The sequence below is a fragment of the Monodelphis domestica genome, chromosome 7 (genome assembly GCF_027887165.1).
Source record: "Monodelphis domestica isolate mMonDom1 chromosome 7, mMonDom1.pri, whole genome shotgun sequence".
Classification (NCBI taxonomy): Eukaryota; Metazoa; Chordata; class Mammalia; order Didelphimorphia; family Didelphidae; genus Monodelphis; species Monodelphis domestica.
This window is the reverse complement of record NC_077233.1, coordinates 264,492,875-264,553,822: the sequence shown is the minus strand read 5'-3', so window position 1 is coordinate 264,553,822 and position 60,948 is coordinate 264,492,875. Positions and strand designations below refer to the sequence as shown.

General features: G+C 40.7%; 2 protein-coding genes and 1 pseudogene across 2 annotated transcripts; all 3 read right to left on the bottom strand.

Moving 5' to 3' along the window:
- Positions 1-314: 314 nt before the first annotated feature.
- On the bottom strand, positions 315-18,806 carry TRIM72 (tripartite motif containing 72). Its single transcript, XM_007497980.3, has 7 exons — positions 18,667-18,806; positions 16,666-17,069; positions 10,828-10,923; positions 10,386-10,616; positions 9,760-9,782; positions 8,776-8,894; positions 315-1,047 (listed from the first exon to the last, which is right to left on the bottom strand). The coding sequence occupies exons 2-7, from the start codon at positions 17,059-17,061 to the stop codon at positions 479-481; spliced, it is 1,434 nt and encodes a 477-aa protein (XP_007498042.2). The 5' UTR covers positions 17,062-17,069; positions 18,667-18,806; the 3' UTR covers positions 315-478.
- An 8,004-nt stretch (positions 18,807-26,810) lies between these two features.
- On the bottom strand, positions 26,811-29,065 carry LOC100016944 (tubulin beta chain-like; annotated as a pseudogene).
- A 24,044-nt stretch (positions 29,066-53,109) lies between these two features.
- On the bottom strand, positions 53,110-58,790 carry LOC100016983 (apoptosis-associated speck-like protein containing a CARD). The gene is made up of 3 exons (XM_007497981.3): positions 58,441-58,790; positions 57,190-57,255; positions 53,110-53,482 (listed from the first exon to the last, which is right to left on the bottom strand). The coding sequence occupies exons 1-3, from the start codon at positions 58,703-58,705 to the stop codon at positions 53,226-53,228; spliced, it is 588 nt and encodes a 195-aa protein (XP_007498043.2). The 5' UTR covers positions 58,706-58,790; the 3' UTR covers positions 53,110-53,225.
- Positions 58,791-60,948: the final 2,158 nt, after the last annotated feature.

Here is a 60,948-nt window from a genome sequence, read left to right as displayed (position 1 = left end):
ATATCAAAGTCACCAAGGATGATGGCAGTGTGATGATGCCTCAGACTATGGAGAAGGGATCTGAACATGAGAGGACAAGAGACAATGTGTTCTCTCCTTTAGCCACTGGATTAATTTTCGGCTCCAGCCTTTGAAGTTACATGAAAGAGGAAAACCAACCAGAGGGGTGGGCAGGAGCAACTGAGATAGAAGAAGGGACAGGCTCTTAGTTTCCTCCTCATTCAGATGAGACCCCTTCAACTTCGCCCTAGGTAAACCCTCGGTCATGTTCGCGTCTCATCCTCTTTCCAAATATCCAGACACTGAACAAGTCACACATTTCGGGCTCCTTTATTAGTTCCGATTTCCAAACCTTGGAACTGCTCCCTCCCTCCTACCTTATCCTGTTAGACACACAGTAAGTTCTGAATAAAGTACTTGTCGACTGACTTAAAGGTCTGCCCCCACGATTTGTCCCCTATTCCTCCTGATCTGGCTCTCACTGCTCCCCATCTGGCCCCAGCAGCAGCAGGGGCTGCGCATTCTTGCCCTTGTCATGCCAGCAGACGTCGAAGAAAGGGTAGACGGGGCCGGGGAGGCGCTCGTGAAATGCGTAGAGAGGGAGCAAGTTATCGAGGTCGCTGGCATCGTAGAAGCTGAGGATGCCGTCCCGGAAACTGAGATAGAGACCGATCCTCGAGGGCCGCCCATCCACTTTGAGCACCTTGGGCTCCTTGCTCTCCACGTGGGCCTCGTACACCTTCCCTTCGCGCAGCCCCAGCATCCAAAAGCCCTGCGAGGGGGTCGGGTGCAGCTTCCCCCGACGGCTGACGTCAGCGGAGATCAGCCCCAGGCCCCAGCGGGGCTTGTCGCCCACCTCCACCTCCCAGTAATGCTCGCCCTCCGACAGCTGCTGCTTGGCCACCAGCGCCACGGCTTTGTCGAACTGCTGCGGGTCATCCCCCGCTGGCGGCGCCTTCTGCTCCACGCACTCCACCCGCCTTCCAGACGGGGATACCAGCAGGCTGGGATGGGCAGAGGCTGGGTCGAAGGTGAGACTTCCTGGGGCTACAAAGGCGACGAGAAAGAGGGTAGAGTGAGGAGGAAGAAAAACATCTCCGAACCTTTGAACCACAGGCGGTCCATCATGTCCCCTCCTCCTGTACATGAAATTGCCTTTCTTGTTTCCTAAGGAATCACGTACAATCTTTTAGTTAGGCAACTGCAATTAAGATCCCAGAACAGACCCGGTTATTAAATTAATTGTCTATAATATGTTCATTATAATAATACCTAAGGAGAATTTTCATCGATTTGCTGTGTTAGAATTTAATATTAAGAGCTTCTTTTAGAGGAATACAATTTCAAGTCTTTGTAGTAATGTAGGGTAGCTGTAACTGCAACATGGGGTGCACAGCTTGAGTTGTTTGTCTTAATGAGGACAACTCAAGGAAGACAACCTTCCCAGGTCGGGATATTTGCCCTTTTGTGGTTTATGACCAAGATCGGTGTCTTTGGCTTATCTTTAAATCTCTTTCCCACAGTCAGTGTAATAATTAAGTCCCATCATGCCAGTGGATCAGTTAGAGATGACTGAAATGTGTGCTCTGATCAGATTCATCCAATTTTTACTGTTATTGTTACTTCCACACTGCAGGGATGGATTGTGCTTGTGACATACCTTGAGCCATACTTTCTAGAGGTTGGGACATTGAAAAAAGGCCATGATCTTGCAAATCCTTCTATGTCCAAATAAGATGTCTTCATTGCTGTTAAATCCCCCCAAAGACAAGGGCAAATGGGGGTGCCTGTCTTAAGCCTTTTATTGGAACTTATTAACTCTTGGCAAATATTTCCCAAACTTTAGTAACATATTTTCACCATTTGGTCTTGTTAGTCACTTATGTTGATTAACTGTCAAAAGTCTATAAAAAGAACTGTTGAACATCGAAATCAGGTCTGTGCCACAGGCTGGGCATGGTGAGACCACTGACTATATTTGCCTATAGGACAAGTATAAAAATAATCAGAGTATTCTAATCTAAGGGCCTTCAAGGACAATGGGTACACCAGAGAAAGGCAGTTCCTTTCCCCACTGTCACCCCAATAAATGCTTGTTGATTGATTTGAATCAGAACTTTAATTTTGCCTCAGAAACTTGCTGTGTGACCTAGGGCAAATTATATAAGCTCTTTAAGTCTTTGCTTCCTCACCTATTAAATGGGGATAATAATAGAACTCCACAAGTTTATTGTGAGGATCAAATGAAGATGAGAGAGAGAGAGAGAGACCAAACTTAGGATCTCATTGATTATAAGAGAACTCCAAGGTGAGGAAAGGTCCCTAACAATATACTGGCTTAGATCACTCAGAGGTGAAGCTTAGAGTCAGTCAGCCAGGATATTTCAGAGGTAGGACTTGAATAGAGGTCTTCCTACCTTTCCCATTTTTTATCCCTTGCATGATGGCATCTCTCCTAAGCCTGGAGCATTTGCAAAAGGTATTCCTCCTTGGTGGAGAGAATGATGGTACCTCACAGGAGATAACTTCTTGCTTTAGGTGATGACACTTAAAGTTTCTATACTCTCTTTGAAGAAAGATGGAGGGATGGGAGGAGGGCAGAAAAGAACAGACTGGAAATCTATTGAAGAACCATCTTTCCTCTATTTACCTGCCTTCCAAAATCTATTCTCTCTCCCCAGAGTCTCCCTGAAAAGATTCTGGAACCATTGTCATCTTCTCTCCAAGCAAAAAGGAACAACATCTCTCTAGATTCCAATCAACATTCTCTCCACCAATGAGGAGGCTTATGCAAATAAATCAAGGCTTGGGACTTCGGTTACAAATGTAAAATTCTTAGAATAATTTAAAGTGTTATATTATTACTGTATTATTTAAAGTGTCAGCAATTATTACTATTATCTTACTACTCTAATTCTTGGGAAATTCTTCCATGTATTAAGCTGAAATCTATTTGAGTTGGGCCTTAGAAGGGTAGGTAGGATTTTTTTTTCCCCCACTGGAAATAGCATTATTCCCGGTAAAAATTTTTGGTATTTGGGGAATAATAATGGTTGTTATTATCATCATCATATCTAGCATTTATATAGCACTTTAAAATTTGCAAAGTGCTTTACAAGTTTTGTCTTATTTGAACCTCATAACAAACCTGGAAGTAGGTGCTATTTATTATCTCCATTTTACAAATGAAAAAAACAAGGCAGACAGAATGTGACACAAAGTGACACAACTAATAAACTCTGAAGGAGAATTTAAACTCAGATCTTCCTAACTCCAGGCACATCCCCCTAGTCACTCCATGAGCTAGCAGCCCATGATATCTGTGCTTTCATCAATGTGACTACTCTCAAGGATGCAGCTCTTTTTTCCTCTGTACCTTATGGGACTTTGTGATTATTCTTACCCTTGTTCCCAGTAAATTCCTTTAGAGTAAGGATTCTAAACTTCTTCTTTAAAAAATTGTAGTGATCTCCTTTTGGCAAATTAGTAAAGCATTGGCTGTCTTCCCTCCCCCCATGCCTAGAATTCTCTCCTTCTTGGTTTCTCTGGCTTGCTTTAAATCCAGCTAAAAATCCACCTTCTACATAGAGTCTTTTCCAGACTCCCTTAATTCTAGTGCCTTCCTTCTATGATTATTCCCCAGTTCATCCCATTATTTGTGTAATTGTTTGTACACTATCTCTCAGACTAGACTGTAAGTTTCTTGAGACTATTATCTCTTGCTTTTTTATACTTAGGATTTAGCATTGTTCCTGGAATATAATAGCTGCTTAATAAATGTTTGCGTGTCTGACCTGTGGACTTCTCATGATAAATTTTTTTCAATAAACAAAATATATAAGATTTCAATGGAAATAAAAACATTGCAAACAAGTGCAAAAGAACAGAAATAATAAATGCAACCTCAGATCACAATGCAATGAAAATAATAATTAGTAAGGGAACATGGAGAGGCAAATCAAAAATTAATTGGAAATCAAACAATGCAATTCTCCAAAATCTGTTAAAGAACAAATCATAGAAACAATCAATAATTTCAGCAAAGAAAATAACAATGATGAGATATCCTTTGAAAATCTATGGGACACAGCCAAAGCAGTTCTCAGGGGGAAATTCATATCCTTGAGCACATATATTAACAAATTAAGAAGGGCAGAGGTCAATGAATTGGGCATGCAAATTAAAAAAACTAGAAAGTGAACAAATTAAAAATCATCAGATGAAGACTAAATTAGAGATCCTAAAAATCAAAGGAGAAATTAATAAAATTGAAAGCCAAAGAACTATTGATTTAATAAATAAGACTAGAAGCTGGTACTTTGAAAAAACAAATAAAATAGACAAAGTACTGGTCAATCTAATTAAAAAAAGGAAAGAAGAAAATCAAATTGGCAGTATCCAAGATGAAGGGAGACCTCACCTCTAATGAAGAGGAAATTAAGGCAATCATTAAAAATTATTATGCCCAATGATATGGCAATCTAGTTGATATGGATAAATATTTACAAAAATATAAATTGCCTGGACTAACAGAGGAAGAAATAGAATTCTTAAATAATCCCATATCAGAAAAATAAATTGAACAAACCATCAAAGAACTCCCTAAGAAAAATCCCCAGGTCCAGATGGATTCACAAATGAATTCTATCAAACATTCAAAGAACAACTAATCCCAATATTATACAAAGTATTTGACAGAATAAGCAAAGGAGTTCTACAAAATTTATTTTATGACACAAATATGGTACTGATTCCAAATCCAGGCAGGTCAAAAACAGAGAAATAAAACTATAGACCAATCTCCTTAATGAATATAGATGCAAAAATCTTAAATAAGATACTAGCAAAAAGACTCCAGCAAGTCATCATGAGGGTTATTCACTATGACCAGGTAGGCTTCATACCAGGAATGCAAGGATGGTTCAATATTAGGAAAACCATACACATAATTGGCCATATTAACAAGCAAACCAACAAAAGTCACATGATTATCTCAATAGATGCAGAAAAAGCCTTTGACAAAATACAACACTCATTCCTATTGTAAACACTAGAAAGTATAGGAATAGAAGGGCCTTTCCTAAAAATAATTAACAGCAAATACCTAAAACCATCAGCAAACATCATCTGCAATGGGGATAAACTTGAAGCCTTCCCAGTAAGATCAGGAATGAAAGAAGGATGCCCATTATCACCTCTATTATTTAACATTGTACTAGAAACACTAGCTGTAGCAATTAGAGAAGAAAAAGAAATTGAAGGTATTAAAATTGGCAATGAGGAGATCAAGACTCTTTGCAGATGATATGATGGTCTACTTAAAGAATCCTAGAGAATCAACCAAAAAGCTAGTGAAAATAATCAACAACTTTAGCAAAGTTGCAGGATACAAAATAAACTTACAGAAGTCATCAGCATTTCTATATATTTCTAACACATCTCAGCAGTAAGAATTAGAAAGAGAAATTCCATTTAAAATCACCCTAGAAAATAGAAAAGAGTTAGGAATCTATCTGCAGAGACAAACACAGGATCTATATGAACACAACTACAAAACACTCTCCACACAATTAAAACTAGATCCAAATAATTGGAAAAACATTGATTGCTCATAGGTGGGATGAGATAACATAATAAAAATGACAATCCTACCCAAATTAATTTACTTATTTAGTGCCATACCCATTGAACTACCAAAAAACTTTTTTACTGAATTAGGAAAAAAAAACCATAACAAAGTTTATTTGAAAGTACAAAAGATCAAGGATATCCAGGGAAATCATGGAAAAAAAAATTCAAAGGAAGGAGGCCTTGCAGTCCCAGATTTCAAATTATACTATAAAGCAGTGATCATCAAAACAATTTGGTACTGGCTAAGAGACAGAAACGAGGATCAGTGGAATAGACTTTGGGTAAGTGCCCTCAGCAAGACAGTCTATGACAAGCCCAAAGATCCCAGCTTTGGGAACCAAAATCCACTATTTGATAAAAAAAACTACTGGAAAAATTGGAAGACAGTAATGGGAGAAATTAGGTTTGGATCAACATCTCACACCCTACACCAAGATAAACTCAGAATGGGTGAATGACTTGAATAGAAAGAAGGAAACTATAAGTAAATTAGGTGAACACAGAATAGTATACATGTCAGATGTTTGGGAAAGGGAAGATTTTAAAACCAAGCAAGAGCTAGAAAAAAATAACAAAATATAAAATCAATAATTTTGATTACATCAAATTAAAAAGCTTTTGTACAAACAAAACCAATGCAACCAAAATTAGAAGGGAAGCAACAAATTGGGAAACAATCTTCATAACAAAAACCTCTGACAAAGGTCTAATTACTCAAATTTATAAAGAACTAAATAAAATATACAAAAAATCAAGCCATTCTCCAATTGATAAATGGGCAAGGGACATGAATAGGCAATTTTCAGTTAAAGAAATCAAAACTATTAATAAGCACATGAAAAAGTGTTCTACATCTCTTATAATCAGAGAGATGCAAATCAAAACAACTCTGAGGTATCACCTTACACCTAGCAGATTGGCTAACATGACAGCAAAGGAAAGTAATGAATGCTGGAGGGAATGTGGCAAAGTTGGGACATTAATTCTTTGCTGGTGGAGTTGTGAATTGATCCAACCATTCTGGAGGGCAATTTGGAACTATGCCCAAAGGGCACTAAAAGACTGTCTGCCCTTTGACCCAGCCATATCACTGCTGGGTTTGTACCCCAAAGAGATAACAAGGAAAAAGACTTGTACAAGAATATTCATAGCTGTGCTCTTTGTGGTGGCCAAAAATTGGAAAATGAGGGGATGCCCTTCAATTGGAGAATAGCTGAACAAATTGTGGTATGTGTTGGTGATGGAATACTATTGTGCTCAAAGGAATAATGAAGTGGAGGAATTCCATGTGAGCTGAAACAACCTGCAGGAAGTGATGCAGAGCCAAAGGAGCAAAACCAGGAGAACATTGTACACAGAGACTGATGCAATGTGGTACAATCAAATGTAATGGACTTCTCCATTAGTGGCAATGCAGTGATCCTGAACAACTTGGAGGGATCTATGAGAAAAAACACTATCCACATTCAGAAGAAAAACTGTGGGAATAGAAACACAGAAGAAAAACAACTGCTTGATTACATGAGTCGAAGGGATATGGTTGGGGATGTAGACTCTAAATGAACATCCTAATGCAAGCACCAACAACATGGAAATAAGTTCTGATCAAGGACACATGTAAATACCCAGTGAAATTGGGTGTCGACTACAGGAAGGGTGGAGGGAGGGGGGAGGGATAGAATATGATTCTTTTTTTCTTTTTTTTTCATGGAACATGATTCTTGTAACCATGAAATAATGTTCTAAATTGACTAAATAAATTAATTTAAAAAGATTTCAATGGAAAATTGTTATATTGAAATAGTCATAAAATAGGGAAAAACCCACCACCAACAAGTTCACAGATTCTCTTGCCCTGGAGGCTTTACTCAAAACATGGGAGGCTTTCTTTTCTTTTGATACCTCAGGGATTCCATGTGACACTTGGGTTATTGTCTTTGATTCTCAGTACACTACATGAGCATCCTATCTCTCTTCCAGCTAGACATTTCCTTGATACTTTCACTTCTGGCACTCAAATCAGAACTAGTCATGTAATACCGGTACTACTACCCAAATTGTATATTTTTGTTACCCTTTGGGTTCTTTTTAGGAAATACCAGCATGTTGTGATACTTAATAATTCAGCTTAAATCAGAGATTGTTTTTATAATAAATAAAAGATGAGTTTTTATAGCTGAGAGCATTTAGCATCAATTAAAAGCACTACAAATTTTCCTCAAATTGACCTTGCAATTCTGGGTTGGAATGGCCTCACTCATTGTCTCTGCAGTATCTAGGATATATAGCTTGACAGACTAATTGGACCACCTGCCTGCCATAATCTGGTTTATATGAACCTGTCATTTATTTTGCTTTCCACTGTATCTGATTAGACTGATTTCTCTAAGGTTGCAATGGATTTCACTGCAAAGGTTTCTGGGATGTAAAAAATAAATAAAAATTTCTTTAATTAATGTGTTTCTCTGGTCCTTTCCAGGGACAGCACATGGTCAGTGTAGGGTATAGTGTACCTATCAGAAGTGGGGCACTGAATGGAATAAAAGGCACAAAAAGAGAAGGAAACCCCTTCAAAAAAAACTTGAATAACTTTCCACTTTTACTTGGAATCCATACAAGGTAGGATAGAGTGCTGGGTTTGGAGTCAGAAAGACCTGAGTACAGATCCAGTCTCAGACACTTACTTGCTATATGACCTTGGGCAAGTCACTTAACCCTGTTTGCTTCAGTCTTCTCATTTTAAAATGAACTGGAGAAGGAAATGGCAAACCACTGCAATATCTTTACGAAGAAAATCTCAAATGAAGTTACCAAGAGTTGAACGCGATTGAAACAACCACCAGACAGCTAACTGTGGCCCATGATTCTTGACTGCCTTGTATTATTTTCCAGTTACTTTGGGTGTAGCCTTCAGTCAGCCTCTTGAGTTCTTGAAGAGCAATAACCAGGGCATATATATATATTTTTATCTCTTATCTTGCTTCTCCCACAGTGTCTAGCAATGCCTGGGCACCAGCTCAGTAAACATTGGTGCCGTGAATTGGAATGGATTGAGAAGCTGCCATTGAGAGATCAGTTTGAAGGGTATGCTGGTACCCCTGAGAGGTGGCCAGCTGTGGGAGAGGAAACCTCGCACTTCCATACCTGGCATTAGGGCCCGGAACATCTTCCTCCAGACCTGGAATTTGAAGTCATCAGAGATAATGGGCAGCTGAATGTCCAGTCTAGCAGCTGGAGGGGACTCTGCTAGGATTTTCTGCAACCTGAGGAGACGTCAAGGGTAGAAGTAAAGAGAGTGCAAAGGGCAAGTGAAGAGTCTGAACTTTCCAGGTATGAAAGAGACCAAAAAGATGAATATCAAATGTTATTGACACTGGAAAAGAAGTTGCAGCAAATATGGAATTGGGTGCTCGGAGTACTCCAAAGGCTCAGGTGAGTAGGACAGGGAGTCTAGGCGATATGATACAAGTGCTATCCAGCCAAGAAGATGCTGGCTAGGTACTCAGGTTTCAGCAGGAATTGTGTCAGGGTAAATTCAGTATCTTGTATATGAGAGCGATTTAGTGGATACAAGGCTGGGTCTGAAGTCAGTAAGACTTGTCTTTCTGAGTTCAAATCCAGCCTCAGACACTTACTAATGGTGTAACTCTGGGCAAGTCACTTCATCTTGTTTGCCTCAGTTTCCTCAACTGTAAAATGAACTGGAGAAGGAAATGGCAAACTATTCCAATACTTTTGCCAAGAAAACCCCCAAAGTTGGTCACAAAGAGTCAGACATGACTGAAAACAACTGAACAACAACAAAAGCTGGTGTGTATGTGTGTGTGTGTGTGTGTGTGCAAGTGTGTGTGAAATGCAAAGAAAATTATGATCCTCCATGTGAAAGGGTTTGTTCTCATGTAAGAGTTTAGGGGTTCATGGTGAGCAAGAACCAGTCTATGTGTGTTAAAGGATTTTGAATAAGCTTCCTGAGTTCATCAGAGACCATGTATACATAAGGGGGGGGGGGTACCACCCTGTTCCCAGCCCCTCTACCTCCACTCTCACCCACCCCCCAGTGAGGGTGATGGAAAGGACTAGACCTTTCAGGAAGAACAACCAGGCCTTGCCTGCCCTGTTAAGTCTCACCTGCTGATCACCAGGCAGTATTTCTAGATAGAAGAGAGAAAAGATACAGAAAAATGAATTAGAAGCAGAAAGATAGGAGGGAGGGAGCCAGTAAGTGAAAGAGTTGGGAAAGGTAAAACTTGCTTTTCTGCTTCTCCCTTACTCCCATTGGGAGGGACTAGAGAAAGTCAGAGTCAAAAGGTGAGGCAGAAAAGAGCTGGGCCAAGACCAGGAGGGCTCAGGAAAGAGATCCAAAGAGTTTAAGAAAATTTGGGAGACCAAACAGGATTATAAATTGATTCGAAGAAATTAGGGCAGCTCAGTTGTAGCAATGTAAGACTAGATGGGAGTCGGGAAATTTGGGATCAGTGGGGTTCTGGGTCTGGCGAATAATAAGCACTTCATGTATGCTTTTTTTCATTCTTTTGTTCATCAATTCATTCAGACCCTTCTCTATTTTGGGATCTCAGTTTCCCTATTTGTAAAACGAAGGGAGAATATTAAATAATGTCTAAGGTTTCTTCCATTTCTAACATTATACAAATCTAAGCAATTTTAATGATTTTTGAATTCTCCTCAGAGACTCCAAAAAGAATTTCTAATGGAAGGACGAGGGGAGGATTTAGGAAACTTGGGACAGCCCTCACCCTGAGGAATTCTGTCTGCGGCTGATCAGTGACTTCATCCAACACCTTCTCCATCTGCTGAAGCTGGTCCAGGTAGGAAGTGACAATTCTACGTTCAGCCTTCAGGGCCGTCCCTGCCTCTCCAGTCACTCGCTCTGCCTCTTTGCCTAGTGAGGACTCCAAAGCTGCCAGGAAAGCCCGCATCACACCAAGCTGCTCCCCGACCGCACGCTGGAACTGACGCACTGTCTCCTGGGAGCAAGGGTTGGGGAGGGATGAGGCCCCCAGACCTCAGTTCTCTCCCCCAAATCCCAGATATCTAGTACAGAGCCTCATCTCCATCGAGAAGTCAAACCTTCGTCATACTTTAGGGATTTGCCCTCCTGCCATGGACTCACCACTCACCCGCCTCTTTAGATGGTTCCCTGGAAGGGTCAGGCATCCAAACTGTAAACTCACTTACCTCCACCTCAGCCAGTTGCCGATCCAATAGAGCCACAGTCTTCTCTTTGCGCATGCACGCCTCTTGTAGCTGCAGCCTCTGTTGTGGGAGTTGCTTCTGTAGAGAATAGAGATGTGGGATGCTTAGGGGGAAAAGAAGGCTCCGGAAAGGGGAGAGTGGAGGGGGGAAGATAAGACCAAAGGGAATCATAGAAAATGGTGGAGCCAACTCCATTCTCTTTGACGGCAAGGGGACTATATCCTGATTCAATGCCCATCAAACTTCACGCCTTCTCTGAAGCCTTTCCATCTGGCAATGAGTGTTCCCTGTCCAAGCCCTTATGTACTGCTTCCTGTCTTTAACGCTTGGCATTTACTAACATGACACCCCTCCATTGGAAGATACCTCTGCAAAAAGGGTCAGCATGAATTGACTGGAAAGCTATGTCTGGGCAAGAAACTTCTGAATCTCCTTATTGGCTCAGTATAGATCACTAGATGTTGACTGACTCCTTATCTTATGCTCCCCCCCCAAGCCCTCCTTGCAAGACAGTCTTTCATCCTTCCACATATCCTAAGTCCAATTAAAAAAAAAATCCTTTACCTTCTGCCTTAAAATCCATAGTATTGGTTCCAAGGCAAAAGAATGGCAAGAGTTAGGCAATTAGGATTAAGTGACTGCCCGGGCTCTAATGAAGTGTCTAAAAGGTCAAATTTGAACCCAGGATCTCCCATCTCTAAACCTGACTCTACCTACTGAGCCACCTTGATGCTCCAATCCCCAGTCTTATTCCTCTACCATCGGAACCTTGAGTTGAAGTGAAAACTGGAAGAAAGTTGGGGGGAGGGGGGGGTGTGTGTGCGCACGCGAGCCCGCGCGCGCGCACACACACACACACACACACACACAGATGTGATGCAAAATCCACTCCCTCTCTCAGCTCCTCTCCCAGCTCCAACTGTTGCAGACCATGATCTCCTCAAACCTTTTGGGGAACGCCCTCTCGTGGTCAGAGGACACAATTTCCTCATATTCCGTTATTTCGTTTGAGCCCAAGGAAAGAGCCCTGAACTTGGGCATGAGAAGACCTCGGTCCATCCAAGTGCTTTGTGTCCCTGGCCAAGTTAATTCTCGTGTCTGAAGCTACAGTTTTTCCTCATTCCAGACCTTCAGGTGCGAGGATTATTTCCAATAATATTTGAGTTTATTAAACAGGGCTGTTGGGAGGAAAGAGCGTCTATCATGTACATGCTATTTTATAAGTGAGCTAAAATTAGAACCTAAACCAGCTAGCTGGTCAGAGTGGATAGAGTGACCAACCTGAAGTCATAGAGTTTATCTTCTAGAGTTCAGATCTGGCCTCAGACACTTACTAGCTGTGTGATCCTGGGCAAGTCATTTAACCCCTTTTGCCTCAGTTTCTTCATCTGTAAAATGAGCTGGAGAAGGAAATGGCAAACTACTCCAGTACCTTTGCCAAGAACCCCCCCAAAATAGGGTCACAGAGGGGTTGTTACTCTGAACAACAACAAAAATTGCTATATGCCGAGGAGGGTTCATCCTGTCCTTATTAACTCTATTTATTTATTCATTGATTGATTGATTGATTGATTGATTTTTGGTCCTTAACTCTAGAGAAGCAGAGTGTAGAACTGGGTTGAGGAGCTCAGCCAGTTTAGAAGGTCAGGCTAGGTGCTGGGCACTGTGCCAAGAACTAAACTATGTAAAGGCAAAAAGGTAGTCGCTATTCTCAGAGTTCACAGTCTAAAGGGCTCCAGGATGCTCAGTCACGGGTCCTGTGTTTGTATTCCTCTGCTGCCAAGTACTTATTCCATGTGACTTCTGGCCAGTGGATAGAACAGGTTTCCTCATTTCCCAAATGGGGGGTGGGGGTGGGGGTGGGGGTGGACTAGACCGGGACGACCCTTCCAGTTATAAATCTCCGCTCCTCACGATCCCACTTCCAAGTGGCTCCCGGACTTATTCTTGAGCTGGGCAGAGGCGATACCCCTTCCATTCTCCAAAGGGGGATAGGCAAGCCACGTCCTCCTCCTCCGCCCAGCCTCCCGGGAATTTCCCAGTCCTGGGGTGCCCGTCCCGCCCGTATAGCAGGCAAATCAGCGGATTGAACTGTGAGTCCAGAGAGCCATGGCACGCGGCCGGGACCTCATTTTGCAGTCCCTGAACAACCTGAACGACGAGGAGTTCACAAGGTTCAAATTCAAGTTGCATGAGATGCCGGTGCGGATCAGCTTCGTCTATTTACCCCGGAAGACCGTGCAGTCCCTGACCCGCTTAAACGTCGCCAACTGGATGGTCAGTAGCTTGCCGGAAGACGGCGGGGTGAAGCTGACAACGATAATGCTCCAGGGCATAGGCAAGCAGGAGGAGGCTGTGAGGCTCGAGAATGCAGCAAAATCCGGTGAGACTGCCCGCTTTGAACCCCGGACACTTTTCTGTGTCAGAACCGGGGCCTTAAGTCAACATCAAATGCTTTCTTTCTACTAGAACCCCCGTTTCCACACAGCACCCTGCCCTTAACCTCCTTGCCTCAATAGTTACATGCTCTTTCACTTCCCCAAATCCCACCTGGACAGGACCCCACACAATCAACTGTGAGAAGTCCTCTAAGCCCCATAGGGAGTTCCTTTTGTTTTGTTGTTTTGTTTTTGTTTTAACCCTTACCTTCCGTCTTAAAAGCAATCCTGTGTTGGTTCCAAGGCAGAAGAGCGGTAAGGGCTAGGCAATGGGGGTTAAGTGACTTGTCCAGGGTCACACAGCTGGGAAGTGTCTGAAGCCACATTTGAACCCAGGACCTCCTCTCTTAGGGCTTGGCTCTCAATCCACTGAGTCACCTGGCCACCCCCAAAGGACTGGAGCACCTTCTAAAACCTCAGAGTCTTAGCTCTGATCAACAGTGAGAGGACTGCAAGGAGGGTCCCGTCAGGTAAGATCTCAGTGATAGGAAAAATGTCTATTGTGTATTGTGTGAGAGGTAGGAGAAAAGGAAGCACAAATCTAGTACTCCCTGGACACACACAGCAAGAGCCTAATAATATCCAGCCAGAGAGACAAAGGCAAGCTGTACTGGCCACTGATGAGGTCATTCAAAAGGGGAGGGAACAGTTAGCCAATTTTCTGGATCCAATCAGAGAGGGTGCTTGGGGAGGTAGACCTAGGGCTGAACTGGAAGCATGCTGGAAAAACACCAGGAGCAGGGCATTTGTCTGAGCCTGACCTTAATTTCTAAAGAAGTAGGTTCTTTGCAGGAAGCTATTTGTGAAACATCATGCAATAGGGCACGATCATAATCACTCCCATTCACAAGATATTTTCAAAGTATACAAATATAACACCGTGAGGTAGGTAGTGCAGTTAATATGATCGCCATTTTATAGACGAAGAAACAGATTTAAGGCCACATAGTTTGTAAGGCTCTGAAGCAAGATCTGAACCCAGATTCTTTAACACTAAGTTCAATGCTCTATCTACCTTTCTTTATTGCTTCCCATGGAGGGGGTAGGGGCAGATTATGGAGGGCTTTGAAGACCAGCTAGGATAAGCAGTGTAAACTTATTCAGATCAAAATAGGGAGCCATTGAAGGTCTTTGAACAGAGGGTTGCTATATTGGTTGGCAGGGGGAGGGGTTAACAGAATTTTGTAGCTGGAAAGCCCAGCTGAGATTTTTGCAATAATTTAGGCAAGAGGTGATGAGGGTGGCATAGTGGCAATGAGCATGGATAAAAGGAGACAGATGTCATCTGGAAAGAGAATCAATAAGAATTAGTGATAGACCAGATGGAAGAAAGTACCTCTCCTAATCAAAGACTTCAAGCCATAAAGAAAGAGGAAAATATCCCCACTTCTGGCATGCCTGTCAGCAGTCTATTCTGTTGCTGCCTCCCCATTCTCACCTGGTTCCTTATTTCTCCTTCTCCCCCAGAGCCATAAACATCATGAAGTGGAGCTGATTGGTCTTCATTGCTGGGCTCATAGAAATAGACCAATGAATCAGATGGAAGCTATCACTGACCCTAATTTAAGGAATCTCTTTAATTAAATTAATTTTTAAATAATATATATTATATATAATTCTGTATAATAAATTAATTAATTAAATTTAAAAACAAATAAAAAATAAAATAAGATAAATGGAACTAAGAGCCTTAATCTACTAGAATTTTCAAGGGGGCAGCTGGGTAACTCAGTGGATTGAGAGCCAGGTCCTAGGTTCAAATCTGGCCTCAGACACTTCCCAGCTGTGTGACCCTGGGTAAGTCACTTAACCCTCATTGCCTTTACTACTCTTCTGCCTTGGAACCAATACCCAGTATAGTTAAAAACAAACAAACAATCAACTTTCAGGGCAACCTTTCCATCACTGAAACTAAGGGACATCCTACACCAACCGTCCTCTGGCTCCATCTCTTCCCACAGAGTCAGGTTTTGTGCCTAGCTTCGGCCATTTGCACCTTCATTTCTGCACATTAAAATTCACCAAAATCTAACTATCTCACTGCTTATTTATAGATTTGTTCCCATATAGTCAATATGGTGAGACTATCTGAATTGTTCATACACATACATGTAGACTGCACAAGTACATATTCATGTGTATGTGTGCTGTCACCTCCAAATCTGGGGGAGTGCATGATCTCTCCTGTGCCTGCAAACAGGTTCAACCAGAAAAACACCTTCCTATGTATTTGATCCCAAGATGCACTTCTTTAGATGTGTGCAAAGGTCAGCATCTGGAGCCTCACCCTCCGCCCCTACCACACACATACAACCCTCTGACACTAGATCTCCAGCCCCCCAGATTCCCGTCTCCCTGGTAAACCTTCTATTTGTGTATGTATGGAGATAGAGAAGGAGATTTAAAATTTAGCACTAGCAGGAGTTCCTTAACAAAGATGACTTTTCTTAAACCCAGCCTGGAAGATTCTGCCTGGAAGAGGAAGGAGAAGGAGCTTTAGGGTAGTCTGCATCAGAAGAGACTTCTAAGATGTTTTAAATGGTTTCCTCTCCGCCATGGAGGACATAGCGAAAGAGGAAAGCACAATTCTGGCTCTTCTAGGGCTCTTAATAAGAACTCAGACATGTGCCAAGCTTGTGCCAAGCCTCTCTCTCCACATCCTAAACCTTTTGCCCAGGATTCTCTACCTACCATAAAAAGGGAACCCCTCCCTCCCCTTTCCATTCTGCCAAGACTCTGTTTATCCTTGATATTACATTCCTTCCTGTAAGTTGAGAAAAACACAAGTTGTATTGAATGAAGTAATTTGAGCACTACACAAGTTCTATTTGTCAAATTCAAGTTCAAAGCGACTTCTTCATATTCTGGGAATTTCTATGGCATTTACCCATTTGTCCAACTTTTTACAGTAAACACGATGGCCCTGACCTTGGATCTCATTGCTTTGCTATCAGACTTCCTTCTCTAACTTCACTCCCCTCTCGAATCAGAACCTATTCTGGTTCCACTCCTTTCCTGGTCTCCAACAAGGATGAGTCTTGTAATTGGTGGGGAAGATCAAGAGGACAAAAATATAAAATAAATACCCTGAGTTTCCCTCTGTTTACTAACCTTGTCATCTTCCCAACCTATTCTCTATTCGCCTCCTATCTTCAGGTCAGAATTTTGGCAATATTTCCAAGCTTGAACCCTAGTCACCTTTCCAAAAATGAAAAATGGCTCCCTGTATCCCAGGAGCTCCTTCCTGCACTCAGGACCTGCTGGTCCATTTGCCCCATCCATAGGCCTGTGGGTATATTCCCCTTTTCACCCACTCCAAAGTCCCCAGGACCAAGGTGGTAGGACTAGGGCTGGGGGAGGGATGGGATCCTGGGACAGTCACCTTCATCCTCTGGTGAGCCTCCGCAGCAGTGACCACACTGTGACCTCGGTGCTTGCCCAGAGAAGCACAGACTCCACATATCAGTGCCCGGTCCTGCTCACAGTAGACACTCAGGGGGTCCAGATGCTCCTCACAATGGCCCTGCGGCACCTGAGCCAGGCTCTCCACCAACCGGGCCAGCTGCTGGTTGGTATTAAGGCCATCGGGTTTGGTGGGTGCCTGGCAAGAAGGGCAGAGCACAGTCCCAGCCTGAGGATCTGGGGCCAGGCGGAGCAGGCAATTACGGCAGAAGCTGTGGCCACACTCGGCCGTGATGGGTGCATCAAAGAGCTTGAGGCAGAGTGGGCAGGACAGATCCTGGTACATGCCCTGCATCAGGGCAGGAGCGCCTGACATGATGGGACCTGGGGGCAGAGAAAGAAGGAATGGATTAGAAGTACTTCTTGAGACGCCACCAGCATTTCGTGGGTACCCAGTTAAGACCTAAGCATTCTTTTCTTCCAGGTCAGACCCAGGTGTTCCCATCCTGTTCCTTCCTCCTTCCAAATAACTAGATAGCACAGACAATAGAACATGGGGGCTATAGTCAAGAAGAGCTGAGCTCAAATCTGTCTGCTGACACTTAGCAGTGTGACCCTGAGCAAGTCACTTAACCTCTGCCTCAGTTTCCTCAACTGGAAAATAGGAATAATAATAATAGCATCTAACTCCCAGGGTTGTTGTGAGGATCAAATGAGAATTTTTTTTAAATAATATTTTATTTGATCATTTCCAAGCATTATTCATAAAGACAAAGATCATTTTCTTTTCCTTCCCCCCACCCCCATAGCTGACGCGTGATTCCACTGGGTGTCACATGTGTTCTTGATTCGAACCCATTTCTATGTTGTCAATCAAATGAGAATGTTTTTAAGCACTGAGTAGGATGCATGGCATATATAGTAGTGCTAATAAATGCTCCTTTCCTTCCTTCTTTTCTATATTCTCATCCCTCCAACTTAGACTAGGGTGTACCTATTCCCCTAATTTTATATCCAGGTGTTTTCATCCCTTCAGCTGGGACTTAGATGTTCCCAAAACTTAGAACTAAGCAGTTCCGTCCTCCCAGCTCAGTCCCAGCCATCAGATCACATCAGTGTTCCCCATCTGCATAGCACAGATCAAGAAATCCCCATCCCCCCTCTAAGGATGAGGCCAGAAGCTGAGCCAAGTTCTATAAAAAGTCCTGACAGATGCCTGAACCAGTGAGTGGCCCGACAACCCAAAGAGGGAGAGAACAAATGCCACAGCCCCCCCCCCCCCAAGAGCCTCAGTTCAGAATCAGATCCTATTTTTTCCATACTGTGAAAAAAACACCACCATTTTTCCTGCCCTCTTCTTCGTCTCACTCCCCACTTCCCCAAGGTCTATGATCACAAGTTTCCTTTTCCTGCCACACCAATCCCTCCAGGAAAACCCAGGGCCTCCTTCAAACTCCCCGTAGTTTTCTTGATTCTCTTCATATCCTAGAGCCCTCTCTTGGTCAAAGACAATGAATGACTCCCTGAATAACCCTACTCTATAGATCTCAGAATTCTTTTTTTTTTCATTGTACTTTTATTATCATGCAAAACACACTTCCATTTTGGTCATCATTGCAAGAGCACGTTCATACAAAACCAAACCCCCCAAATAAAACCATAAATACACTGATGTGAAAGATTGTTTTCAGACTGACTGATTTTTATTGTATGAGCCAAATAGAAGGGTACTGTATACAGAGGAGATTTGGTAGATCCCAGAATTCTTGACCTTCCCATTCTCAGCTCCCGATTCGTCCAATCTTCTCAGCTCTGACCCCGTCCTTCATTCTCTCTGACTGTCACATCTTTCTCAAAATTCAGGCTTTCTACTCCCTAGACCTTTCTTCTTTACTCTCTCCTATTCCAAGAAGCAGAGCACCTCCCTCTCCATTCTAACCCCTCTTACTCCCTCTGGGAAGAGAACGAGAGAATGTCTTACCAAGATCTGGAGACGTTGCTAGAGGTCAGAGTTGTGAGGTGGCGTGGTAAGGAAGGGGACTCAAGAGCTTGGAGTAATGACCCAAAGTGAGTGTCCAGCCCACGTTCTCTCTGACTTTGACTGAATCCAGTGGTATTTATATATCTTGGCCCAACATAGCTCATCATTCCAACCAGATCTATATTTGGGTGGTAACAAGAGACCAGGGGGAAGGGCATCACATATCAGAGCCACCTGTCAAGGCTGAAGAATTCTCCTGGAATTAGCCATCACCCCTCTCCCCCCACACACACCCCAAGTCCTAGAAATCCTGCCATCCCCACCCTCAGGCTAGCTCGGAACCCAGCCCAGCCCAAAGTCTAGTCTATTATAGAGCCAGAATTCAGCTAATCATCCAATCCATATTCAGAGCCCAGTCCAGTCAAGAACTGAGCCCAGAATCTTTAGACTACAGCCCAGAATATAACCGAGATCCTAGCTTTCTCATAGAATCACAGAATCTGAGTTGGAAGAGACTGTAAAGGCTACCTAGTCCAACCCAAACCCGAACAAGGATCCCTTCCAGAGTAAACACTACAAATAGTCATTTAGTCTTTTCTTGAAGACATTCCATATTTTTTAATTGTTTTTATTTTTCAGTTCCAAATTCTCTTCCTTCTACTTCTTCCTCCCTTCCTCCTTCCACTAGAAGCAGGTAAGTAAGTCAGTGGACAGAGTGATGAACCTGAAGTTAGTCCAAATCTTGTCCCAAACACTTGATAATTGTGTCTGTCTTCCTCAGTTTCCAGGATCTCCTAGAGTGGTTGTGAGAATCACGAGAGATATTTGTGGAGTGCTTAGGACAGTACCTGGTATGCAGTAGGAGCTTAATAAATAAATACTCGTTCCCTTCCCACAACAAAAATAAAATCTGTTCACAAATATTTATAGTCAAATAAAATGAATATTAGGTACATCAAAAATGCAAATGTGCCTGGAGCAGCTAGGTGGCACTGAAGCTGGAGTCAAATTCCTGAGTTCAGATCTGGTCTCAGATGCTTTATGACCCTGTGCTATTCATTTAACCTGGTTTGTTTCTGTTTCCTGATTTCTCAAACGAGCTGGAGAAGGAAATGGCAAACCATGTCTTTGCCAAGAAAACCCCAAATGGGGTCACAAAAAGTTGAACACAACTGAAATGACTCAACACCAACTTGTGTGTGTGTGTGTGTGTGTGTGTGTGTGTGTGTGTGTGTGTGGTTTAGCTATGTAACCCAGCATGTAGAGTACTGGACCTAGAGTTATGAAGATTCATCTTCTTGAATTCAAATCTAGCCTCAGCTACTTATTAACTATGTGACCCTGGACAAGTCACTTAATCCTGTTTGCCTGTTTTTCATCTATAAAATGAGCTGAAAAAGAAAATGGCAAAGTGCTCCAGTATCTCTGCCAAGAAAACCCCAAATAGGGTCACAAACAGCTGGACATGACTGAAACTACCTAACAACAATAACAAATGTTATTAAATATGTAAATAGATATTAAATATACACATATAAATATATATTCATATACATAATGATGATTTGAAAAATCAAAATGAAATTTGTTGGCCCTCTCTTTGTACAAGAAATCTAAGTTTTTCTTTTTATTTTATAAGGTGTTTACAGTACCTTACTGTAAAATTTGACTTAATTATTTGTGCATGGCTATATGTAGGTAAATATTAAGATATCTTTATATTTCTAGCTTTTGTGGAATCTACTGGCTTTCGCATTTTTGGGGGGAAATTTAACTTTTTACTTATTTTTACTTTTAAAAAGAAATTGTGTATATTTACAGTATCAAAAGATAAATACATTGATATTATACAGCAGATATATATTTTACATTTCTGAATTTCTAAACTTTTTCCTGTGTTGTCTGTGACTTCCACAAAACTATCCCAAAATTCCCACTTAATTTCTTATGTCAATCCAGGATATATTGAAACCTGGGATGGGGAAAATTGTGATGTGGAAGGGATATCTGGATGTGTTTACATACACACACACACACACACACGCACACACACATACACATCATACAAAGGTTAAAGAAAAGTAAAATGAATTAAAAAAAACCCAAGATGCAGCTGTTCAGGGCTTAGATTATAAGCATTCAATAATATTTCCCTTCATACCTGTTCTATTTCCTTCCATCTTGTTGCTTCCCCTCCCCCCTCCTTTTAAGACTTTCCCTTGGGGCAGTCAGGTGGCTTAGTGGATAGACTGCCAGGCTTGGCGATGGGAAGTCCTGGGTTCAAATATGGCCTCCAACCCTTCCTAGCTGTGTGGCCCTGGGCAAATCCCTTAACTCCAATTGCATTGCCTTTACCAATCTTCTGTCTTAGAATCAATTCTAAGATAGAAGGTAAGAGTTTAAAATAAAAAAAAAAACAACTTTCCCTTAAACTATTTACCTAAAGGAGACCCACTAGTTACAAAGGATTCCTTTAGACCTTCAAATCAACTGAAAAACAAATATGTAACAGTTTCCATCCTATTCCAGCATAAAAGAAAAAAAGCTACATGTTTATCAAGGCATTCTCTCACAGGGAGGACCAAAGGTAAACCCTGAGAAGGGGAAAGTCTGATGGGGTCGTGGGAGTGAAATAGGGAGATGCCTTGTCTCTGAGTCAAAGCTCTGGTGGTTTCCAGATTGGATCCAGTGCTTCCCTGCCCTGTTCTTTGCTCCCCCCTGACAGTAGTAGGGTGTGTATGATCACCTCTGGGCAATGGAACATCTTCCCTACTCTCTAAAGACTATTCATAGGTCCTCCTTTAGCAAGGAAGTCTCACTCGCTCAACCAACATTTACAGAGTGATTACCACGTGCCAGGCACTGTGCTGAGACACATAAAGAAAGAGAAACATGCTCCCTGCTCTCAAACTCAACTGCAAAAAAAAATGCACAAGATATATACTGTGTAAGTAAAAAGTAATCTCTGAAGGAAGGCACTGACATTGGAGAGGAGGAGGAGGGACTGCAAAAAGACCTCTTGCAGAAGGTGGAATTTGAGCTGAGTCTTGAAGGAAGTGAAGGAAGCTGGGAGGCTGAGGAAAGAGCTTGTAAAGGGGGGGAACCCCTAAGATAGGTATTAAGGATTTAAATCTCAGCTTTATCACTTACATTGTTGTTACTGTTCATTTGTTTTTCATGTGTGTCTGACTCTTCATGACTCTATTTGGAATTTTCTTCAAAAAGATACTGGAGTAGTTTCCATTTGCTTCTCCAGTTCATTTTACAGATGAGGAAACTGAGGCAAACAGGATAAAGTGACTCACCTAGGGTCCCATAGCTAGTAAATGTGTAAGGTCAGATCTGAATTCAGTTCTATCCTGACCCCAGATGAGGCACTCTGTCCACTGCATCACCTAACTGCCTCACTTACTTTAGGACAAATCATTTTTCCTTTCTAAAAGATTCAGACTTTAGGTTTTGCTGAAAAGGTGAATATCCCGGAATTTCAGCTCCAACTTAGATCTAGGGAGTCATCCTTTGGCCCTGGGTATTTCACCTTCCACTGTTTCACAGAATAGTGAAAAGAGAACTCTATTTGTAGAAAGAGGATCTGGATTTGGATCTTGATTCTGCTACTTATTACCTATGTGACCTTCAGGTCTCAGTTCCTCATCTATAAGTTGAGGATGTTGGACTAGATGAACCTGAAGGCCCCTTTCATCTCTGAGTCTATGATCTATGACTCCCCCTAATTGTTAAGCCTGATCTCTGGGCAAAAAACACCCTTTCCTTCTTGGTCTCTAAACTTGGTTGTGCACCCAAATACAAAGATGTGATGTAATCCATCTGTTGGGGCTACATGGTATAATAGACAGAGCCCAAATCCTACCCCAGACACTAGCTTTGTGATCCAGGGCAAGTCACTTAACCTCCCTCATTCTCAGTTTCCTAAAAAATGAGGGGTTTAGATTTGATGGCCTCTAAAGTCCCTTGTAGCTCAAAATCTATAAACCTTCTACCAGTGCCTCTATAACTGAATCCCATCTTGGCACCTGATCCTTCTTTCTCTCCTATCCCTTGCTGCCACATACTCCAAATGACAAAAAAAGAATGTTCTAGGATTTCTTCATGAGGAAAAACCCCATAAAAATTCAGAAATCACATATACAAGAGAAAAGCAATTAGGAGAAATACTACCCAGTTCCAGACTGAGTTACTCGGCTTAGCAAGAGCTCCCCAGACTTGATGTGGCTTGGGATACTTGCTCAGTTCCATTGTGTAGCATTCCTGATCCTAAAAGACTTCCATCTCCAAGATATCCTGGTTTGGAATTCTTCTGCCTGTGTGTTCCAAACCCAGCTCCTTCCTGGGTTTTACTAACCCTCTACAGAAAGCAATTCCACCTGCAAATGTCCCTTTCATCCTCACACCACCTCCATGTTTGCCTGGCAGTTTTGATTTCAGAATTACTCTCAGCCAATTGGAAAATCCCCTGAATACTTCTGCATTGTAATCTAGTCTTATCAGTCTACTTCTCAACCAGAATAATTCCAACCATAGGTAACCCTCAAATTTTACAAAAGATGACCTCAGTTTCTTCATCTTCAAAATGACAATAAAACAGAACCTGCCTTGCCAACATGGGGGAGTTATGAGGATCAAAGGAGATGATTGGCTGTAAAATTGCTTTCTAAGCTGTAAAGTGCTAGTCATGGGAAAAGAATGATGATTATCAGGCTGGAAGGGAAGGAGTTCTGCTGGAAACCAGTATCTTAGGTACAGTATCTTAGGAAGCCCAGAAAAAAAGGAAATCCTTCTAATCAGCCAATTTGGAAAGATTCTTTAGGAGCCTGTATTTAGAGCAAGGGGGAGAGTGTGAGGCATGAAGTGGCATGTTGGGTCTGAGAAGTTTCAGTTAACTATCTCCATAAGGACAGGGTTTATTCCTTTCCTTTCCTCTTCTCCTCTCCTCTCTCCTCTCCTCTCTTTTCCTCTCCACTCTTCTCCTCTCTTCTCCTCTCTTCTCCTTTCCTCTCCTCTCCTCTCCCCTCCTCTCCTCTCCTCTCCACTCCTTTCTTTTTCTTTTCTTTTCATCCTTGGCAGGTAGCTGGATGACTCAGTGGATTGAGAGTCAGGTCTAGAGGTGAGAGATCCTTGGTTCAACTCTGACCTCAGATACTTTCTAGCTGTATGACCCTGGGCAAGTCACTTAACCCATATTGCCCAGCTCTTTCCACTCTTTTGCCTTGGGACCAGTACACAGTATTGATTGTAAGGGAATAGGTAAGGTTTTGAGATAGATAGATAGATAGATAGATAGATAGATAGATAGATAGATAAAAATAAATGTCCCTGGCGTGGTAGCCCAGACATAACTAACTCCTTGTTCAATTTCATGGAATTATCTTGATTTTGTGTCTCATCAAACATCTAGTACACAGCAGGTTCTTAATGAATATTTGACTTGAAATTGAATTGATTTGAAATGTAAAACTCACAAAAGGTTAGAGCAAAATTCACTGATTTGGGTTCTTTTTTTTTTTTTAGTTTGATCTTTTTTTAATGGAGGTAAGTAGGTTTCAGTATACAACAGCAAAGTTCGTGGTTAAGCAAGTTGGTACCAACTGAACTTTATTTTTCTATTTATACTGGGAATGTATATATTTATATATTTATTTGTGTTTTATTTATTTTATATGTCATATATGATATTAATTTGTTTTATATATTATGTTAATTTCTATAATTTATAAGAGAAATTAAAGATATATTCTCATAATTAGAAATATAACCCCTCCAACCAAAAACAAGGGGTATGTTTCAAAAAGATTTATTTTAGTTCAAAATAAGCAAAATCTAGGGAGCAATTAAGTGGCTCAGTGGATTGAGAGTCAGGCCCAGAGATGGGAGGTCATGAGTTCAAATCTGACCTCAGACACTTCCTAGCTGTGTGACTCTGGGCAAGTCACTCAACCCCCATTGCCCATCCCTTACCACTCTTCTGCCTTGGAACTAATTGGTTCCAAGATGGAAGGTGAAGGTTTAAAAAAAATAAGCAAAATCTCCCAAACTATTAGAATTATCCTGAAGTGGCATGAACTTAACTGATAAGGAAGTGAATTCTCCATCACTAGAAGTTTTCCAGAAGAAGCTGGATGCTCATTTGTGGTAAAGAAATTAACGTGCATTTATTTCACAAAATTTCTTTTTAGATCATTTAGTATAAAACAAATTCATCTTTTATGTAACTAAGTGTTAGGAGGCTGGTACCAGGAGGTACTTGTAGAGGAGAGTCCTGTTTAGGTATGAACTAGATTGACTACTTTTCAGGATTGTGGTACATAAAGCTCTGGATTTGGAAACAGGGGTCCTGAGGCAGGTTGCTTGTCCTCTCTGGTTCTCAGTTTCCTCCTGAGTTAAATAAGGGGTTTCAGTTCATTGGGAAAAGTCTTTGCAGAGAGTTTCTCTGATAAGAAGAGTCTCCTTTCCAAGATGTATAAAAAACTTAGTCTCACTTTAAAAAACAAGTCATTTCCCAGTAGACACATCAAAGGATATGAACAAGCAGTTTTCATAGGAATAAATCTAAGATGTCAACAGTCAAATGAAAAAATGATCCAAATCACAAATAATTAGAAAAATGCGTATTACGACCATTGGGAGGTTCTACCTCATACTCATATTGGCAAAGATCACAAGAAAAAAGAACCTGGCAAATGTTGGAAAGGCAATGAGATAACAGAGATATTAATATACTGTTGGCAGGGATGAGCGGAGAAGTAAATGACAAAGTGTACCAATGTTTTTGCCAGGAAAGCCTCAAATAGGCATGAAGTGAGGCATGATCGAAACAATTGAACAAAAAATGATCCACAGAACCCTTACTGCAGCAAGACAATCCTACTGCTCCTTGCTAGGTGATTCCCTTCCCACTCACTACAGCACTGTTCCTAAACTTCTTTTCTGTCTCCAAACCTCTCATGCTGAAGCCTCTTCTCATGCTCTCTTCTGAGAACTGCAAATCATATTTCACCAGCCTGTCTAGCGGTCACTTCCCTAAGGCTCATGACAATGCACGGATCATGTTTCTGGAAATTTCTGTCCATAAAGACCAGGCTGAGAGGTGCTTGGAATCAGCACCAAAATATGGCCAGAATAAGGAACAGTTTAGGCTTCTGGAGCTTCAGCCAGGAGAAAATTCTAAAATTCTTTTTCTAATTGTGGTCATTCATAGGCATTGTTGTTTTTTCCCTCTTGTGGGTCAACTTTCTAGGATTTGGCATTAATCCTGTGAATCCCTCAAGTCCGAACCCAGTCTAAATATATGGATTCTAAACTCTCTCCAAAGGGATCCAATCAAGGCAGTTAGGTGGCTCAGTGGACAAAGTGCCAGTTCTGGAGTGAGGAGGACCTGGGTTCGAATGTGGCCTCAGGCACTTCCTTTCTGAGTCACTCTGGCCAAGTCAATCAACTCCAGTTGCCCAGCCCTTACTACTCTTCTACCTTGGAATAGGTTTTTATATCATTTCTAAGACAGAAGCTAAGGATATGTTTGTTTATTTCAAAAGATCGAATTCTTTTGAACTTAGCACAATATGGCAGGAGAATTGTCTTATATGTCAGGAAGATTGTCCAGTAAAAGCACTTAAATGGCAGGTGGCCTTTTAGAAGATGCTTAGAACCTTGCCACCACGGAGGAGACATGTGATAAAACAAAGTTTCTCCCTGTTTCCCTGCAGCAGGAATTCGTTTTCCCTAAAAGACAACAAAGTTATCCCTTGGACTTGATTAACTCTTGCCTCCCTTGACACTTCTTCCTGGTCACTTCAAGGCACAAATCAAGCAAGCAAGCAAGCAAGCCAAGAAGCAACATTTATTAAGTGTCAACTATGTGCCAGGCACTGTGCTAAATACTGGGTCTATAAATATGAAAAAAAGATAGTTCCTGTCCTTGTGGAGTTTACAATCTAATGGGAGAATGCAACACACAAAAGAAAGCTGAAAAGTGGGGAGGGGAAGGAGAAATAGGTCCTGATTGGAGGCCTAGTGGAGAAGTCAATCAGAGTAAGTCCCTAAGTAATGTAATCAGGCAGAATTAAGAGGTCTGGACTGAGCTCTCTTTTCTTTTCTTCATTTCCTGTTTATTTTCCTTTTCTGGAGTGTTATCTTTTCAGTACAAAAAAAGTGCAATAAGTTCAACACCAAACAGAATCATAGGAAGTGGGAGGGGAAGAGCTAAAGATAGAAATTGCAGAAGTGGAAAGAATAAGAGAAAACTAAGGAGAGATTTGGTAATGAGAGGGGCAGCATTGCCTTGTTATTCCTGCTCTCTCCTCTTGGAGAGAATTGATGGGGGTGGGGGCATAGAGATCCTCCCTATATGAGAGACTTCTCTGGAATTTTAGGAGTTGAAGCAATTCTCTCTCCTTACTTCTCAGACTAGGGGAAGGTAGACTGGGTCCCCAAATGAGGGGTGGCTAAGAACTGAGTAGGGACCCCCCTGGCAAAGGAGGCACAGATCTCTCCAAAGAAAAATGAACACTCAGAAGAGAAACTAAAATGGGGAAATAATGCTGTCATAACTTCCCCCAAAGCTGAGGAGTAGAAAGAAAGGGGGGCAGTGCTGGAAGTAGGACTAGGACATGCTGGGGAGTATCTGGAGATGATAGTTAGAATAGAAAGTCTGACTCTCCCAGCAGATTTTATGGAACAGAAGACTCCATTTCCTCCCTTTCCCCCCAAACATCCACCAAGTAAACTCTCTCAACTAGGAATATGATGCCTTGGTCCCTCCAACAAGGAAAGTCAAAGAATTCTGAACCTTTCCCCTTGGGGCACCATTTTAGCTCAGGGTAATTAGTGAGTACAAAAGCCTCTAAACTGAGGCCCTCCTTTGGAGGCATCCTGCTTCTTGGAGAGGAATCTGAATGTGGGGAAGCAGAAAGTATATTTCTAGGGTGACAAATCATAAGGAAAAACAGAATACAAAGAGGTCAGCACCCTGAAAGAAGGAGAGAAAAAATTTGGAGATAGAAAATACACGTCTCTGAAGAAAAGGGTGATGGAGAAAGAATGTTGGGAGAGTAGAGAAGACTGAGGAGGCAGAGTATCTCTCTTAGGTTTCCTCCTATGCCTCCTCATTGACATCCTCTTCAGCAGTGGCATTCTGGTACTGCTGCTACCCAGAAACAGGGTCAATCCATTCTTGTCCATCCTCTACCCTATGTACCAGTGGAGGAAGACCTTTCGGTGGAACATGCTTGCAATGTGCTTGCAGGAGTCCTGGATGCTGTTGCCACAGAAGGTGATAGCCATATTGAGCCCACAGAATGACATATCACAGACCTCAATCTTAGTATTGTTGGGAATCCACTCAAAGAAGTAGCTACTATTGCTCTGCATTTTGAACATTTCTTCATCTACCTCCTTCAAGGACATCTGCCTATGGAAAACAGCAGTAAGAGTGAGACATCGCCTATAGCACAGGTCACAGGCTGCCATCATGTTCTTGGCATCAAAACCTGAGGGGTGAGCTCAGGTATGACTAGGGTAAAGTACTCCTGGCTCCCACAGCTGCAGAAGAGTCAAGGGAAAGGGACCATGTATATGGCCAATTTGCAGATGTCAGAATTAAATTGACCAGGAAAGCAAAGGCAGGTGGTAATAGTTCTCATGGTAGTAGAGACTACATGGTTTAAGTCACCACAGGTTGGTGTAGTCACCTTGAAAGTTTGGAAACAGATATCATAGGGTCCTTCATCATCAATGCAATAGGTTTCATCTGGGTTTTCCATGAACTGAAAGAGAGTGTGGCACTGTAAGACTCAACGATTGTATCTGAGACCTTGGGTTAGGGAACCAAGATAAAGATATTCATGATGCAATCTAGGTACCCCTAGAAGATCTTGCTAATGAGCAGGAGTGCCCATCCTGAACCTTGCCTCGAGCAAGTGAGTACTAGCTCAGGTAGAAGCCTTGCAGGCAATCACAGCTCTCTGCCTCCTTGCTCAGCACATCCAAGACTGAATTCCCTGTCTCTGCCCCTTCAGTTTGGTGGCCTTTGGCCCAACTGTTGTCTGCTCCAGACTGGCCAAAGAAAAAGTTATTTGACTTGAATATCTGGCCAAAAAGTCCAGCATGAATAGAGTCCATGGTCTCAGGCTCAACATTAACCAAGATGGCCTGCAGAACATATTTGCCTCATTGTAGTAGACAGATCTCATCCAACTGTAGGTTGCTTTTCCCATGATAGGTGCCATTGAGGTCTATATCATGTTCAATACTGATCATCTTCCAGAACTTTGTATTGGTCTGATTGTCACACTGGCCAGCCTGGATATAGAAAATGTCCTTCATGGTTAGAATTTACTTTTGCTTATCTCAAATTATGTGCAAGGAGGACAGGATGATGATGATGATGATGACATCTTATATATATACATATATATGTATTTATATACAGTTGGAACCACTTATTCACAGCTGCACAAATATTCTGAGAGGAAGAAAGAAGGAGGTGGGAGGGAAGGCCAGGGATGAAAAGCAGAGTACGTTGAACTCCTTGCTTAAGTGGAGGTTTAGCATTCATGGTCCCACTCTTCAATCAGAGAGGCTGAGGGTTGTGTGTGATGAGGCAGAGTTTCAAGGCTGATGAAATTTTGCAGAATGATCAAGTTATCCCAATAATAAGATTATTATCCTAATAATAATTCTATCTAATATTATGGATTGTTTAAGGGAAAGAGACAAGAGGGAAACATCTAAATATTTTAGTTTACTTATGGGGAATGGAAGAAGAAGGAGGGTAACAAAGGAGAAGGAAAAGTGCTTAATCTTATCCCCAAACTTAATCCCTTAATACTATCCTAATGGCTAACTTATCTAGGCTAAATAAGTTAAGATCCCCACACAGAACCTCACAAAACAGAGTCCAGTAAATGAGCCAAGATCCCAGAGGGAAAGTCCAAAGAAGGTCCAGCAGAGAAGGGATGGTCCTTCTTTGGTTTTCAGTCTAGCAGTTTGTCTCCTCTCAAGCTGGTTTCTCAAAAGGGCCAGAAAGATGGAAATCACAACCACTCCAAAAGCTTCACCCAGAAGTCTGGTTTCAGTTGGGACCTTAGAATTTTGACCCAGGCTCTCATGTGATTCGGTGTCACATGTCCCTGTCAATCATCTTTGCAGCAAGGAGTCTTTGCTTACTACATATCTCAACAACTATACCAGTGTGGAACTAGAGCATCTCCAACTTGTTGAATTTCTGAAGGCCACATAAATCACTATATCCTTGCCTTGCTGACCAGACGGTTTGTATATGAAGCCAGAAAAGTAACATCCAGAGAAATTCAGCACCCCTGTATCCTTGTGCATATCCTTGCTCTATTTGAGCAGAGTAAATCTCCTTTTGTTTGTTGGAATGATAGGCAAATGCTTCCTTTTGTCCCAACTTGAAACCTGAACTCAAAGAGTACTGGAATGAGCTTTGTCTTTAACAATGTCCTATATGCACCTCAATTCAAAATGTCCACAAAGTTCACCATCTTTTCATCCCCACACCACGCCCCAACTCAAACTCTTTTCCAAATTGCTGTCAAGGGCACCATTATCTATTCAGTTCCTCAATATCAACCTTGATTCTCCTCTCACACTCATCCCACATATTTTGACAATTGTTAAATCTTTTTAATAAAAACACCCCTCATATCCTCTTCTTTCCACTCATATACCCACCATCCTATTGCCATGGTTTCTGAATTGTGCTCTTTACTCAAGCGTCTTTCTACTATCCCCTACATACAACTGCCAAAGTGATTTCCTAAGTCACGTCTGTCTATTTCACCCATATCTCTGTTCCCCACTGGACCATGAATTCCATTTGTTTATTGTTGCTTCCAAGACCAAATCTAAATCCTCTGTGTCCCTCCTTATCTTTCCAGTCTTTTAATGCCTATTTTGCCTCTATGCATATAGTACAATTACAGTGGCATATTTTCTGTTTCTCTTACACAATACTCTATCCCACATGTCAGTCTTTGCACTGGCTGTCCCCTCTGCCTGGAATATTTTCTCTCCTAATACTGCCTCTGAAAAACCCTGGCTTCTTTTAAAACTCAGTTCAGTTTCTAACAAAGGCCTCATTTCTCAAAGAGAACTGAGTCAAGTTTATAAGAGTACAAGGCATTCTCCAGTTGATAAATGGTCAAAGGATATGAACAGGCAGAGGAAGAAAGCAAAACTACAGCCATGAAAAATGTTCCAAATTGCTATTGATTAGAGAAATACAAATTAAAACAACTCTGAGATACCATCTCATACCTATCACATTGGCTAATATGACCCAAAAGGAAAAGGAAAAATTTTGGAAGGGATGTGGGAAAATTGGGACACTAATACATTGTTGATGGGACTGCAAACTGATACAACTGTTCTGGAGAGCAATCTGGATCCATGGCCATAAAACTATGCACACCTTTTGACCCAGCAATACCTCTATGGGTCTGTATCCCAAATAGATCAAAGATAGCAGAAAAGGACCTACCTGTACAAAAATATTTTTAGCAACTCTTTTTGTGGTGGCAAAGATTTGAAAACTGAAGGAGTGTTGATCAATTGGGGAAATGGTTGAACAAGTTGTGGTATATGGTTTAATGGAATATTATTGTGCCATAAGGAATGAAGAGCAGAATGAGGTCAGAAAAACCTAGAAAGACTTACATGAACTGATGCAAAGTGAACAGAACCAGGAGAATACTGTATAGAGTAGGCATCCCCAAATTACAGCCCGAAGGCTACACGTGGCCCCCTGAGGTCATTTATCTAGCCCCCACCACACTTCCGGAAGGGGCACCTCTTTCATTGGTGGTCAGTGAGAGGAGCACTGTATGTGGCAGCACCACAAAGTGTGATATCGCTCACGTACAGTACTACTTCCGGTGACATCATCCTTTGCGTGGCGCCTTGTTCTGAGAGTAACTGAATGAGAATGAGGCTCCGTGCAAAGGATTATGTGGCTGCACAATGGAAGATGTCAGCATGGTGAGCGGAGATCTGGAGGGGGGGATTCCACACTGTGTATACTGCTGCCTGGTATATTGGTGGCAGTGATTTGTTCATAGTTGTTTTTTTTTATAGTCCAGCCCTCCAACAGTCTGAGGGGCAGTGAACTAGCACCCTGTGCAAAAAGTTTGGGGACCCCTGGTATAGAGTAACAGAAATATCATACAATGATCAACTAAGAAGGACTAAACTATTATTAGTAAAGCAAGTTTCCAAGATATCTGCATGGGACTTGTGATGAAAAATGCTATCCATACCCAAAGAAGAAACTAATGAAGTCTAATTGCAGATCAAAGGGTGTTATTTTCCACTTTATTTCCTTCATGAGCTTTTTATTGTGTGTGATATGTCTTTTTTTCATGGCATATGGGCATGAGCAACATGGAAATACATATTGCATGAACGCACTGGAATAACCTATATCAGACTATTTACTGCCTCAAGGAAGAGTGGGAGGAAGGGAGGGAGGGAGAGAATCCTTATTGCAAAATGTCAGAAAACAATTGTCAAAATAATAATATTTCAATAACCCCACTAATATAATGTGTAATCCACATGTAATTAAAAAAAAACAAACTCAAGTGCCACTCCTCTAGGAGACATTTCCCAGTGTCAATTATTACAAGTAATTTCCCCTCACAGCCATGGGTGAGTTTAGGGGATATCTACCCCAAGCAGGTGAAAACTTCCCCCAGTAGAATGGGCAGAGGAGAAAAATGTGTTCCAACAGCCATGAAGGTGACTGAAGCAGGCACAATGGAGTACTTAGAGCCTGGTCAGATGTCAAAGATGCCAAAGTCATCCATTGCATCTTGGGCCATTGTCAGTTGTCCTGATTTTTGTCTTGCCACTGGACTTCAATGATTCTGGAAGAATGAGACTGACAACTGTACAACTCTGTCTTCCTTAAATCCAATTCATGCACAAGTCAAGACATCACCTCTTGATGTCATTAGTCCCCTTTGCAAACAAAGGATAAAAATAGCATTTATCTTCTATGAATAATCAAGAGAGAAGAGTCTGATCTATATGCAAACACCATCTATTTGTTAAAGTGGCATCATCCATGGGAAAGACACCAGGGAACTGCTTCCAAAAGGCTGTAGGATTAGAAGGAAGTATGGGTTTTAAAATGGCTCTGAACCCTGCCAGACTACATCTCCCAGGACTCTTACCCCAACTTCCTCAAACACATCCCACTTCCTTTGTGGGAGGTGTCTAAGAAGATATAAATAGAAGAGAGAAATGCTGCCTTTTCTGCAGAAGAGTCTTTTTCCAGGGAAAGAGCCTTTGGTCCCTGCATAGCTGCTGGAGATCAAATTTTCTTTAGTCTTTGCCAAACCTTTCTTTTCTGGCCCAAATAAACCTATCTAGCTGTCCCTACAGTCTGGCTTGATTTAATTTAAATCCGTAGCATAATTATACTAAGAAAAAGAAAAGCCTGGTCAGTTTCCCTACAGGGAGGGGGGGGGGAACCCCCAGCTACCTTCCCTTCCTTTCCCTACCTTTTTCTTCAATTTTCTCCATCAACAATATTTGGCAACCCAGAAGGACCTGAATCTACAAGCTTCTCAATCTGCTTCCTGCTTTGCCTCACAGTTTTCAGGTAAGTTAAAAAAAATTCCCCCCCTCCCCCCCAAAAAAACAACCCAGCGGGGGGGGGGTCCCTTTCCCCTACTAAGCAGTTTGGCTCCTCTGCCTTAACAAGGGTCCCTGATATTCTGGAGCCTTACCCTAATCCCCTTCACCCCTGCCAGGCTAAGATCCAGCAGGGGATCTGACTAAAGAAACCAGCAGGGGTCCGGGAAGAACCCTGGTCTCTCCCTCTTCCACCCACCACAGCCTGCTTCAAAAACTCTGACTGCCACCAAACTTAACTGCCTAGCTCCAATCTTTCCCTTTAGAGCAAAATTGCCCATAAGCAGGCAGCTTGCAAGCCCCCCAAACCCAAACCCAACTTATAGTTACAGCAAGGCACCCCAAAGTGTCTTAACTCCATCCCCTTACCCACAATTACCTTTTTCAACTCCCATCTCCCATTAGCAATTTGCTCCTCCTGCCACTAGAGGCAAACACTGAGCACAAAATTTTTTTCCCCCTTTCCTGCTGAGTTGCAGTGCTGCCTTTCTGCCACCAGAGGGCAGCACTAATAAAATACATATATATAAAAAATTTTTTTTCTTCCTACACCATCACAAATAAATAAATAAAAAATAGTTAAATAAATAAAATAAATGCAGCATGTTTGTTACCCTATATGAAAGCCTTTTGGCTTTTGCCAAATTGAAAATCTTTAAGGTTTTTGAATGCCTCCTTTTCATAATGATGCTAGGAAATCTGCTTTTCCTAATTCTTAATATTAAGACGCAAATTGGAAAATGCAAGCAAAAATACAAGCAGCAGTACAAAATCAATTGGAAAATTTCAAACACTCTTTGCATTGTCTAGTGGAAAAGGAGGATCCCATTCAAATTCCTGAACTGCCTAATTCTAATTCAAAATTTTGCAAGGCTGAAATGTCTAATTCTAATTCATACTTTTGCGAACCTGTTCCCAAATTACTGAGAGAAGATCCTATAGAGATGGATCCTTCTCAGATGTCTCATGTGGAAAAAACTCCTCTCTCGTGTTGTATACCTCCTGCCAACCCTCCCTCCCCTGCTCCTTCTGACTCCCTTGCTCCTTCTCCCAACACCCCATCATCTCCTGTCCCTTCTCCCAGTCCACAACCAATTCCAACCCTGAGGAAACCTCGTACTGCCTTGGTAGGTAGGCATGCAAACAACTCAAAAGAAACTGTATAATTGAAAATCTGTTACCCTAAAAAAAGAACTACATTTCCCAGGAGTCCACCAACTCCCTGTAATTACATACTTCCTGTAGACAGGGGATATTAGACAGGGATGTGGAGGGTCCCACCTCTTTACTTCCTGTCCCAAGCTTGGTGGTGGTAAGGCAGGCATTTGAACTGACTGATCAGCCATGGGCACGTGGTCTTTATTTTGGATCCTCTTTATTACTTGAATTCTAATTATCATTAATAAATTTCTTAAAATATAATATTTTATTTATTGGCATTTAATTTTAATTTTTACAAAACCATAACCACAGACTGGTTCCTGTGATTAACTTTTCCCCTTAAGGGAAGTGCCCACAAAGGACAAACTGGGGATGTGCTCAATTTAAGACAACATACTCCTTTCACACCCCAGGATATAAAAGAATTTTAAAAAGACATGCCTAGCTTCAAAGAAAAACCAATTGCTGTAATGAAAAAGATGGGTGATCCATTCTTTCAATACAATCCTTCTTATGAGGATGTTGAAAAATTACTTCAGATCTTTCTAGTAGAACGTGAGAGAAATAACATCATCTCTCAGGTTAACAAAGCCTGAAGGCGCAATGAAGTACAGTGGCCACCTCAAGATCCTCATTGGGACTATAATGTTCCTGCACAATACTTATAACTAAACAATGCTAGGAAGCCATTCTCAAGGCAATGTGAGAATGTGCTGAAAGACGAGATGTTTGGATAAAATTTGACCACCTTACACAATCTGATGATGAAACACTCTCCCAATTTATGGATCACCTCATTGAGCTGTGAGGTCAGTACCTGGATCTAGACCTTTCTACTGAAAGGGATATCAGACAAATATAGCATCAATTTGTTAATAATTCTTGCAGGGTTGTCCAAGACTATTTTAAAACACATTGTCCAAAATGGCCAGACATGGATCTAGAAGAGTTGAGAAGGACTTCTCTGAATGCCTCAAAAGGACATGCAAAAAAAAACAGTAGAAACTAATGAATTATTGGACATAATACAAAAGGACCTAAAATTTTTAGATGCTAAAATAGATAAACAGGAAAGAGGGCATGATACTAAACCAATACCAGTTGCCCCTCTCTAATAATCTAATTTTCAATCCATGACCTGCCACTTCAGTGAGAAGAAGGGTCATGTAATAATGAATTGTAGAAATCTATTCCAGGCAATCAAGAATAATACCTACTGGAATAATAATTATTTCAGGAACAACTATAGAAATAATAATTCCAGGAACATCGACTATCAGAATAATAACAGGAATAATTTCAGGAATCACAATTTCAGGAATGATAATTCTGGGAACATAAATTGGGCAGATAACTCAAACCAAATGACCCCACAAAAATATCTTTTAAGTGGAGCTTGTCCACAAACTGCTCAGGGTACTAATGCTCCTCTATGTGGGGCAGAAGGTGGTGCCTCTTAAAACTCTATTGCTTTTGTTGTTTTGTTTTTATTAACCCTTTTCAGTTTTGTCTCCCCTTAAACATAGCAAAAGAAGAAGAACCTGTCTACCCCCTTAATTGATTTGTGCCATCCTGTATTTGACTCTTAGCTTTATTTGTACCTTTTTGGAAGTCCATAACAACGTGTATTGATAATTTGGAAAACTCGTATTTGGTATTTTCTTTGTACATATGTTTCCTCACAGAAAAATCTGTATTAGTGACCTATGCTAATGACCTATATTGTCTTGATTTGCATTTTGTACCTTTTTGTGGAAATTTTGTATTTTCTTCAATGTATTATTGATTTTATACCTCATTTGCACTGACACTGTGGGACCATGTAAGGTAAGAGAAAATGCATCTAAATTCTTGGGTAAGAACCTTTATATTCTACCCCTCCTTAAGTGACACTGATTAGAACAGATATTTTTTGATTGTCACTGATTATAGGAAATATATGTTTGAAATTTTAGCACATTTTTTATAATTACATGTGCAATTTAATTTTCCTAAGCACATGTCATTTATCTAAATTGAAAGATTTTAGATTATTACATTAGTGTAGATTTACAATGTTCATTAGTTCTAACTATAACTGCCCAAAAACCCTTATGCTGTGGGGTAGGCCAGCCTCCGACAGTGGATGGGGTCTTGGAGATGGGATGATGAATGGGACACAGCTTTGTAGTCAACCTGAAGCAAAAACTGCTCCACCTTGGCTGAGGCTTGGCTTTATTTTATACCCTCATGATCACACATCTACTTGGCACACAGTTTCATTCTCAACATACACATTCCCATAGAACCTAACAACAGACACAAAGCTTAAGGAGATAGTCAACAAAACATTGTTGCTAAGTGCAGGGTCAGAGGATAGAAGTTGGGGATTTCAGAGCACAGATTTGCCAGAAGTTTTTATGCCTAGAAAAGAGGGTCCTATCTAAGTGGATATATAAGAATGCTTAGGTTTAATTTTGTAAGTGGGATCTCCTGGTAATATTCTGGGGGGACAGACTGGGACATCTATATTAACCCTACAAGTATGTTGCTCTCATCTATTTTTCCTGGGACTAAGTAAGAATAATAATCATAGCAATTCCAATAATAAGGGGATGTTAATAAGGAAAGTCACTTGGGGGGGGGTTCAATGGGTGTTTCCATTCTTCTTGGGGGTTGCTTTGCAGTCCCTGGTTTTCATGTGTGACTGTGTCAGTATGGGCTTTGATGGCTCCCAGCAGCCTTCGACTACTGAAACTACCATTAGTATTTAAATATTATGGGACTTAGTACATTTGTCCGATTTGAAGAAATGGGAACAAAAAAGGAGCACAACTCTACACAGTGCCACAGAAGAACACATTTAACCTTAATGGTGCCAAAAGAGCACATAGGTCAAAAAGAGAAACCAATCCTGCTAAGATTGCTGAGACTTGTTGAAACTTCTACGCCAGTAAAAAAAGGACTTGAACCTACTGTGAGACTCGAGGCTGTAGTTCTTAACATATGTTAAGATTCAGGACTCCTTGTACTTCACTCCTTGTGAAATTTATATCAAGTACCTAACAATTGGTTATTCTGGCTCCATATTCTATCCCTGAGAAGAAATGGCAAAAGAAGAAATATATCAGACTAAGAAATAAAATCTGTCCCTTTTTCCTAACTTTCTTGCTGTGTGGTTGAATGTTGTTGTGATGTGCATGATGTTGGACATGGATTACTTTGATTGGGCATTATTCAAAGTCCTGTTGTAATTTTGTATTTTTTCTTATTTAGAATTTTTCCATATAAAATTCAAGTTTGGATGTTTTGAAATTTCATCCAATAGTTATTTGGCTTTTTTTGCACTATTTTCCTGATGGTTTTAATTGGCAGTAATTCTTATGCCTTATACCTCAGACATGTTTCCCTGTGTGATTTCCTTCTTTATATCATCCTCAGGGGGGAATGTGTTTTCATTTCATATAAAAGAAGATTTTAAGTCATTTTAGGAAAAAAAACATTTCTGCCTCCTGGAATCCAGATGGAAATGCCTGTGGAGACCACATGAAGGCTGCACAACTACTCTAGGAGATCCTGAGAGAAAACCCAGATGCACAAATTTGGGGGGGTGTTAAAATTTTCACTTGTTTTTGGTTAAAAATTCATTTGTTTTGTCAAAAATTGATTTGTTTTATATATACGTGTGTGTGTGTGTGTGTGTGTGTGTGTGTGTGTGTAGTGAAGAAGGGATCTGCCCCCTGATTTCTTTGTAAAAAAAACAAGCAAATATTTAATTTTGTTTTGTTGTAAAAATTGTTGCCATTTCCCCCTTGTATTGATGTATATACCCTATATTTTATTGTGATTGTAAATTTATTTATGCTTGTTTTGATCCACTGGGGAGACTGGTCTCCCAAAGGATCATAGGGGAAAATGTGCATTTTAAAATGGCTGTGAACCCTGGGAGACTACATTTCCCAGGACTCTCTACCCCAACTTCCTCAGACATCCCACTTCCTTTGTGGGAGGTGTCTGAGAAGAGAGAAGCATGAGTTTTGGCCCCTTTGTTGTAGAAGAACCTTTTTCCAGGGAAAGAGCCTTTGGTCCCTGCATAGCTGCTGGAGATCAAATTTTTGTTAGCCTTTCCTAAACCTTTCTTTTCTGGCCCAAATAAATCTATCTAGCTATCCCTAGAGTCTGGCTTGATTTAATTTAAATCCCTAGTATAATTATATGAATAAAAGAAAAGCCTAATCAATTTCCCTTCCAGGAGCAGGTGGGGGGGGGACCCCTAGCTACTTTCCCTTTCTTTCACTACCCTTTCCTCAGTTTTCTCCATCAACAGAAGGTATAAAGGAAATTCACATTTCTATAGTGCCCACTATGTGTAAAGCACAACATTTCCAACAACTATCAGCATTCTCAACTAGATATTACTAGATAGGCTAGATAGGCATCTCAAACACAATGTATCCAAAGCAGAACTACTTAGTCTTTCTCCAAATTCATTATGTCTTCCCTCTTCTGAATTTCCCTATTATTGTCAACAACTCTATCACTTTTCCAGCTATTCAGGTTCTCATTGAATTCTCTTACACAGAACACATATACTGTGAATAGTCAAAATCTTTCTCTTCAAAATCTCTCCCTTCTCTTCATTCATATCTATGATTACCATAGTTCAGGCTCTCTTCACCATTCTCCTAGACTATTGTCATAGTTTTCTTTTCTGTTTTTTTAACTCTTATTTCTCTTCTTAAAATGGATTACTATATATTTGTTCCAAGGCAAAAGAGTGGTAAAGGCTAGGCAATGGGGGTTAAGTCAGTTGCCCAGAATTACACAGATAGGAAGTATCTGAGGTCATATTTTAACCCAGGACCATCTCACTCCAGGAAAACCAGATGAGAAACTCAGAGAGGAAAGAATATCTAAGAAAAAAAACAGTGTTCATTTTATAAAGAAGTCAAGAAGAATGAAGACAGAGAAAGAAATTTGACCTTACAACAAATGCTTGTTGACTTGTCTAGATTTGACGGAACTGGAAGTCATTGTGAGGATGAAGAATAGATTTAGGTGGAATAAGGAATATAGAGAAGAATAGTAGGAGGTTAAGATTAGATTAAAAATGTTTCAGAGTCTGGGATTGTAGAGGCAGAACACTTGTGAATGAGGGCAAAAAAAACAAACAAACCAATCATCAGAAACTGAGATGGTCAGGAGGCATAAGTAGGTCATGGAAACTGAGTAGACTGAAGAATGTGGAGGTTACCTGAAGAAGTAGTAGAAATTTTAGAAATTATAATAATGATTATGGAAATAACTATAATGAATACAGAAATAAGAACTTTAGGAACCAGAATTTTAGAAATAGGAATTGGGAAAATAATGACAATGCTCAAAATGAAGAAAATGATAATACCCAACAACAATATATGAGAAATGGTGCTCGTCCAAAAAATACTCGAGGTGCTAATGACCCTCAGAGGGGTGCCCTTCAGGGGAGTGCCCAAGGAATATCCCAAACACAATGAAGGTGTCTGGGGGGGGGGCTGGGGCACAGGAATCAGAGGATACAACCTTTGATTTTCCGGACCCTGATGTCCTACTACCTGTTGTCCCTATCCACTGCCCTCCCCATACTAATGAACCCTATGTTACCTTAAAGGTGGGTAACACTTATTATGATTGTCTCTTAGACACTGGAGCTACCAGGTCTGTATTGAAGAATGTACCAGATTTAAATTGTTATTCTGTTGACTCACAAAGTGTAGTGGGAGTATCAGGAATACCCCAAAGAGTTAAAAAACGTGCCCCTAGAATGGTGTCTGTAGGACCCCTAGAGGTTCAACTTTCCTTTCTTTTGATGCCTGACTCCCCTTTAAATTTACTGGGGAGAGACCTTCTATGCAAACTCAGAGCCACAATAACTTGTTCCCCAGATGGTTCCTTAACATTGGAAGTACTAGAGGAATCTTTAAATTTACTCCCTGTACTTCTCTCAGAGAATCAGGAGGCAAAAGAGCCTCCCACTTTTGAAATACCTAAGGATATACCCGAGTCTCTTTGGGCCACATCTTCTTCCGATGTAGGCTTACTTAAATCTGCTGTTCCTGTGCAGATAAAAACTAAATCTAGCCCACCTCCTTCCATTCCTCAGTATCCCCTCTAAAAGGAGGCAATTGAGGGTATTACACCAGTTATTAACTCATTAATTGATCAGGGAATAATAATCCTTTGCAAATCAGAATACAACATGCCCATCCTGCCAGTTAAGAAACCAAAAAGAGGGCCCAATGGCAAGCACCTCTATAGATTCGTATTGGTTCTAAGGGCGGTGAATAATCATGTTATAAAGAGACACTCCGTAGTTTCCAACATAAATACTATTATTTCCTCTATTCCTAGCACAGCTACATACTTTACAGTAGTAGACTTGTGTTCAGCTTTCTTTTCCATACCTATACATGAGAACTCCAGGCATATCTTTGCTTTTACCTGGAAGGACTCACAATATACATGGAGTCTCTGCCACAGGGTTATGTGGAAAGTCTGAGTTTATTTGAACAAATTTTGAGCCAAGATACAGACAATATAATATTTAAAAATAGCAAATTAATCAAATATGTAGGTGATCTACTCTTGGCTTCAACAGACACAGAATCATGTCAAGAAGATAGTAAACACCTTCTTTTGGAATTGCACAAAAGAGGACATAAAATCTCGAAGGATAAGGTTCAGTGGTGTCTCCCTAAAGTAGAATATTTGGGATTCATCCTGACTGCTGGTGCAGTTATATTTCTCCAAAGAGAATTGAAAATATTCAAAATTTAAGCACTCCTACTACTAAGAAACAGTTGAGAGCAATTTTAGGAGCAACAGGGTTTTGCAGACAGTGAATTCCTTGCTATGGGGAAATTAATAAACCCCTTATAGCATTAACAAAAGATTCGGTCCCTGAACCCCTCAAATTAGAGCCTGAACACTTATCTCTATCAGATCTAAAAAAGGCTATCATGTCTGCCCCTGCTCTAGGCATCCCAGATTACAAGCCATTTACTTTGTATGTGCATGAGCAAAGAGGAGTAGCTTCTGGTGTTTTAACTCAGACTTTTGAACCTTCTCAGCACCCAATTGCCTATAATTCTGCCCAGTTAGACCCAGTAGCAGCAGGAGCACCTCCATGTCTTAGAGGAGTAGCTGCTACAGCCTTACTAGTAACAAAAACTGTCAATCTAGTATTGGGATGTCCATTAACAATTATGTGCCCACATGAGGTAGAAGCATTGTTGATAAAGCATAGAACACAGGCATTCTTGGATCAGAGAATTACAAGGCATTAAATAACCTTGTTAAATAGCGAAAACATTACCTTGAAACATTGTACTACTCTTAACCCTGCCACCTTGCTTCCAGATTTACCTACTTCAGGAGAACCATTACACAATTATGAAACATTAGTGTCCATGGCAGAAAAGCCTCCAGATAATCTATTGGACACTCCCTTAGACAATGCAGATCTGATCTTATTTACCAATGGTTCCTCTTTTATGAGAGATGGCATACGTTACACTGGAGCTGCCATAGTCTCAGAATTTGCCACTGAATGGTCAGCTTCATTACCCTCTAACATTAGCGCTCAAGGAGCAGAACTCATTGCTTTGTAGCATGTTTGTATAGTTGCTAAGGATAAAAAGGCAACAATTTATACGGATTCTAGATATGCTTTTGGCATTTGTCACTCAGTCAGAATGTTATGGCTCCAGAGAGGATTTTTAACCTCAGCTGGAAAATCTATAGCTAATGCAGAAATTATTAATGAAGTTCTTTCTGCTCTACAGCTTCCTAAAGCCCTAGCTGTAGTTCATTGTTCTGCCCATACAGGTGGCATTGACCCTGTCTCTAGAGGAAATGATTGAGCAGATGCTGCTGCAAAGCTAGCAGCCATAGAAGGACATGAATTAATTTTAACATTAACAACCACTGATGATTTAAATTTATCACTTTCCTATAATGAAAAGGAAGTGGAAAATGGAAACAAAAATTCAAAGCAAAACAGATTAATGGAGTATGGGTGTCATCTGAAGTTTCTATCATCAAATTTGCCAATCTATTCATAAAAATGGTCATTTGGGCACCCAGGGCATCGTGGACTCTGTCAAGAGAGTATGGATAGCCCCTGGTATAACTACTATAACCTCTAAGTTGTGTTCAGCCTGCTCTACATGTCAAGCATATAACCAACATGCATTTCGTGGAAAAGCTTTTGGTGGACGTCCTCTGGCTTACACACCTTTTGAACATCTACAGATAGATTTCATAACAATGCCAAAGGTTGGACATTATAAATTTTGTCTAGTCATTGTAGATCAACTGACCAGATGGCCGGAAGCATTTCCTGTGACCCGAGCCACAGGGGATTTTGTTGCTAAGATACTTTTAAAGGAAATTATTCCTCACTTTGGACTGCCAGCATGTATTGATTCAGATAGAGGAAGTCATTTTACTGATTCTGTCCTAAATCAGATATATTCTTGCTTAGGGATAACTCCAAAATTTCATGTTCCATATCATCCCCAGAGCTCAGGCCAAGTGGAGAGGATGAACAAAGAACTTAAAACTATGATTGGAAAATTATGCACTGAGACACATTTAAAATGGCTCAAAATTCTCCCTCTGGCCCCATTTTATCTTAGAAGCAGGCCTAGAGGAGACCTACACATCTCACCATTTGAGATGCTTTTTGGACATCCACCTATACAGGCTAAACCTTTTTCCCCTGCATATACATCACTATTAGGGGCAGATACTACTATTGCTTCTTATATTACAGGAATTACAGCACAAACTACGTGAACTTCATGAATCCAGAGCTGTAGTACAAGCCGGACCACTAGGCTTTTCTCTGCATGACCTGAACCCAGGAGACAAAGTGTATATTAAGAATTTCAAGCATACTAGAGCAACTCAACCTTCGTGGGAAGGACCATTCCAAAATTGTTAACTAATCCAACATCTATAAAGATTGGAGAAAAGGACTCTTGGATTCATTGCTCACATGTGAAGAAGGCATCTTCTGCTGAGACTGATTGACTGTATCCTATCATACGCATTGGAGATAATAATCCATAGACAAATGGATGCTGTCTTTCGAGAACACATTGAATTACTAATTTTTTCCTTATTTTTATTATTGCTTTTCTTTTCTTTTGATTAGAATATTTGATTTTTTCTCATTTCTTGTACTAAAGGTACACATAATTAATATTAATATTTTTTCTGCAGTAATACAAGTTTATATATATATATACACACATATATATATATATATATATATATATATATATATATATATATTCTTGCTATAATATCAATGCATACCCAAAAGCTTTAAACTATGGGAATCTGCCATTTATTGATAAAATATTATGGGACTGTGATTAATGTTTATGTATGATTCCAGAAAATGGGATAAAAACAAGGAGCACAGACTTAACCTTAATAGTGCCAAAAAGAGCACACAGGAAATATTAATGTGAGACTTGAGGTGGCAAAGCTTGACATATGTTAAGTCGTAGGACTTCCTTGTATCTACACTCTTTGCGAAGTACTCATACAAGTACAAAATTTGACTATCATTCTGGCTCCCTATATCCCTGAGAATGTCAAAATTCAGATGAGGGAATGACACTTCCCTATCAAAATAGAATTCTAGTTCCTTTTCTTCTTATGGCATGACAACTTCCTGTAGTCTTGGCTACAAATGGCTAAGTGAAATATTACTGCATTCTGTCCTACAGACTTGTGGGATAGAAATTACTTTAAATTGGACCTATACAAGGGCCTATTTTGAAATTTTTTTTCCCCTTATGTTTTTGGTTGTTTTTTTCTCTTCTTCTGATAATTGACTCATACACCCCCATAACTCAACATTGCATCCTGAGCTGAACTGGATGTTTTTTAACACATACTTCAGGGGGGATTGTATTTTAATTTAAAATCCAAGAATTTTGATTTTTTGTTTGAGATTGTATTTTTATAAAAATCCAAGATTTTGATTTTGTTCGAGAAAAAGATCTTCAAAGAAGAAGCTTGATAATTTCTAAATTCAGAGAATGAACTGTTGCAGAAAGATGCCAGAAAACCCACACTACATCAAGAAGATCAAGAATGAACTTTGGATATGGTTGATTGAACTGAACTTTGATTGAACAATTATTGTAAATGTACACATTTATGCCAAAAGGGACTGCCCCTAATTTGACTTTCTGTCAATGCACCTAGCAAAACATTGGTTTTGCTTCATTTCTTTTCTATTCCTCCCTCACTACTCTAATTTTCCTCTTAGAAAATTGAATATTGTATGCATGTGTAGTTAGAAGTGCGTTTAGGACTACAAGATGATTATGTTAAATGATCAATGGGGAGACTAGTCTCCCAATGATCATTAGGGGGGATTGTGAACCTTAAAAATTCTCATACCCTACTTCATAAGGTTTGGTTAAGACCATTCCCCATTTGGGCAATGAAGGTACTTGACCAGGAATGTGGGAACTCTACTCCACCCCTACTTAAGCATATTTTAGGGGAAGATAAAGTTGTAAACTCCTTGATGAACAATGAAAAATACTTAAACCCATACTTATAGTAAAACAAAAGTTCTTAAGCTGTGCCTATTTTTAGATCTAATACAAAAGGGTGCTAAGTACCTATAAAGGTCAGGCAACTTGTGAATTTAGAAGGAGCAAAGAGGTGAGAACTTACTCAGATGTTTTCTGGTGTGAACTTAATCAAAGGTTCAAGCCTTCTTAGGTGTGAATTAAGAATGGTCTGTCCTTTGGAAAACGTCTACTGTGATTGGTAGATATGAGAACTTAGGGAGGTGACATAGGAGAAAATTCACTTTAAAAAGGAGCTAAGAAACGGCTCTGGGATTCAGATTCCAGATTTAGCTGGTGGAGTCAGCTGAGATGGAGCTGGCCTGGTGTCTCTCTGAACACTAGAATTTTTGCTTGGACAAATCTTGTGGTGAGTGGATAAAAGACTGACTGATCTTTCTCTTAAGGCTTGGGCCTAGGTTGGCCAGGGCTGGCCTGGGCTGGCCAAATTTTTCTCATTATTTCCTTTTTTTTCTCTCTCTCTCTCCCTTTCTTTAATTCCTCGTTTGTATTAATTAAAATCTCTATAAAACCCAGCTGACTTGGGTATATTTTCATATTTGGGAATTTTTCCCTGGCGACCACTTTATTTTTAATATAAAAAACATATCTTTGAGGTCACAATTTAAGCCAACAACTCTTTTATCTGGGAAGTTTATGCCTTCCACTATTTTAAGCTCTTACACTGGGAAAGAATATGTTTTCCATACATAACATTCCATCGGCTACCATGTCTGGAATGCAGTCCCTCCTAGGCTCTGCTTATGAAAACTCTCTCTTCCTTTAAAGTGCAACTCAGGTGTCACTCCCTCTAGAAAGCCACTCCTGACCCCTACTTGTTTATGCTTTTTGTCTCTTAAAATTACTTTGTTTTAAAATTTAATTTTTAAAATTGTTGTGAAATGGAAACCCACAGACTCCATATAGACAATTTAGGTAAATAAAGTCAAAAAGCCAAATTTCTCCAAGTCAAGGTAGAAAGTTAGATTTTATTGGAAGAGGGCCAAGTCCTCCAATAAAAGCGTTCTCTTGCATGTATTACATTGGCGGACCGGCAAGAGACAACACCGAGGCTGAGACCTGGTTTATATAACAAAATGAATATTTCTGTACAAGGTTGATGACAAATCCAAGACATAACATCATATAGACCTTATTTAGAAACAGTTACCCAATTACAAAATTGATTAGTTAGTTCATTTTGGAAAGCCCATATTAGTCTAAAAGATCAAGTCAAATGACCATTACCTCTCTCTCATCTGATCTGGGGGGAAGGATGGCTATTTTCAATCAGGGAAGGGTGCATGATGTTTGTGCCATATTGGGACATGAGATTCAGATAGTCGGAATCTTTTGATAAAGGGAAGTACAAACTTATGGAGGGGTTAGACATCCCCTTAGAAGCAGTTTTTATGCTTTAGTTAGAAATCCTTGTAAAAATCATGAATTCTACTGATTGTATTAAGATTAGAATGGAATTTATCCTAACCACTTTAGAATCACAATACTGATTATCTCAAACCCATCACTATCACTAAAATCCAATCAAGTATAAGGGGGTAGGGGTATTTTTTCACGACCTTATAATAAACATTAATTTTCTTTTCATCCCACTAGCCCTAATTAAATAGAAAAACAAAAGCCTTGTACAAATAGTCAAGCAAAGCAAATTCCCACATGATCTGTGTCCAAAAATATGTATCTCATTCTGCATCTTGAGCCTTTCACTTCTTTATCAAGAAATGCCATTTGGGGGCAGCTGGGTGGCTCAGTGGATTGAGAGTCAGGCCCAGAGACAGAAGGTCCTGGGTTCAAATTTGATCTCAGACACTTCCTATCCATGTGACCTTGGGCAAATCACTTAACCTCCATTGCCTAGCCCTTACCACTCTTCTGCCTTGGAACCAATACCTAGTATTGATTCTAAGATGGAAGGTGAGGGTTCAAAAAAAACCCAAGAAATGTTATTGGTCTTCTGGAATCATTGTATTGATCAGAATTCTTGGATTGTTCAAAGTTGCTTGTCCTTTTAAATTATAATTATTTTTTTAAACCCCCACCTTCCATCTTGGAATCAATACTGTGTATTGGTTCCAAGGCAGAAGAGGGGTAAGGGTTAGGCAATGGGAGTTAAGTGACTTGCCCAGGGTCACACAGCTGGGAAGTGTCTGAGGTCACATTTGAACCCAGGACCTTCCATATCTAGGCCTGGCTCTCGATCCACTGAGTTACCCAACTGCCCCCTAGGTTATTATTATTATTATTATTGAATTAATTGTTCTTCTAGTTCTTACTTCACTATGCATCACTTCATCTAAGTCTTCCCATATTTCTTGAAATCTCTTCATTGCTTTGTATATGTTTTAGCTGATCTTTATTGATCTATTTTGGGTTGGATCTTCCCTTCTCTTTTCCCCTCCAAAGATTTTAGTTCTTTGAGGGCCAAAAATGTTATTCTTTTTATCCCCATAGCCTAGCAGAATGTTAGTAGGCTTGGCCTATATATTTGTTTATAAATATATGCATTTATAAATCATGATCTTATACAAATGAATATTTACTTCAGAAGATAAAATCACAATTATACAAATTTATCCCCCCTAACAGGTGTGAGGTGTAATCCCTTGCTACACACACACACGTGTGCGCACGCACACACACACTTAAATATGCACATATATATATTTAATTAAGTTGAATTTAATAGGGCCTATCACCTCATTTTACTTCTAGCTGGTCTGAATCTTGAGATCCAGAGGGAAAAATGTGTGAGTATAATTTAGTCCCAAGTTTCTTCAGATATGTACAACTCCTTCCAGAGGAGTTCTTCTATGGGAACATCTGGTACTTTTCCTTCTCTCTTACCTCATACTCCCAATAAGGTTCAACTAAGGTCTCCAAGTTGAGAGAACCCAACAAGGTCCACCAGGGTCTCTAAGTTGAGAGGACACAGGGCAGGAATCCTTGGAATGGTGAGGAGGAAAGTGCTGTAGTCTAGAATGGTCGGATAATAATAACAGGAACTAACACTTATATAACACCTTTGATATGCCACACATTGTATGCTAAGTGCTTTACAAGTATTATCTATTTTCTCTAGTTCTAGCTGTTTGAATATGTGTCAACATATGTAGATGTTTACAGGTGAACGTATCAGTGTTTCGACACATATGCATATAAATATATAAACATGCCTATACCTGTGTGATTAGGTGTGTCATCATATAACTGGCATTTCTTAAACTCTAACCTGCCCTTAACTTTTCTCTACATGGAACCTGTGAAATAGGTGGAGAATAACAGAGTCTCGTCAGCAGTGGTGACAAGAATGGAATCTAGCCAATGGTTGGACCATTCTGCGGCTCAAGTTCTATAGGGTAGCTGGGACAAAAAGAATTTGAAATATGTGCCTAAAGGATTATTTTTATGTATTTGTTCATGCAAACATGTTTGTGTTCATGATTATGTGGGTATTGATGCATACACATGCTTAAATACATTAGTTTGCTGGTAGATATGTCAAATCTGAGTAAGTGTAGTGTAGGGGTGTTAAATGTTGCCCATTGTGTATCCTTCTCTCCAAACCATTCAAGCTGGACTCTTGGAAAGTCAATAACTTGAAACAAAAGGTAGGAGCCCAAAGGAGGAGAAATCAGGGAAGTTTCAATGAGTTGGGAAAATGATAGGGCTGGGCATAGGTCCCAGGAAGAAGGAAGCCCTTGTGTGACAGTGGATTATCAGGGCTGGAGGTTGGATACAGGGCAAAGAAAGTAGACTGGAAAAGGGAAAGAGGGAGCAACTGGGGGGAAGGAGGGAAACTGTGTTTGAGGGGTCTTCATTTACCTGACCTCTGCAATAAGAATTCCAGGAATTCTCCATTCCCAGTCTGAGTTCTATTCTAGGGGGTTTGGGGAAATTAAGAATTGGACAAGAGTATAAAGTCATAGGACAGGCTTGAAATTGGGGGGGAAGGGGACAGGAGATAACCTTGCTTGGATCAATCTATCAACAAGCATTTATGAAGAATTTTTAAAATTTAATAAATTAAATAAAATAAAATTAAAAATAAAATTTTAAATTTTAAATTTTAAATTTTAAAATTTTTTTAAATGAATTTTAAAAATGAAACTTTTCTTGCCTTCAAGGCACTTTTATTCTATAGGGGGAGACCTGTTAGACCTATTTAATCGTATTTGCATGTTGTGGAGAAGAGAGAAATTACAAGAAAATGCAGCAAGACAAGAAGCAGGAGATTGATCATCTGTCAGATCCCATTTGGAATGTGACCAGGAAAAGCAGTTTGGAGCCAAGCCAAGACTGGACTTTTCTGGGTCTTTTGGGACTTTCTCACTGACTGAAGGAAGAAGCTATCTCTGGAACTTGGGATAATCATGTTGGAGGTAACCTGGCTGATTTGAAGGCAGAAGAAGGACAATAGTCCATATATCTCTCTCTGACTGGCTCTGTTTCATGCTAGAGACTGAATTGCCATTTCTCTCCATATCCTCCAACCTAACACTTATTATAAATAATAGGGAAATCCGACCCCTCTTACCTTATGCTCCACCTTTCCTGTTTTCCCCAATAAACCCTTACTTGAGATAAAGAGAAAAGAGTATTTCCTCTAAAGCATCATAGCTCACCCTGAGTGACTTAGAAGGAGACTGAAGAAGAAGAGGGAAGGGGAAAATGAAGGGAAGAAGAGGGGAGGAAGGGAGACTGGAAGAGGGAGGAGGGCAAGTCACTTAACCCCCATTGCCTAGCCCTTACTACTCTTCTGTCTTGGAGCCAATAGACAGTATTGATTCCAATATGGAAGGTAAGGGTTTAAAAAAAAAGAAAATGAAAATGAACATAAGAGGCATCTAGGTGGCTCAATGGTTAGAAAGTCAAGTCTAGAGATGGGAAGTCCTAAGTTCAAATCTAGCCCCAGATACTTTCTAGCTATGTGACCTGGGTAAAACACTTAACTCCAAATTGCCTAGCCTTTACCACTCTCCTTTCTGCCTTGGAATCAATACTTAGCATTGCTTTTTAGACAAAAAGTAAGGGTTTTAAAAAAATTAATATAAGGTAATTTTGGATATGTGATAGTACTTGGGAAGGTGAGGGGTTCAGAAAGATCTCATGTAGGAGACAGCACTTGAGCTGAGTTTTGAAGGTGGTTAAGGATCCTAAAAGATATAGATAAAGAGAGGATGAGGAGAGAGACAGGAAATGAATGTCATTTTTAAGGAATAAATAACAAGAAAGCCAGCTTGTAAAAATGGAGATTTGAACCCTGGACTTCAATCCCCAGAAGTCCTTGCTAGTTCCCAAGATGCCCTCTAATCTCACTGAGATCCACACCTGGGCAAGATCAAAATTTCTATTTAAACTGGTTGTAGAGCCTACTGGGTCTCTCTTCCTGCTTCCGCTTCCAAAGACTCTCTCTAGTGGCTTCTGTGTCTGGGCACATGTGGCTCTACCAGGCAGGATGTAGAGTGAGTGATTGTGAATGGGCTCTCTGGGCCTAGACACATGCTTTCTTATTTTGTATTTTTTAAAATTCTTAATCTTTAATAAACCTTTAAAAATATAATACTTCTAGCAGAGAAACTAAATTTTAACTGCTACAAGCTTATCTAGATCATGGAGTGCTCAAAGGGTAAGAAGTTAGAGGAGGGGAAATCTAGGAGGCTCAGTGGATAGAGAAACCTGACAAGTGGATAGAGGACCGGATAAGAGGTCCTAGATTCAAATTTAGCCTCAGACACTTCCCAGCTGTGTGACCCTGAGCAAGTCAGTCACAATATGGAGTGTCTCCACTCCTGCAACTAGGCTAACTGCTCTGTGCTCTGTGTTTCTTCTCTAACTGCTTCTCCACTGCCTGTGTTGGACGTTCTGAGCCTGGCACAGCTTTGTCTGTAAGGTACTCCCTCCAGTCCAGCACCTTTACCCACCCAGTGGTTCCTGCTGCTGCTGGAGGCTTAGCACTCTAGGTGGGGGAGGGATCCCAGGACCTTCCTTCTTCCTTCCCCTTAAATAAGAGTGTTCTTGAATTCTAGCTTTTGGGGGCGTACCTTTTAAGTTGAGTCCAGAAAAAGGGTTCCTCGGCTCTGTCTTGTTGTTAGGTTTGATTTTCAGTCCACGAGGAGCATTTAGTTTGTAATCAGTAAGGAAGGGTTTTCAGAGGTCTGAACTTTTGGTGCCTCTCCACCACCATCTTGACTCTGCCCATTTTTCTCATTTTTAGTCATCAAAAGATTGTTAAATGAGTACTCCTTTGTTATCTAATTTCAGATTTGGTACTTCTGGGCCGTCTTCCCTTTTTTTTTTTAACCCTTACCTTCAATTTCAGAATCAATACTATGTATTGGTTCCAAGGCAGAAGAGTGGTAAGGGATAGGCAGTGGGGGTCAAGTGACTTGTCCAAGATCACATAGCTAGGAAGTTTGTGAGGTCACATATGAACCCAGGACCTCTCATCTCTAGGTCTGCTCTCAATCCACTGAGCCACCTAAGTGCCTCCATGGTTTTTGTCTATTTCATGACTTTTTTTTTATCAGTCTTTGAAATTTTTGGTTCCTCCAGATCAATTTTGTTAGATTTTTGCCCAATTCCATAATGTTGGTTTAACTGAAATAATAGTTAATTTGTATGAATATTTATATAATATTATCATTTCTATAATAGTATGGTCTAAACATAAGAAGATAATTTCTCTTTGCTTATTTAAGTCTGTCTTTATTTCTGTAAATAATTCTTTATGGTTTTAGTCATATAATTCTTGAGTGTGACTCAGATATTTTATAAATGCCATAGTTATTTTGAATAGAGTTTTTTTTAATTTCTCATCCTGCTACATTTTATTGGTAAAGTACAAGATATATGATGATTTTGTGGATTTATTTTATGTCTTGCTGCTCTCCTGAAGTTATTGTTTTATTAATTTTAGTCAAAATGCCAGAATTTTCTAAATAAATCATAATCTCATCTACAAAAGCAATATTTCTGTTTAACCTTTCCTATTCTTCTTCTTCTTTTGTTTGATTGCTCTAGCAAGTACTTGAAGAAATGTGTAAAATAATATTGGCAATAATGGGCATCCTTGTCTTATTGGAAAGGCATCCAGTGTTTCTCCATTACAGATAATATTATGAGATAGCTACTACTTACCCTATCTAGGAAAGATTCATTTATTCCTATGCTTTCTAGTGCCTCTAATACAAAGCGATGTTTATTTTGTCAAAAGCTTTGTCTCTTGGCAGAGCCTTGTATGTTTAGGTCTCAGCTGGGTTCCTTTTCCTTCTCTTTTCACAGTATTCAGTTAAGAATTGGTCTCATCTTCCCTTGTATGATCCTAATGAGCCCCATTAGAGTATCAGAGATCATTCAGGTCTCAGGCCTCTTGCACTGCCCTCTTGGTGTGGGTGCCAAGGTCCTGAGTTGGTCCTGCATCCTCCAGTAGCTCCCTGAGTACACTGCTAGTTCTGGTTTCTCTGCCTAGTGCTATTCTGGGCTAGTTCTGTCTTCTGCTTTGTTCAGACAGGCCAGGGTGGGGTCCAGCAGCAGGTGCATGATTACTAATCAGTCCTGGTTTATGAGGCCCTCCTTCAGAGTGCTGGCTGACTTCAGACCTGTCTTCTGGATTCTACGTCCTCCCCTTTTAACTGAGCTGATGCTGGCTTCCCTCGAGCCTATCCCCAGTCTCTGTCTTTTTACTGTCTTTCTGTGCAGATCTGGACTGATTGGAGGATATTACCATATTTATCTTTTTTTTGAGATTTATTTTCAGATTTCTGTTGAAGTGCCCAGGTGAGAGCTGGGCCACATGACAGGTGAAAAGAGGAGGAGGGCTAAGGATTTTCAACTGAGAGTTTAGTGGCTGAAAGGGGCTCCTATGTGAGAAAGTCAAGGGACCAGCCTGGGGCAGGGGAGTAGGAACACTGGGGAGAGCACTGGGAGACCCAAATGGGAGGGGAATAACACTCAGATACATGGAAGAAACTCAGTTTTCATAGTTTTATTTGACTTTTTAAAAAGGCAATTTGTAGGGGCCTTGAGAGCCAGACATCAGTGTTGAGTTGTTAGGTACAATTGTTAGAGGGTACCTTGAGGAGCCCCTCAGTTTCTCTCCAACTCTTGCACCAGGTAAGGGTGGAGATCCTTCAAGGCTTCTAAAAGCTGGTCTTTACATGATTTATCCCAGGCTACCATGAAGCCAAGGAGCTTCCTCATCTTGTTCTGATGGGTGTTCTCAGCCCTGACTGCATCATACTGCTCCTGGCTCAGAACACTCCCATGCAAGCGGTCTAGGATTGCATCCACTGAGGTTACACGATTGATGAGGCTGGTCCGATGCTTTTCCACAAAATGTATTCCTGTGGTGCATTGGATGGAGAGAAAAATAGAGAAGAGATGAAATAATGGCTTATAGGAGATCCAACAGTTAAACAGAAAATGGGGATATGGTTAGCTCCTGGGAGGGAGAATAATCTCTACCTTATGGTAGAAATAGGGAAGGAAGGATGGGTACTATTGATCCTTGAAGCATTTCTAAGCACCTCTATCTTGTTATCTCAAGGCTTTCTGGATAATCTTCCTTTCCCCTCCTCCCTCCCATCAAAAAACCTCAACAACCAATGATGTTAACTTCTGAGTCTTTGGTAGGACCATTAATCCATGTTTTTAGCTAATCCATCTCTTTCTCCTCCTTCATATCTCCAATAAAGGTTAGTCTTCAGTGAAAAGTATTTCTTGACTATCCTCACTGAACTCATTACTTTCCTTCTTCATCTGACACTTCTATTCATTCTACAATCCTTGACCCAGTATTTACATTTTGGATTAACAGCAGTTCTGGTCCTAGGGTTTCCAAGAATAGGTGAGCCTCAATTGAAATTTCCTTCAGGGCTTCTTTAAAGAGTTGCCACTTAGAGCATTGATTTGAGGGTCTTTTTTACCAACAATCCTTTGAAAGCATGTCCAATGTAATCCACTATAAAGCAAAGCCCACTGGCATATGTTTTCAAGACTTATTCACATTGTAGAAAGATACACAAGAAATATTCCCTTGGCTCAGTTCCCATTTCTTTTCTGACATCTTCTCACATTCTTTCCATCTTCTGGCATTTACCAAGATATTGTTCTCCATCTCTTTCCCCCATGGTAACATATCCCTGGTCATCCTTTCTAGAACTAACTGCATCTTCTCTTATACCTCAGACCCACTAATCTTGGAGAGCAAGTATGAATGCTCCTTGCTTCCCATTGCCACAGTGACTCTCTCTATCACCATCTCTCAACAACCTTTTCACCTTTGAGGTTTACTCTATCCAAAATTGCCTTCTCTGATTTTATTTACAAGCTGCTGAACAGAGTTGAAATAAGTCATACAATCATACCTGTCTCCATTACAAATTTCTGTTATTGCAAGCTCAAGTGGGACTTCACTACAGCAAGGTGATCTTTGCTCTGCCCGAATTAATTCTCTATTCCATTCACTACTGTGGCTGTCCAGACATTCTCTTCTTTCCTCAAGTCTCCCATGACAACCCTATTCCTATTCTCTTAAGTGAATACTTTGCCTCCTACTTTATGGAGAAAAATCAAGGTCATTTGCTTCAAGCTCCTTCTTCACTCTTCATTTCACAAACTATTAGCTTTACCATCACCCCCATTTCTTCTTTTACTCTAGTTTCTAATTAAGAAATTGTGTTTCTCCTTGATAATGCCAACTATACCACATGTACCCTGATCTTCCCATTTTCTCTAGAAGATTGGCCCCACAATTATACCCTCTAATAGTTATTCCTAACCTGTTAGCTATCATCCTTTCTCTTCTTACTCTTCTTAATCCCCTGTAATCTGATTGGTGACCTAATCAATCAACTCAAACTTCTCACTGGGACATCATCAATACTCCCTTAATTGCTAAATCTGACAATTTTTTCTCATTCTTTTGGTCTACTTTGAAGCATCTGACATTATTGATCCAGATGATATAGTGGGGAGCACCTTGAATCTAGAATCTGAGAATCCGAGTTTAAATATTGCTTGTTCTTGGGCAAATCACTTAACTTCCATGAGTCTTGGTTTCCTCATCTATAACATGAGGTGGTTGGATTTTACAGCCTCTGAGGTTCCTTTCAGCTCTATATTAATGATTCTGTGATCTTCCTAGATGCTTTCTCATCTCTGGATTTTCATTGGATCCTCCCTGCCCCCGTCTGACTGTTCCTTCTCAGTCTTCTTTGTTAGATCATCATTCATTTCATGTCCTCTAAAAGTGGGTGTTTCCCATGGCTCCATCATGGGTCTCCTCTTTTCTCACTATACTTCTTTTACTTGGTGATCTCATCAGCTCCCATAGTTTCAATTACTTTTATTCAGATGACACACATCTCAAACTCAATATGTCCAAAACAGAACTCTTTTTTTTTACACTAAACACACTCCTTTGCTGAACTTCATTTCTACTGCAGTAACACCAACATTCTAGTCATTGAATTTTCTAATCTTCCTCTGTCTCTAACTTCCTCTGTCTCTCTTTCTCTCTGTGTCATTGTCTTTCTCTTTTCTGTTAACTCTATTCACATGGTTACCACTATAGGGCACTTGGATTATTGAAATAGCTATCATTTTTGGTCCCAAAGTCTCTCCCTACTCCAATTTATCTTTTATATCTATACAGACACTAAAGTGATTTTTCTAAAGTGTAGGTCTGATTTTGCCACCTTATTACTCAGTAAACTACAGTGGCTTCCTATTATCTTAAGGATCAACAAACTCCTCTAATATTTAAAGCTCTGCCCAACCTGGCCTCTTTCCTATCTTTCCAGTCTATTTATGCATTATTCCTTTGCATATCATATACAGTCTAACAATAAGTGCTAGTCTACATCCAGGACATACAATCCCCTGTCTCCATTACTTTGTATTGCCTTATGCTCAGAATATTCTCCCTGTTTACTTCTGCCTCTTGGAATCCCTAAATTCCTTCAAGAGAAGACTCAAGTACCACCTTTCGCAGGAAGCCTTTCCTGGTCTCCTTAGATGCTAGTGTCTCTCCTTCTAAGATTATCTGATGTCTGGTTGTATATGGTCTTGTTGAGGGTTAATTTTTTGGTAGGAGTAGTGACAAAAGTAAGGAGAGAAGTTTGATAAAACACAAAACACTTCTGAGAAGAAGTTCAGATAGGAACTAGAAAGGAGGAAAGTGCGATTATTACTCTAATATCTTATAACTATACCTAAAATCCTAATCCTAGCTAAAATTTCTAAAAACCCCTGCTCTGTCTTCTTGGACAGATTCTTCTGCCTGAACCAGGCCAGGTCTAACTACTTACACTGTCTATCTAAATTATATTTGCTAACTAACTACCTAAGCTAATCAATAAACTTTAATCACCTACAAATCCAGTTTCCTACATCCCAAATGTCAAAAGTAAAAAACTGCCAGTTTGACTGAGATGACAGATGAACCTCCTTCTCTGTAGGGAATCGAGAGAAAAGGTGCCCTCTCTCTTAGCTGTCTCTTCCTTATATACTCTCCTCATCTCCTAGATAACAGAATCTTCAGCTCTCTTCTGTTCTTACTTAGAAATGTTTCTGTTCCTGCCTCCTTTTTTGCCTCTTAAAGAGATAGGAGAGATTAAGAAACTCCCTTTAATAGTTTATGTATGAATATATATATATATATATATATATGTATATGTTGTCTCCCTCCTTAGAAGGCAAATTCTGTGAGGGTAGGCATTGATTTGATTTTGTCTTTGTATCCCTACCTTTTAGCAAAGTTTCTAGCATTAGATCCTTAATAAATGATTAGTTACTTTACTGGTTCCCCTGGGGAACTCCCATCTCCTCCTCAGTGCCTAGTAGACATTCAAAGCAGAAAGTTTTCCTGAAATATGGACTAGTTGAATGACAAACCATTCAAAAGGTCTACCTACATCCCACACCTTGGAGAATGCTCCCTAGTCCTGGATTTTGCTCCTTTCAGGCTTAATGTCTGCTTTCCACAAGTCTATGAAGAGCAAAAGACTTCAACCTAGCATCCCCTGGGAAAGAATGAATTAGTCCTTACCTAATACAGTGGATGTTGCAGATGAATGTTGTCTGGGCTGGGCTGCATTTCCAGCTAGGTGAGACCCTGAGGTTGTAAAGAGAGAGTATGTGATTGTCCCAATTTCTCCCACTTCTGAGTTTCTCCTTCCTAGGGAACTGTGTGACATATCTCCTTGCTTCTTCCTAACCTAATGTCCCCACACAGCTCCTCATACAGTTCTAAAATCAGAGGTCAAAGAGAACAGTGAGAGAAGGGAAGGGGATGTGGAGAGAATCTAATTGTAACTGTTCCAAATTCTCTCAATACAAAGTTTTTCCTTCCTGGGGATCCCCTCTGGTATGTGGCATATCTTCTTCCTTTTCTCCCACTTCATGTCTCCAGACAGCTCTAACTTTCCTGACCTAAAAAGCAACGTCTAAGTTTAAAGATACCAGGAGAGGACCAGTGTGAGAAAGGAAGGAGATTTAGACTGGAAGATGTAGGTGTTCTTTCTGCACCTGTGTGTATAAATGTGTATTGACAGGTATATTTTGGCATATACATAAGTGTGCATTCATGAACACCTTAGAGCTCACTCAGCATGCCGGTAACTGTAATAAACTGTGCCAACATGCTCCTGCCACTCCCTAAAATCTAATCTCCCTCTAAGTTGACTTAGAGCAAAGATAGTGAAGTAATGCAACCCCCTGGGGGAAATTGAGATCATGCCAAAGTTGAGGTCAAGGATGGAGTTCAAGCTTTGTGGGGAATCTGAAACAAGAAAAGAACCAAATGTTTCTGAGAATGTGGGTCTGTTGCCTCTTTGTGAATGTCTGAAGGTGTGAAGATTTGTGTGTGTGTGTGTGTGTGTGTGTGTGTGTGTGTAGATGTTTCCTAAGGTCTTGTCCCAGTGTTCCTTTACTCCCAGGCCACCCAAACTGGGTCTTGATGCAGTGGAAGAAAATGAAAGTAAAACGGGAAGAAGAGGGGTGGAACAGGAGAATAAGAAGTTTCACTGATAAGAAAGCACCGAAAGTAACAAGTCACTGAACCCTTTGGAAGAGGAAGCGATGGTGGGGAGGGGGCAAGACGATGGGGATAGCTTGGAATGGAGGGCATGAATCTGTGTCCCCAGGAGAGAAGCCAGTTCTGTAATGAATCTCAGGCTGGAGACCTGTACAAATTTTAGGAAGTGAGTGGAAAGGGTTAGGAAAGAGCGGGGTGGGGGTGGGGATTGAGGGAGGGAGCTGGTTCTAGCTAGGAGTGGAAGATGGGGTCCGGGAGCATCACCAGTTTCCAGGAGTTTGACTGCCTCCTCCCGCATGCCTATTTCCTGGAGCACTTCTGCGGTCAGCACCAGCCCGTAGTCCTCCAGGTAGCAACAGACGATCTTGTCAGTGAGGTCTACGCGGTCCAGATTCTCCAAGATCCCTCGGGGGATGGCGTTGAAGCCCTCCCGCAGCTTCAGCGTCCGCAGTTTTAGTTTGAACTTCTTAAAGTCATCATTTTCCAGGTCTTCTAGAGCCCTCAAGATAAGGTCCCGGGCACGCGTCATGACTCCTCAGACTCAGACCTTCCCGCTTTGGGTCTCACTGCCCTTCCCTGGGCGGATCTAGGGTGGAGACTTCATACTTTCTACCTCTCCGTTTCCGTCTTTCTGTTTGTGTCTCTGACTGTCAGTCTGTTCGTCTGTGTGTGTGTGTGTGTGTGTGTGTCTGTCTGTCTGTCTGTCTGTCTGTCTGTCTGTCTCCCCCTCTTCTACTCATTGCCAGAACCCAAGAATGTCTTGGGAGAGGAGAGTATTGAGATAGCTAAGAGGATGGGCAAATGACACTAATACACTCCATTCCTCTGTGACTCCTTCCTCTTGTACTCCCTCACCTTGTCGAGGATGCAGATGTGGGTGGAAGTTAATAGGAATTCCAGGTTCTGAGACCGGGGACTCAGTTCTAGAGAATTACAGGTGCTTGGTCCATTAAGGATCCCATCAAGGGTTTCTGCCTCACCCCCTTTTCCCTTGCATTCTGCAATAGGAAGCTGGACTTAGAATCTAAACCCCTTCTTAGCCTGGTACTCCTGTGTCACTCATTGAATCCCCCTACTTCCTCTTGGTTCAATTCCCCTCATCATTAAGGTTCCTGAATTAATAAACACTGGATCAAGGAGGGAGCTCTGAGAAACAAGAAACTGAAGGATCAGCTGAGAGATCAGTGCCTTACACTTGTAGCTTAATAAATGTTGTTTGATTGGTCAAGAGTTGAAGAAGGAATCAGAAGTTCTTCATTTGAAGATATATCTTGTGCTATAAGGTGAGACATTTCTTCATTCACTGGTTCTTTCAACAAACATTTATTAAGGATTTACTATATGCCAGACATTGTTCTCTGAGCTGGGGAATAAATACAAAGATGTAAAGCAAAATAAAACAGTGTAAGGAACTTACTTTACTTACCTTACTGCTTGGGGGATATGTTGATGGTATATAGTTGAGACTGAGAGCATATGGGTGGAGAATGTGTTCAGTTTAAATGGAGGAATAGGAAATGGTCCTTTTTGGGTGCTGGGGAACCAGCTGTTAGATGGGGACCCCAGCCTCTATTTTCACTTGAGAGACAAAGCAATAGTGAGAGAGACAGACAGAGACAGGCAGAGAGAGACGCAAAGAGAGCATCCTTCCTGTACACCCTAATTTGATTGTACCATAGAACATAAAACTATAGAATACAGCTAAAATTATAAAATGTAAACCATCAGTCCAGAGAAAATAGAATCGGGGAATATAGAACCTAGTGTTCTAAAAAGGACATTTCTAGGATACCAGCCAACCTTTCTATGAGAGCACATGTCTTTTCTCTATCATCCACACTTGTCTTTGGCACTCCCAGAAATGAGACTTTAAGCCTAATATGTTACATTTGAACTTTTTGGTTCCTGGTAATAGACTATGTCCACTTTTAAGGATAAATCTAGCAAAGTATAAGAGCTTCACAACTAGAAATCTGGCACTTGGTAATAGATTCTTTGGTCTTGGCAACCCATTGAAACAAAAGAAAATTACAAAATGGCCTACAGTCTTTGGCAGGCTCTTTTTTCCTTCCTTCCTTCCTTCCTTCCTTCCTTCCTTCCTTCCTTCCTTCCTTCCTTCCTTCCTTCCTTCCTTCCTTCCTTCCTTCCTTCCTTCCTTCCTTCCTTCCTTCCTTCCTTCTTTCCTTTCTCCCTCCCTTCTTTCCTTTCTCCCTCCCTTCCTCCCTCCCTCTCTTTCTTTCTCTCTCCTTCTTTCTTTCTCTCTCCTTCTTTCTTTCTCTCTTTCTCTCCTTCTCTCTTTCTCTCTTTCTCTCCTTCTCTCTCTCTCTCTCTCTCTTTCTTTCTTTCTTTCTTTCTTTCTTTCTTTCTTTCTTTCTTTCTTTCTTTCTCTCTCTCTCTCTTTCTTTCTTTCTTTCTCTCTCTCTCTTTCTTTCTTTCTCTCTCTCTCTCTGTCTTTCTCTCTTTCTTTCTTTCTCTCTCTCTCTCTCTCTGTCTTTCTCTCTTTCTCACTTTCTCTCTCCCTCCCACTCCCTCTCTCCTTCCCTCCCTCCTTCCTTTATTTCTTTTCTTTTAAAATGTTCAAACCCTTACTTTTTGTCTTTGTATCAATTCTAAGAGAGAAGAATGACAAGGGTTGAGTGCCTTGCCCTGGCTAGGAAGTATTGAAGGCTAGATTTGAACCTAGGTCCTGCTGATTCCAGGCCTGACACTCTATCCTCTGTGTGACCTACTTGCCCCTAGCAGGACCATTCTGTTTCTTCAATAACAGCAGGA

What these genes read in the sequence shown, in the direction of transcription:
- TRIM72 (XM_007497980.3), bottom strand. Translation starts at nt 17,061, where the DNA reads ATGTCAGGCGCTCCTGCCCTGATGCAGGGCATGTACCAGGATCTGTCC. An exon ending in CGCAGACAGAATTCCTCAGG is followed by an intron (nt 9,783 to 10,385) that starts GTGAGGGCTGTC and finishes TCTTCTATCTAG; the next exon opens with AAATACTGCCTGGTGATCAG. An exon ending in TACTGCCTGGTGATCAGCAG is followed by an intron (nt 8,895 to 9,759) that starts GTGAGACTTAAC and finishes ACGTCTCCTCAG; the next exon opens with GTTGCAGAAAATCCTAGCAG.
- LOC100016983 (XM_007497981.3), bottom strand. Translation starts at nt 58,705, where the DNA reads ATGACGCGTGCCCGGGACCTTATCTTGAGGGCTCTAGAAGACCTGGAA. An exon ending in AGTCAAACTCCTGGAAACTG is followed by an intron (nt 57,256 to 58,440) that starts GTGATGCTCCCG and finishes TTACAACCTCAG; the next exon opens with GGTCTCACCTAGCTGGAAAT. An exon ending in TGCAACATCCACTGTATTAG is followed by an intron (nt 53,483 to 57,189) that starts GTAAGGACTAAT and finishes AATGCACCACAG; the next exon opens with GAATACATTTTGTGGAAAAG.